Source organism: Rhyacophila brunnea, unplaced genomic scaffold (assembly GCF_057557595.1).
Source record: "Rhyacophila brunnea isolate RB1 unplaced genomic scaffold, BYU_Rbru_1.0 scaffold_17, whole genome shotgun sequence".
Classification (NCBI taxonomy): domain Eukaryota; kingdom Metazoa; phylum Arthropoda; class Insecta; order Trichoptera; family Rhyacophilidae; genus Rhyacophila; species Rhyacophila brunnea.
The window spans coordinates 21,275,530-21,347,618 of NW_028232827.1; the positions used below are offsets into that span (position 1 = coordinate 21,275,530).

General features: G+C 33.0%; 1 protein-coding gene across 1 annotated transcript; it reads left to right on the plus strand.

Moving 5' to 3' along the window:
* Positions 1–3,086: 3,086 nt before the first annotated feature.
* On the plus strand, positions 3,087–45,976 carry LOC147073825 (uncharacterized). The gene is made up of 10 exons (XM_085944449.1): positions 3,087–3,387; positions 22,677–22,780; positions 29,530–29,721; positions 30,284–30,398; positions 31,569–31,641; positions 31,937–32,084; positions 36,904–37,039; positions 39,287–39,436; positions 41,091–41,251; positions 41,554–45,976. Exons 1-10 carry the CDS (start codon positions 3,295–3,297, stop codon positions 41,738–41,740), a joined length of 1,359 nt encoding a protein of 452 aa, XP_085800575.1. The 5' UTR covers positions 3,087–3,294; the 3' UTR covers positions 41,741–45,976.
* The last annotated feature ends 26,113 nt before the right edge of the window (positions 45,977–72,089 follow it).

Sequence of the window (72,089 nt, forward strand, 5' to 3'; positions counted from 1 at the left end):
ATATTATTTTGTGGTCATGTTTATTATTATGATTTAGTTTTCTGAAATGCCTTGAAATTATTTTTATTTACATAAAAATCTAGTTTCAATATTGTAACTATACTTACAGAAATTCTGGTAGGCGGAGGAGTATTCACCTTAATGTGTATTATATTAATTTTATAAAACTTTTGCCTGAAATGAGAAGGTTACGAAATGAAAATAAATTAATAAAGAAGCCGAAACTTTGACATAACAGAACATTGACATTTTTAGAATTTTCAGTTTCATTGTTAATGTTAATAGAATTGATTAGGTTGACCTAAAAATAATATGTCATGATACATTAGTATGGTCCCAATGGAGCAACATAATCGAAAGCGATACTAATTAGATATATATTCGATTATACCTGCATTGAAAGTTAACTATAGAAATAGCAATATTATATTGAACTACTATAATTGAGAAAGAAATACGAACTTATGTATAGTTTCCAGAACATTTTTAAAATGGTTGTATTGGTGAAATCATAGAACAGATAATAAATAGAATACCGATAGGCTATAATTGAGATATGTAATTAATAAACGATTCAATATTTTCGGGAAACAACGTTTTTATGTTTCAAGCTTCAATTATTTGTTTTAACGTGAGATTATTTTTTCCGCTGTATTCTATGTTGAAATTAGAACCAAATGGCAATTTGTTTCAGCCGATAAACTCTTAAATGTAATAAATATAGGCAAAATAAAATTGGACGTAGCGCTATTTGTAGCTCACTTTATAATTTAACACGGACTTGGCGCTTCTTGTAATAAATCGAGAGTTAAAATATTTTTTTTTCGTAGGGTTATGTCGCGTTCTGTAATTTATAGATCAATACATATTGTGTAAAATTATACAAAGAATACGTGCGTATTTTTTTCTCGATTTTGACCAAATGTGGACTTGTCGCTTTTTGGAATTAGACGCCTCAATTATTCAATACGCCGAATCTTGATGCAGGGTTTTGAATGATGTGCGTGTCCTACGAAAATGAAGCACGCATCATGCACGTGCAATAGTGTGTGTAATACACAAACATTAAATGAGCGTAAATGCATAAACCGAGAGCAGTTTTCAGTATTCGACGTAAAACGTATTCTTGACACGTGTGTAAGTTTAACCCGGATTCTTCCATACTCGAGTCGGTTAAATGCTATCGCCTTACCCGTTTTGTATTTCAGTTCCCATTATTTCTGAGTTCCCTGGGTGAAATGCATTGTTCGTAAATAAACAATATGATAGCGGCATCCTTTTTACGTCATGCTTTGGTTACTTCCAGCGGCGATTTCCTTTGACGTATATAACGCACATAAAATCGTCAGATGATTTTAAAGGGGCCTCGAAACAGTTAAAACCAGTCATTCAATTATTAAATTATATCAAAATTTAAAAAAGACGCGTATTTCTCATAATTAGGGTACCTACATATAAAATATTACCCCAAGCGTAACAAAATCCCTGCAATTGGCATCAGAACTGATACGTAGACTAGTACTGCACTTGTAGATATAAAATAAACCACTAATGTGATTATGTGTCATCAATGTCATCTTCAATAATAATTATTTTGTATTACAAGATGTGAAACTCTAGATCTTCTCTAACTCTAGGAAAAAGATGCTTTTATATTTATACTGGGTATGCACGTTGGTAGTCATGGTTTATATTTTATTTTTTATCGTGTTGGCCTCAAAATAGTTTCAGAAAGTTAGTTTAGCATATTGAAAAATTTTATATCTCTCCATTTTGAGTCACTATTAAATTAAAATATGCACAGATGCGACTAAAAATATAAACGCAATCCCAATTCGGAAAGTAGCTACCTTGTTTAGTGTATTCTGTCGATAAGGTCACGTATAAGTGTATGTATCTCGAACCACATCCGGTTGTTTGTCAGCCCGCCCTATTTTTAAACATCACTTCCGCTAGAATTTATGAACAGCCGGAAAAAGTGTTTTTCAATTATGCTCAGAGTTGCGCTACCAAGAACAACAGTGATGTCGTAAGCTTATTAAATTTACCGAAGACATTACTAAAATAATCTCACCGCATAATAATATAAGTGCTCTTTTGAAAATATAAAAGAGAACCTTTTCAATGGTTGTTTTTTTGTGTAAGTAGGTGTTTCGGTGCCTACATTGATATATACCTACATAATGTTTTAGAAATAATTTCATCATACTAAGCGTTCGATATTATGCGAGTTTAAAAAAAATGTAGGTAGGTAGATACTAATAAAAATAATGTTATATATCATACTACGTAGGTACAATGTTATAATTATTAATTATTATTATGGGTAGGTACTTATGTGTATGTTGATAATCAAAACTAGCGCTGCAAACTCACAATATTTATTATTGCTCACAATACACCAGCGCTACAGCGGCAAAGAATAGAAACACGAGCTGTCAAAAAAACGTCTCAAGATAACGTATTTTTCTACGATGTTGCCAATAAAACCCCTACAATGTCAACTTTATAAAAAATAGTGATTAAATGTAAATTAGTAAATAAGATAAAATAGCGCTAAATACACAAATACTCTTATGAATATTAAAATAGCACAAAATACTCATATTAATTATTTTAACAACATTAACAAAACGTAACTCAACAATATGATGTTCATAATGAATTTTACACATAACTTCACTGATACTAGTAAACTAAATAAATATCATTTTTTTTAATAATTAAAATCACTGATTTGAGAAGTATGTTTATATTGAACTATGTATATAATATATATATAGGCAGGTACCGTTTATAAGAAACTATTTTAACAATATCATGTGTTATAAACAAATCAGTTAAAAACTTAGGTTATTTGAAACTGAAATGACTATGTGAAAGTTTGAGATACAAATATAATAAATATTTTAGTTCACATGTCAATATAAGAAAGGATATTTTCAATAACAGAATATAGGTACACACATAATATTTATTTCGGCTTTCTAGAAAACATATTAATTAAAGGCGTTTCTATCGTTGGATTTTATACTCTTTACCATGCGGAGTTTCACTCTATTAGGAATATTAATTTGTAAGCAGGCAACACAGTTCTCACTAATCGTATGAGTTGTCAACTTTCTGTTTATCGCATATAACCTCAATCCAAAACATACTTTTGTTTTATAAACTTTATAATGTTATCGTAACAGGTGTTAAGTGTAGTTTATTTTCAGAGTAGTGATAAAGACAATCCTTGAATACTGCATGCAGTGCAATTTGTGAAATTATACCGCCAATCGGTTGTAAAATATGGCCGAAGTCGCTGAGCCATTGGACGTTGAAAAAGAGCTCGAGGAAGTGATTCGAAATGCTGAACCGGATCTGAAAGATGCAGTTAAGAGGGTATATAATATTATTTTAATATTGTTGATTTGTTTTTATATTGTTTTCGTTAATCAATATAATAAATAATATATAGGAAAAGTTTGACGTTTCATACAATACACCTGTTGACTTCGCAAATGTCAAATGAGGTATTTTTGTATACCTACTATACAAATAACTACATTATTATTCAACTGGTCTAATATTTGGTAAATAACTTGTTTTTTATAAAAAAATAGTTTCATTTCAATTGATTGTCAAACATAATGTGTTGCAAATATGATACGTTTACCTGTGTAGGTATATTTTTAATCACAGCTTTATTTATGGTACCTAATTACCTACCTAATCTTTAAAGAATATCGGATGGCTACAATTGTTTTTTTTATGATCTAATTCAATTTTATGGATATTTGGAATTGGTACATATTACCTACATCGATAAATTTATACTTAACATAATACAGGTGTAAATATTTACTAACTATTTACCTATGTACGCACCTTTACTGATTAAAATATAAACTAATGACTATATTATACAATCATTAGTCACGTAGGCATTTTCATAAAATGATAACAATTAATTTGCTTCTAAACATTATTTAATTTAAGTATTACCTACTGTTTCACAATATTGCCATCGTCAAGTTTTCATCATATTTTAGCCATCACTTTTATTAGGCAGGGTCGATCTATTATTACCATATGAACGCCTTCCCATAGCTCCTTTCAGTTTTTTCGGTTCCTAGGTCGACGTACTACCGTCGAACTTGGCGATTTTGTCAATTCTGCGGATTTATTGCGGCCCTGTGATCGTTTAGTATCCCCAGTAGGGATTGCAATACCGAATGAAAATACTAATACCGGTATTATTACCGTTATTCGTGAAATATAAAGGGAAAAAAACAGAAGGATCTAGCAATACTTGCACCTAATGTTTTTATTAGTTTATTGCACTTTTACATTTGGAAATTTCTTTACTTTTCACTTACTATTTGCTCACCCTTTTGTTCAACAAAATTATATTTCTCCATTATATTTTATGAGCTACTTTATATATAAACATATAAAAAATTAGTTATTATACCTATAAGTATTATTATATTATTATCATGAAATATTCGCCACTAGGACGGAGGTCCCAAGATTATGATTATACAAACGAACCGTAGGTAGTTAACCGCGATTTCAGTTACATCTAAAAATACGCCTGACAACTCATAAGACCCCCCCGACTCCCAAGCGACTGGTGAAAACATTAAATTTGGATAAATTAAAAATTAGGTAAGTACATAGGTACCTACCTATATAATGCAAGTGTATTTCTCTAAAATCGGCACGTGTCATTGCAGGGCACCAAGGACAACGGAAGTAGACCCGACAAAAATACAGTTTTGTTAAACCTTTTAAGTTTGTCATACATTTTGTTTCCGCTTAATGCCGAGTATACAGGTATTTTGTTATTTTAAAAACAGGTATTTCGGTTCAAAAACTATTTTGATACCGATTTTTAAATACCGGTATTGCAATCCCTAGTCCCCAGGTCAGTGCCGGGATTGCGTGAGAATTCGTTAAATCTTATGAAAAAGGTACAACTTAAAACCTTTTTGGTAAGTAATAGGTTAATCACAAAGTTTATCGTAGCATATTCAAAAACACTAGTATTTAGAAAATTTAGATTAGGTATTGCGCCATATTATTATTTAAGGAATTCGAGTTTTACGTGGGAGGGACATTTTTGTAGTAACAGGGAATGTGGGAATAAAAACGAGATATCCGTGTGTTGTTATTATCTGTCAAAGCTTTTAAAATGTCCACGCACAACAAAGTATTTATGTGCGTATTGCTTTTTTGATAATCCCATTAGTTTTGGACAATGTGGAAGCAGTGGCGAAGGGTTGTTAAGATTCGACATAATTAGTGCACACTAAACTTTGTCATTCATACTTCTTTATTTTCATTTAACTAAGAATACATATTGCAGATGATGCTGGTTACTTTAAAAATTCAATTAACAATTAATAACAATATCATATTAATTATTATTTGTGTATATTGATAGATTACGAAGTTGATAAAACACCTCACTCTTATCTATACATTTTCTTTTCTTTTCCGACCATGTCCGATCCTAATAGGATCATATGGGCCTCCACAGAGTAGAGGTTTGTATTAACAGGTTTTGTTTTTACGAGAAATGGATGTCAGCCACTTGCTCAACCTATTAGGTCCATACCCTGACTCACACACAAATTGAAAAAACAATATGTGTATTTGCCAGACCCAGGATTCGAACCTGGGGCCTACGGCTTGATAGTCCAACGCGTAAAGTAGACCAGTACATTAATTGGATCAGTTCATCTAAATACCTACTTGCATTTGTATAGTATCGAATTATCTATTAAATAATATTAAAACTCACGTTGGTTAATTAGGTATAAGATTTTTGTATGGCAGATTCAGCTCTTGGACAAAACGTCCGCCTCCAAATCTGTGGCACCCGGTTCGAATTCCGCGGTTTTCTCAAATTGATTGGATTCAGAAAACATTGCATATTATGCATTGTTCAACAATTAATGGTCGAAACAAGTTTGGAGGGGTGATAGAATCTACATTTTTGGATTTGTATGCCAATACCTACTCTCTCTCTGATACTCATAATAGTATACTAATAATCGGCAGTATAGCTGGGTGAATGTCTCCCCATGCTCATTTTACTTCCATCGTTTTTCAGTGACATATTGTATTTATGATGAATCTAATTAATTCGTTGATCCAGCGATCTGGCCTGGCTTTATGTTTGTGTAATGTATCTTGGGTACCAATGAATAAAATATTTATTTAAGTCCAACGATCGTCCTCTTGCTAAGTGACGGCGAGCCCATGATTATGTTTGCTGTCACCGGCCTTTACTCAAAAGTACTGCACATAATATAACGTACTTGTGTCACTTGAGGTAGTATAATAGTATAGGTATGCGAATTCCACTGGAAATCAATCATAAACAACGCCACGTCGTACCATATCAACATCCGTTAAAGCGGTCCCGGTCAACATTACTTGTGATTGTCTGTCACCGTTTCACAAACTTAATGCCAGCGCTCCATTGGCGAGCCAAAAGTCCGAGGACAATAAATCGTCCGATTTGTCTATGCTCTACTGATCTACTGATCAACGAACGAATAAAAAAGTCGAGCTGTCAAAAGTGAAAAGTTGCGATTCTCATAATGTCTTCCGATAATCCTATAATTTTGTGTTATTTATATTTAGACTTGCATAAAATAATATAGCAGTGAAAACAACACAAGTTTTACGTTTTCTTTTATGAATTTCATAAATACAATTAAAAAAATAATTGTTAAATCTCTCATTTTCTAATGTGTAAATTAACAAATTAATCAATGAAAATGTTTAAAACAATTACAGATTTTTTTCGGTCCGAATGATTGCGTATTAATGTCAAATCGAATTTGCATAGTGATCGACGGGAGTAGTCTGGCAACTCGGAGAGTAAAATATCAAACATGTTTGAAATCCAACGAGCCTGGTCTGCGGATTAAAAAGTCCTCAGATCTGGGGTGCTCCACGCGAAAAAAAAGTCCGAAGACTGTAAATCGTCTGACTTGCATACCAATGGAAAGCCAGCATAACATAGCCGCGACTAGGGTCGTCAATCGTCATATCGAAAGGAAGTATTGATTCCAAAGTATCGAAATATTGGTAAAAAATATAGATACTCATTTGATGGCCCTAGCCGCGACCCAGTATGCTTACTATATTAAAAATCCTTTATAATTCCTTAGTTAAAAGCCGGGTTGATAGTGGGTTGATTGTTTGGGCACCGAATTAGTTGAAATACGACCTTATGGTGGAGCAAATTAAAAAGAATTTTTTGAGACTCTTTTATTTGAAGCTTTATGGATACTATCCGTGGGTTTATTCAACTGACTTTCTCTTACACAATGTAGTTTAAACGCTAGAAGATATTTGGTCACGTATTTTTTCGACTCATAGGTACGTGGTGTAAATGAGAACTATGCCATTATTGGTAGTATTGGTGTGTATCCCTGATAACTATCTCAAAAATCGGGAGCATCGGTTGTTTGTTCTCCTAAGGTGCAGAACTATCCTGCCATTGGTAATGCCAATTGGGAGGGCAATAACTTGGTTCAAGCATATCGCTCCGGCTGTTGATATATTCCACCTACGTGAGGATGAGTATACGGCCGTCTCTTTCCGGTAAGACAACTCACGGTAAACTGTGCCACCGTGAAATGTAATACGTACAAATACGTACATTGTATTTAGTATTTACTTAACTTACTAACATATTATTCTTATTTCGTGTTATTATTCTGTGGTAAAATCATGAATAAAGTCAGGCGACTATCTTTAAGCAAACGTCAACCTGTGGGTAGGTATATTCTATTCACAAGGCGGCTATCGACGGTAGTTTATCATATTTATGTATTGAGGTGGTTAATTATTATAACTGTCAAAAAGTGCTATGTTTTAACAGACCCTCTCTTGGCTGTGTTAACTTTTAGAGCGAGATAGACAGTTTTGACAATTTATACGGCTAACTTTTGTAACAATTATAATACATAAATATGATATACTACCGATAGCCGCCTTGTGTATAGAACAAAATAGACCCACCGAGCGCTGTTGGAAATATAAATTGTAATGTTTCCATATTACTCACAACTACAGATTTGAAAAGATTCAGAATGTCGTTGTTAGTAGGTGAGACTGCTCGTGTGATTTGGTTATAAGAAATGGCTATATATTATTATAATCATCTCATCACTTTATTGGCAGTCGGCCATGTTGTTTTATTTTTACAATGAAAATTGCCGTAGGTATGATAATTTTTTCTCGTCCATTCCATTGTGGCTATTATTATACTATTAACGTGCTGCCACTCATGCGAGTTAATTTGACCCAGTAAAATAATAAAATACTTATCGTACGACATAAATGTAAAGAAAGTTATTCTAGGTTTAACTGCCTGCGTTTACACCTTTAACACGGAGATAACATTGACTGGATATGCACAACTAAACCGAATATTTATACAGGTGACTGGACAATTGGATGTAAAAAAAATTACATTAAATAACAGTAAAAAAAATGTGAATTACCATATTCGATCTTAAGCGGAGTGCTCCCACAGTGTGGGATTGTATTAACAGTATTTTGTATTTTGACGAGAAATTGATGTTAGCCACTTGTTCAACCACCAAGCATAGACCTACCTTGCTCTGAGTCCAAACATATGAATTTGCCAAACCGGTGATTCGAACCCGAGACCCAACGGTTACATGTAAATTGTACGTAAAACATTTCACAGTGGTACGGTTCGCCATGACCGTATACTATATACTATGGGCGCATTAGATGATTAAAAGTGGTGCATTGCATCTTTGCGCCTACTTCTTCCTCAGTTTAAGTAATACAATCTTCTTACTCATTAGTTCGTCCCATTTTTTGACAGTTTACAATAGTAGGATGTGAACAGTATGTGTGTATGAGAGAGAAACAAGGTCGCGAATAACTGATTCAAGTTTGAAGAATTCTCTGCTGCTATTAGTAACAAATTTAACACCAAACATTGAAAGACTAGCGAAATCCAAACGCTCAAAAGCTCTCAGTGCCCCATCCCGCTCAGAGCTCTCTCTCATCACATCCAACAACTGTAGTCCAGAGTTATCTTCACCAAATGAGACTCTCCGGCAGCTGTGGTACTATCAGCGGGATCCATGGCCCTCTCGCCAAGAGATTATTTCTGACTATTGTAGATTGGTGCTCCAATAAACGTGTGTTTTTTAAACTGGCATAAATTAATTAATTTAATTGCGTGATTGACTTATTCCTTTTCCTCCCCTAAGCAAAGCAGATCCTATCGCCTATCCCTATTTTCCAACCCAACCAACCGTGAATGTAAAAAGGTAGAAAAGGTGCTTGAGTTGTATGGCGCAGCTGTACTCGTCTGTTAAAAAATTGGCGGATGTCATGCAAAAGGTTGGCTACCCCTGAAAGTGACTCGTTTCCCATAGTTAGTGTTAATGAAATTTTCAATATTTGGGCATAAGTAGTACTATGCTTGGTAGGTACTACACCGTCACAACGTACTTTTTTCAAATAACTTCGACACATTCGATATGTATTTATAATTGCCAATACCTACCTATTGTTTTCTCGTAAATAATAATATTCTTAAGGGGGAATTCCCTTTGTTCTTCAAATTCAAATAATACAATTTCCCTCGCTTTCGGGGTGTTAATATAAACCCAGCGTTTTGTAAATAGTCTTGAAATTCAATACAGAATCAATCGGCTTTCCTTTTAAATGCTAATAAAACGTAACGTGGCGTACTCACGTCTGACTTGTACCTTCGCATCAAAGTATAGAATTCATTCTTTGGCGGGATATAACTGACATTACTGTTTATATACTTACTTACCTGGTGAAAATGCGATATCCAGTAGTATGTAGGTAATGAATAAAACAACGAACTGTACCATAGAATGTTTCTCAAACTATATAAACCAGCAGGTCTAAGTATTTCAATAAAACACTTAACTCAAAATGTATGTATTTTTTTCTTATGAAAATACTCTTCGGGAGAAACCACAGAACAGATCCTTCCTTACCCGTTAGGTATTTCAGTTCCCATTATTTCTACGTTCCCTCGGAGAAACACTTGTGAACTCAATTATTCGCCTTTTAGATAACCGCAAATAACCGTTTAGTACTCTGTTGAATATTGGGATAATCTCGGAATTCATAAATTTAACAAAATAGTGTTATTGACGTTATAGGTGTTACAGAGTTACGTTGTTGAAATAGACAGGTAATACGGGGACTTTCGTATGTGCATTCTATGATATAGATAGGTAGGTACATACACAGCTTTAAGCTTCTAATCTGAACACAGAAATATATGATCCGGGTTCGACTTTCGGCACTTCAGGCATCTTCATCCACCTATGGTAAAGATACAATTGACACATTATTATAGCTGTTTTGTTAGTTTGTATATTAAATGAAATAATACAAAACATGTAATTATCAATTATATTTTTATTTTTTTGACGATGTTCGATCCTAAGCGGTTTGTATCAACAGATTTTTGTTTTTACGGAAAATGGATGTTAGCCACTTTACATATCAACATAATAGGTCCATACTCTGACCCAAACACAATATATTGAAAAACAATATGTATATTTGCCAGACCCAGGATTCTATCCTGGCACATACGACATTATAAGCTGACCCGTTAGCCGCTTGGTCATCGTGGGGCCGTCCAACCACCAAAGAACTTCAATCGATAGTGTTAATAAATGATGATACTGACAGCTTCGTTTATATAAAACAGTTTAACGCCATCTTTTGTTGCTGTTTTGCAATTAGTATTTACTTTGTAAGTTCTCCCTAAGTTACTAATTAACACAATTAAGGTGTGCCAGTAGCCAAAGTTACCCGTTTGAGAGTTCCCGGTAAAACTATATCGGGGTAGTAAGGAGTTTCATTTTTACGAGGCTTTCAAAATAATGTAGTCAATCAATCACTCGGAATAATTCAATGTCCCTTTTTACCCCCATCCTTTTCCGTTTCGCTGTCCATAAAACCGATTCGTCATCATTTGGAATCTTTCGCGTCCATTTTTTTCTATTAATACTAATAGATACCTACTTAATAATAACGTTTGTTTGAGTGCTGTGATTTTATATCTAAAAACATACAGAAAAGTGGCACGGGGGGGTCCATTTCGAAAAAATATCTTTATAATACTACCAGCGCCACAGATTCCGCTCTTACCCATACTACTAACAGCTTTTTGTTGTTTCAACTGCGGATCCTCCCATTTACAGCGTACATTCTTCATACCCAGACACTCCGCACTTTGAGTCTGGCGATAAACATATGGCCCGCAGATATAAAACTACGGATGTTCTCATACGCCTGCTTTAACGGTCCTAACTATTAGATGGGATTTTACCCTGTTTATTTTTCACCGGCAGATGTATGTCGGTATGTACTAAATTAAATTTAGTATCAGGAGTTGTTTGGCGCCACTGCATGACGGCATCTGTCCAGTGTTTATCCACACCGAGTGACATAAAAGACCAATTGCCACTTCTTCAGTTTGGCGGTATTCACTTATCATGTCTACTTACGTATCCACCTTCCTTATGGTGTCCTTCCACAGTATACGTACCCATTCTACGTACCTTTGCATCCCGCGTTTCGCTACTGTTGCAGCTACAAATTTACTAAACTTTAATCAATGCAATGATATAAAATAAACGTTTTTCTTTCATTGTTTTTATTGCAAGTTAAATTAAACATTTTTTATCGTTCATTGTTTATGTTTTTTTTATTGTGGTAGGTATTGTTATAAACGATTGTTTGATTTATAACTAAAATAACTTTGCATTTACCACATATTATAAAATTTTATAAAACGCGTGTTATCTTTGTGTTGAGTTTACGTTGTAAAACATTATAAAATATGACTACCCGCCAAACTTATATTATGTATATTGATATATGCATATGTTACGCCGAATGTGCGAAATTGACTATTACATGAAATGGGCAAAATTTTGGCTAATTCATGTTATAGTCAAGCCCGTTGCCTTATTCATGAATTAGGTAAATTATCAGCCGAGTGCGTGAATTCGCCAGGGTATGGAATTCTTAAACTGTCAACATGACAGTAGAAAAAGTAAATTTAATACGGATAGTTTTATTAGTTATAATTGGACATAATATATTATTATTATTATTAGGTTAGGTTAGGTTTTGTAATTCTGAATTCAACAGAATGTCCATTTTGAGGTTAGCTAATAACTGTCAACAAGCTATCAAATCATACTATACAAACAAACAGTCGACCATTGCACGATTGATACCCAAGCACGAATCAAATCGCGAAAATACCTTTTAATAAAATTCTTCCGTTATCATATTATAGTTCTAGATTTTTTTGGGCATAGTAAATGGATATGAACGTCATTGTAGTTATTGATTGGTATATTTTTATATAATCAATGACATTTGACACATTTGGTTAGTTTGATTAGTTGCAAAAAACACCGCCGGAGCGCGACCATCTATTTTGACCAATGCATGAGCATTTTGACACATTTGGTCTAGTTGCAAAAAACACCACCGTAGCGCTACTATCTAATTTACCCAATGCATGAACTAGGCAGAAATATTACTGCTGAATGTGAATTAGGCACTTGGCACATATTTTGCCTAATTCATGAATAAGGCAACGGGCTTGCATTTTTCATCAGTTCATGTAATATTTTCATGTAATAGTTAATTTCGCACATTCGGCGTAACATATAGATAAAAGAGCGACGCTTTGCAAAATGAAAACCATGTAAACTAAACTTATTCTTTTGATGCCGTCTTCTATCGAAGGTTGGTGACCAATTTGCAGTGCATCTCTGTAGCCAGGCATCAGATCACCAACGTCTTGCTCAATCGTTCCTTGCATTATAAGGTCGAGTAAATCATCATTTTCATTGCGGAAAATATGGCAGCCTTTCTGCAATTGATAGTTACTATAACTTGATTGTTGAATCATTCATTGTGAGAAGAAGAAAAGGTAACATAAGGATTTCTTGTTTGAATAATTTACATCAGACATCTATCAACGAATAGCTAATCACTTTTCAGAGCTACATTGATTATGAGGTAGATAGCCAACCGTCGTTTAGAACAGGTATATCCATCACGTCGATGAATTTTGATCGATCCCAGATGAATTGAGCCACGAAAGTAGTGTATATTCAGTTGTATTATAATTTCATTGAGGTTTTGAAGAGGAAGCATTAACCATTCTTTGAACAGATTATTTAAAAGTCGTTTTCAAATTACCGCATAACCTCATCGTACCACTTGATTTGTATTGCATCACTCATGACATGCTGCAGGACTGAGAAGAAGAGAAGATGTAAATCCTCGCATTTTAAATTAAGGCGTAATTTCTGATTACCATCGCGCAGTAGGCTCTTTTTACTGTAGGACAATAGTTTTACGATGAGTGTAATAAATGCCTAAAAGATACCAAAACTCATAATTTTAAGAAAGAAATTTAAAGAAATCGAGTATGTCTTGTAATGATGAAAGACAATTGTTAGTGTTATTGTTTAATTTGTAATTTCTCTGTGTCCTCAGCCAAATAAATAATACGTTTGTTCAAATTGAAGAATGACATTGAGAAAGTGTGATAGATCGCTGCCAGTTTTCCAGTGGATAGTAGATTACAATCTACTTGGAGTTTAGTAGAACAGCATTTATAAATAAGAAGATTATTTAACATGTAAACAACTACTAGTTTTACGTAGTTGACAAAGCAACAAGTTGTTCTATTAAAAGCTCCCTCGCGCCCCTAACAATAAACTATGTTGTATGGTTAATTGAAATATCGCGTGACTTACCACAACACAATATAAAGCTATAACAACTACTTAACCACCCGGTACTAAAAGATTTTACCGGAAGAAGCAATTGGGCACATTATTATCCACGTGTCTGGAAAATGGCGTCGCAGCCTCGTGGCGAAACACCAAATGGACATGCAAAGTTACCCGGTGGATTCAAAACCTTTTCTCAAAAGTTTACCCATAACAAAATTATTATTACTCCACCATATTCATGAAATATATTGATTAAATTACGTAACCAATAAATACATCATCATGATATAATATGAAGGAAAGTTGCATACTTCGGAAGCATTTTCCGAAATGGTGGCTATGATGTATGGTAACGTATTATACTAAAAACCCGCTATGGCCGAGCAGTATTATGTAAGCTTATAAAATCATAGATCTCGCGTTCGAATCCCGGGTCTGACAAAATTACATGTTGTTTTTATCAATGTGTATTTAAATTCTAAGCATGGACCCAAAATCTCTTACGAAACCTCTTTGTGAGGCGACTAATATCTGCATCGGATTGTAGAGCCAATTTAAAAGAATGTTTGCAAGACAATATTGAGAGTTACGGCCAACAGAGGTATATGAAAATGACATTCGGGATCCTAGAGAGTTAAAGATAGCGTCGGACATGAAGACGTACTCTAATCCGGTAATCAAGAAGAATATAAGGCCTACCGTATTTACTTGTGACTGCGACTGGTGATAACCACACTCTGCCACATATCCTGCATACACGACTAATGCCCAGACATTCCTCGTGGTGTTGCTAGCGTTAAACACATCAGCTGCAATCATTCGTTGGTATGCTCACCGATCAGTGGCTACGCATGTGCCGCTAGATACTTTATCAACATTTATCAGATATGTTGACATTGTCTCTCTCGTAAACAAAGTAGTTTTCATAATATTATTGTTCTCAGTAAGTAGATAATAATGTTTTTTCACACATTTATGTTTGTTTCTCTTTTTGCTGTGTTTGCTTTCATGTCAAATGTCAGATATTCGCAATAATTCCCACGTTGTTGTCATACAATATGATGGCAACAAAATGTTTGTTTTTTTTACCTAGTCTTATTGTTCACTGTGTATTAAATATACGTAGTGAAAGGAAAGTAGAAATAATTGTTTCGCAATTAGTTTCGATTTTTCTTCGGATATAGAAAGTTAGTTGACAGTGCCGCCGCACACGACTGTGCATTACCACAGAAGACGCAGGCAGCCGCAAACCAGGGGCGGTTTGGAGATGGGGATTTCATGATTTTACGGGGGTGACACAATTGTCGTCTGAAAGACCTTGGGAATACAAAAGTTCTGAGTGAGGCTGTAACAAGGTGTACATCTCTAATGTAGAGAAACATGAGAATGATATCTTTAATAATACGCATTTAAGTTTGTCACTTAAATGAAACACGCGTTCAATATTACTTATAGTATTTGAGGACTATCATTGTGATTCTTGCGTAGTATGATCTAGCCCTCCGAAAGTAATAAACCAAATCCGGCTTGAAGATCTTGCTCCATGGCGACTTGCTCTCACATTTCTATAGTATTAAGGGCTGAAACACGCGGCTTTGCAGATTACCGTATTTAGATCGGTTTGGTTGTGCCAAATATACATCGCATTGTATATGCACATCTAGCAAAACCAAACCGACCTAATAACCGTGTCAACGCGGCATCTTGCAGCGCCGTGTATCTTAGCCCTTAATATCTTTAATATTACATAACGGTGCGTTATCACTGGACTAGCAAAACGAATGATTCCTGAAAATGAAAAAACTGAATCAAAGTAAAACGTAGGTCAGTTCGCATGCACCGCCTAGAACTCAGCCGAACATTCGTAGCGAAACTTGCCCGGTGTGGTGAAAGTGCACGTGTACCTACTGAATTTTATTTTCATTGAATTTTCTGGGTTCGCTCGTACGTTTCACTAGCAAATGAAATCGCACCGTTATATTATATTATTATGATACTAATAATATGTTTAAAGTACGTAATCATGTCAAAATAACAATATTAAGTGATGATTTTAATATTTGAAAGTCAGGTTTTAGGACTGTAGGTAAGGCAGTCAAAAAACTATTGATTCTTTGTTACCGATTCATAGTATCAATACTTTTCTTTCCATATGACAGTCATTACTGTAGGTATAATCAAATTAGATTAGTATAAACTTCAAGTACCTACTTAATGCAAGTAATCAAAAAAAATCTAGCAATTTTAAATTTAGATAACTCCTGACGAGCTATAAAGCATAATAAAAGAATTGTCCTTATTTAGATACATTACACAGTTGGCAGCCTTTTCTTAGCGGAATTTGACGCAACTCAGCTGATAATGTTGTCATTAGTAATAATTCTCATGAATCTTACACGTATCCAAAGCTTAATTGATAAGAGTACAGAGTGGCGGTTTTATGTACGTACGCGACAGTCTTTCGAAAATGTAGCAACATGTATGTTCCCAGATTTTTTTACACTTACTCGTAAGTAATTGATATTTTTTTTTCATATGTCATTTTTTAGCTTTTTATTTTATAACAGCATTTATAAATAAGAAGATTATTTAACATGTAAACAACTACTAGTTTTACGTAGTTGACAAAGCAACAAGTTGTTCTATTAAAAGCTCCCTCGCGCCCCTAACAATAAACTATGTTGTATGGTTAATTGAAATATCGCGTGACTTACCACAACACAATATAAAGCTATAACAACTACTTAACCACCCGGTACTAAAAGATTTTACCGGAAGAAGCAATTGGGCACATTATTATCCACGTGTCTGGAAAATGGCGTCGCAGCCTCGTGGCGAAACACCAAATGGACATGCAAAGTTACCCGGTGGATTCAAAACCTTTTCTCAAAAGTTTACCCATAACAAAATTATTATTACTCCACCATATTCATGAAATATATTGATTAAATTACGTAACCAATAAATACATCATCATGATATAATATGAAGGAAAGTTGCATACTTCGGAAGCATTTTCCGAAATGGTGGCTATGATGTATGGTAACGTATTATACTAAAAACCCGCTATGGCCGAGCAGTATTATGTAAGCTTATAAAATCATAGATCTCGCGTTCGAATCCCGGGTCTGACAAAATTACATGTTGTTTTTATCAATGTGTATTTAAATTCTAAGCATGGACCCAAAATCTCTTACGAAACCTCTTTGTGAGGCGACTAATATCTGCATCGGATTGTAGAGCCAATTTAAAAGAATGTTTGCAAGACAATATTGAGAGTTACGGCCAACAGAGGTATATGAAAATGACATTCGGGATCCTAGAGAGTTAAAGATAGCGTCGGACATGAAGACGTACTCTAATCCGGTAATCAAGAAGAATATAAGGCCTACCGTATTTACTTGTGACTGCGACTGGTGATAACCACACTCTGCCACATATCCTGCATACACGACTAATGCCCAGACATTCCTCGTGGTGTTGCTAGCGTTAAACACATCAGCTGCAATCATTCGTTGGTATGCTCACCGATCAGTGGCTACGCATGTGCCGCTAGATACTTTATCAACATTTATCAGATATGTTGACATTGTCTCTCTCGTAAACAAAGTAGTTTTCATAATATTATTGTTCTCAGTAAGTAGATAATAATGTTTTTTCACACATTTATGTTTGTTTCTCTTTTTGCTGTGTTTGCTTTCATGTCAAATGTCAGATATTCGCAATAATTCCCACGTTGTTGTCATACAATATGATGGCAACAAAATGTTTGTTTTTTTTACCTAGTCTTATTGTTCACTGTGTATTAAATATACGTAGTGAAAGGAAAGTAGAAATAATTGTTTCGCAATTAGTTTCGATTTTTCTTCGGATATAGAAAGTTAGTTGACAGTGCCGCCGCACACGACTGTGCATTACCACAGAAGACGCAGGCAGCCGCAAACCAGGGGCGGTTTGGAGATGGGGATTTCATGATTTTACGGGGGTGACACAATTGTCGTCTGAAAGACCTTGGGAATACAAAAGTTCTGAGTGAGGCTGTAACAAGGTGTACATCTCTAATGTAGAGAAACATGAGAATGATATCTTTAATAATACGCATTTAAGTTTGTCACTTAAATGAAACACGCGTTCAATATTACTTATAGTATTTGAGGACTATCATTGTGATTCTTGCGTAGTATGATCTAGCCCTCCGAAAGTAATAAACCAAATCCGGCTTGAAGATCTTGCTCCATGGCGACTTGCTCTCACATTTCTATAGTATTAAGGGCTGAAACACGCGGCTTTGCAGATTACCGTATTTAGATCGGTTTGGTTGTGCCAAATATACATCGCATTGTATATGCACATCTAGCAAAACCAAACCGACCTAATAACCGTGTCAACGCGGCATCTTGCAGCGCCGTGTATCTTAGCCCTTAATATCTTTAATATTACATAACGGTGCGTTATCACTGGACTAGCAAAACGAATGATTCCTGAAAATGAAAAAACTGAATCAAAGTAAAACGTAGGTCAGTTCGCATGCACCGCCTAGAACTCAGCCGAACATTCGTAGCGAAACTTGCCCGGTGTGGTGAAAGTGCACGTGTACCTACTGAATTTTATTTTCATTGAATTTTCTGGGTTCGCTCGTACGTTTCACTAGCAAATGAAATCGCACCGTTATATTATATTATTATGATACTAATAATATGTTTAAAGTACGTAATCATGTCAAAATAACAATATTAAGTGATGATTTTAATATTTGAAAGTCAGGTTTTAGGACTGTAGGTAAGGCAGTCAAAAAACTATTGATTCTTTGTTACCGATTCATAGTATCAATACTTTTCTTTCCATATGACAGTCATTACTGTAGGTATAATCAAATTAGATTAGTATAAACTTCAAGTACCTACTTAATGCAAGTAATCAAAAAAAATCTAGCAATTTTAAATTTAGATAACTCCTGACGAGCTATAAAGCATAATAAAAGAATTGTCCTTATTTAGATACATTACACAGTTGGCAGCCTTTTCTTAGCGGAATTTGACGCAACTCAGCTGATAATGTTGTCATTAGTAATAATTCTCATGAATCTTACACGTATCCAAAGCTTAATTGATAAGAGTACAGAGTGGCGGTTTTATGTACGTACGCGACAGTCTTTCGAAAATGTAGCAACATGTATGTTCCCAGATTTTTTTACACTTACTCGTAAGTAATTGATATTTTTTTTTCATATGTCATTTTTTCTGATGAATCAACCGCCTCATTTGCTTCATGGAAAACACCCACTGAGAATCCCACTCAATACAATTTTTCTTTAGGATAGATTTATAATAAAAAAACTATGTATGTTTCTGTTGTGTTTCGACATTATGTATTTTCTGTTATTCTTTGTTGGTATATGTTATTACAATCGGTCGATTTGTGTACAAAAAGTATCGCTTAAAATATTAGTCGCAAGCACCTAATCATTCGGATCAAAGAATTCACATCTCCAATGTTGGCAGACATGAAAATATTAAATGTATTTGCGCGGTGGTATGAATGTTTCAGATTATTTTGGTATTTTTTTTCTTTCTTCTTTCCCTGTAGCAGATTGAAAACATTGGACTAACGCCAAACATGTTTTTTTTTCAATTCACTTCGTGGGCATTAGATTCTGTAAGGCGATCACTCCCGCTTAATTAACACTCTGTTAATAATTTATTTCCAGTTTGTATTAATTTGTCTGTTATAAAAGTACTTAGTGTAAAATGGAGCAGACAATATGGCGACTTGAGTATTAAATTCTTCCTTTTCTTCTTCAAATAAGGGTACATCCCGGGTACATCGAGCATTTTCTCAGTTAGAAATCCTCCCTCATTCTTCCAGGTCTCCATCAATCTCCATCAAATCCTGTACGCCAGACAGTTCCGATCCTGATCCCTTTCGGTCCATCGATCCAGCGGGAGCCTTGATCTTTTCACCTTTTATTTGTCAGACGCAAAATTAGCATGTTTTTATTCAACCATAGACATTCATAAGAAAATTACTAATATCTTTTAATTAGAGTACACTATTGCGTAATTATGTTTTGATTATATTTTAACCTAACTAAATTGAAAACCGTAATTGATTCCACGTTAAGTAATAGTGATCATTGTACTTCTCAGAGATTTCCTATATATTGTTATGATTATATTATTATTCAATAACGTTTGTTTGGCATTAGGATTATCCGGCCATGCTGTAATATACTTAAATCAATAAATATAAAAAATAATTAGTATGTAAGATCGATTTAAACATCTTATATATATATACAGACTCGCACGAAGTTGGGTGAACGCTCGACTAGTTTGTATATGGTAATAAACGATTATGGCGTAAGGTAGCACGGTAATGAACGGCATTCGACAGCCTATTTCCATGGATAGGGTATAACTATGTCGAAAATAGATGTCGAAGATACCCAAAATTCTATTATGACAACAAATAACCGTGAACGACTAATACATTATATAACATGAGAACATTCTTTTAATTAAATGATCGCTATGTATTTTAATTAAATGAAATTATTAATAACCATGTCCTTGCTTTTCCGTACAAGGTGGTTTTGTTAGTAATTTTGGACAATCACAAACACCCAGACTTTGAGAAAAACACATAAATATTGTGTCCTCACCGGGAATCGAACCCAGAACGCTCGGGCGGAAGGCCAGTGCCTTCCCCACTGCACCACGGGCGGAATAATTATTAGTCATAATTATTAAATTATTAGGTATATATTAATTTTAAGTACTAAGGCAACTAATTCAGCTAGCAATGTATATTTGTAATTAGCATACAATAATTTATTAGAGATTTGTAGAACAACGTGGTGACAGTTTGAGGACTGGTGATATGTACGTAATATGCACCTGCCACGAAATATTATTAATCATCAATAACATATTTATATTTAAAACTTTATATTTGACTGAATGTGCAAAATGTAGTTTTGACTAATGCTGTAAATAAAATACTGCTTTTTAATGATTTTTTAGTATAATACTTTTCAGGCATGGCAACCCAATTACATAGTACATAGCCAGTAAAATAATATGGCAAATTTTTGGTTAATCGATTAATATATTTTACAACGTTTTTCTTAGCTCATATTCTTATTTGTCCGGTAGTTCTTTGTCCGGTACAAATCTTGCAATCGATTTTTAACTAACTTTCCGACTAGCTAGACATTTGAAACTTTTAGAATATACCTATCAGAACACGATGCCAATGCATTTTTTAATACTTTTAGCCTAGGGGCGGCAGGTTATATGAAAGTATGGTGAAGCAGGCTGGTATGGTGAAAAAGTATGGTGAGGCGGGCTGGTAATCAAGTTGCGGCAGAATTTCCACGTTAATATTATATTATATGGGTACGTTATAACGACCAAAGTAAATCCTCCGTGATGCCCTGATTTTTTTTTATCGCGTCGCTATTTCTCGTAAGTTGTCGGCTATTGTTGGCCTGCCTTCAGTTGTATGAGAAAGCCGATTCCTTACCCCTCTTTTTATTTAATACCTCTATACTTTTGGCCATCTTTAAGTAGAATTGAATTCATTTTCAGTCAATTCTGTTTTGTATGAAAAGTTATTTCGACCCCATTATTGGTTGCTATGGGTCTGGGGTCCTAGCAACTAAATTATTAATATATACGTACGTTACTATGGAAATCAATATGACATGTCAATATGACATTTCAGTAGTATTTCTATCAAGTACAAATTTTTTTGATCGTTTAAGCTAGTCAAGTCAAGTTTATATGATTCAGCAGAAAATTTAAAAACGTTGGATATAAAAAGTTCTTTTTATCTTGTAAATATTTAGTTTTTATTTTAACTTTTTAATAAAAATCATTAAAGACGGATTAAAATTAAATCCATCGCTAAACAATTAAAGATTGTATTAAGTTGACTAATAATGTCTAATAGAATAATTAAAATATATTTAGGTATGTATATCTTAGATATGCATACATATCCACATAATATTTACTTGAATATAAAAATCATTCAATTTTTGAAATTTCTGTAGCTACGGAAAATATATTGTTCGATGTTAACAAAACAATTGAAGTGGTTAGGTATGTAGGTACATTATTGCGTTGAAATAAATGTAATGGAAGAAGGAATTCATAATACTTTTTTGTTATTTTTTGGTACTGTTTCGCGCATTATCGAACGTGGTAAATGACAAGCGGGGCATTGTAAATGGGCGCAGCCGAATAAATTGACATCTAGTGCCAAAAAATTGTCGGAGGAAAATGCCTATGTGTCTACAAAGACAGCTTTCATTATCGAAACTATGAGCCCAGATACCGCGTTGAGAATTACTCATTATGTGTACGATTACTAAAAAGGTACCCCTGGTTTAAATTTAAATTAGGTATTTGTTAATTGGTAACATATTATATGCATATTTCGACTAAAAAATGCTCATGGGTAATACTATTTTTAATTAAACTTTTGTAAGTAAATATGTATATTACGTTACATGTACAACTCAGAAAAAAATTAGTGCGATCCTTGTGCTTGATGTGAGCAGCAAAGAGGTTTTACGTGAGGTACCTACTAATTTGGTCAATTTTAATCTTAAATCTCCACAGTTTGTGATATCAAAACGATTTCTTTTTTTTCAGTAACAAATCATTTACAGTGCTAATTTTCTCGGAAAGTCATGGTTGCAATATCAAAAAAATATTTTCGAAAATGTGGGTTTTAACAAAAAAAATATACCTAATAGTAATGATTTGCCCTACGTTGGGAAACACTGAACTAATTGCAATGCTTTTGGTTATATTTTCTGGTTATTTGTTAATAATTTTTATCCGTTTTTAGGGCTTCACAAATGTGGCCGTCCAGAAATCCTCACAGAACTCCGATGATGAGGCCCCTATTTCTCTAAGCGACGTATTTTACGTAGACAATGATGGAAATCAAATGTGAGTATTTATTAACACCTTTCATTTTAATGATTGAAACATTGTCATCGAGTTCAAAGCTAAGTCAACAATATATTCCTACTGATAAACATAATATCTTACAGTTTTACATAAGTAATAACTTAACTAAAATTGACATTTCAAGCTTCTAAGCATAATTTATAAAACAATTTCTCTAAAAATTTGAATTATTTTTATTTAATATGGCAGTGGTATTCAAATTGTGTGTCGCAGCTGACCCAGCGATGCTGTTGGACAAGAATCCACACAATATTAATTCAATGCGTTGATGCACGATCACAATGATACGTCGTATATTTCGTTGACTGTTTTCTTTATGCGATTGACACTATTTAACTTCTCTTCCCTGATCGTATAAACTTCCAATTACCAATAGACATCTTTTAGAAAGTTGTTGAATCCTATTCTAAATGGTAATTATTAAAAAAATTGCATAAAAAAAAGAAAACAAAAAGCTGCAATTTTAAGGCATTTAAAAAAAATTCAAGTCACGAGATAAAAAAGGACTCGCCGTTAGAGAAAAAATCTCAATAATCTCGCATATAACGCTTATTATGTTTTGCGGAAATATTATTCAGGCCACCATGAAAAAATCTTTGTACATGAAGGGCACCGTGAATCGAAAAAGTTAAAAAAAAACACTGTCATATTATTTTGTTTGTTAAACGTACACCTTGCATGAATACTATTTGGCTTAAAAATATCTGTAAGCATGTTGTACCATTTAAACAGTGTGAATGTTTATTCTTTTCAACGAGAAATTGTTTTGGGAATTGCTGAAAAACAGCGAAAATTTTCCGTACTTATATTAATTTTGTTCGTAATTTAAAAAAATGTTTGACATATAGAAACAGACCCTTAATACGTTATGAAAGTAAAGCTTAAAAACGTTACTAAATCAAATAGTTTAATTAACTGCAAGTCCTTTGGAATCGTAGGTTCATTTGAAGCCAGTTGATATTCTTCTCCGATTAATTTTCCTGTAGGTTAAGTGTAAGTTTTTAAAACCAATTTTTATGTTCATTATCCAAGAAGTTTAGATGAATAATCGCAACCAACAACTACGTTATCCAACAGTAGGTACAACAAAATATAAAAACACACACAATATTATTGTCTAGATGCCGACGCATAAAATATTACGTTTTTCTATGTTCTAATTCTAATTTAACCACACTACCTACTTAGAAATTTTCTATCATTTACATCAAGTGGTGTCATACAAAATGTTAATAATATGAATTCCTATAGGTATATTTCGTACTACATATTTGGTGTTATAACTAACTTAAGGGCCCACATACCCAACGTAGGTCAAAATGGAGATTTTATGGTATTTTCAGAGCATAATCCTGGACATTCCTTAAACGTTGTAGATAATCTATTTATATAAGTTTGATGTCTTATTATTTGGTTAGGTTTTTGATTTGGTTAGGTTAGGTTAGGTTTGATTTGGTTCTTCTGAAAATTAATAAATCTAAAAAATCTTAACACCACTTGTACATGGATGTACTGAAATATGACTATATTCTAAAACATTAGATCGAGAGGTTTAAAAGAATACTATTTTATGTAATAAAAATACGTTATGCAGTTATCAAATGTTTAAAATAAATATAAAGGATAATAAGGCTTCAAAATTATATAAATAGATTATCTACAACGTTTAAGGTATGTCCAGGATCATGCTTTGAAAATAGAAAAAAGCTCCACTTTGACCCACGCTGAGCACGTCCGCCCTTAAGGGTTGTTTTAATAAATGTGTATTAAAAGTCCTAAGTATATACCTTTTTAGGTGGGTACATTAGTACCTTCCTATCTCATATAATATTGAACTATTTCGTTTCTATGAAAGTAATGTTAAAATATATAGGTATATAAAAAGCGTGTAACAGTATTGATGTAATACCTACACGAAATGCCGTGCAATATTTGGCAGCATTTCGACTATCGTGCCCCGCTAAGTCTTAAGGCAGGCATAGGAAACCTTTTTTGCGTCCGCGGGCCAGAATTATTACCGCAACACTGACACGGGCCACAAAAATGAAGCGAGGCGTGATCAGAATAACAACAATATAAATTTGAAAGTAAAACTGACATAGTTCAATTATTTAATACAATTTATTTAGAACAAAGAATCGTCATAATGATTGGGTTTAACTGTTTAGTTCACGTGCCTCTTATAAAATAACTTACTTCGAAGCTACACCATGTATACTATTAACTGGAGTATTAAGGCGCTGAGTACACAACACATATGATTCAAAAATAAGTTAGGGACAGTTGATCCAGTTGAGGCAGTTGAGAGGGACCATTGATCTATTTATACGTGAAACCGGATTCAAACTTGTCACTGATTTGAATGAAGATAGATATATATGTATAAGTATTTTATTCACAATATTGGAGTATATTCTACGGCTCTACAATCCGACGCTTGGATCTTAGCCGCTTCACGAAAAAGTTTCTTAACATATTCTTGTTTAACTAGAAAATGGATGTTAGCCTCTTGCTCAATCTAGTAAACCTATGCTCTGTATCCAAACACACATTGAAAAAAAAAAAACAACATGTGACTATTTGCCATATCCGGAATTCGAACACGGGGCCATGACTTTATAAGCCGACACGTTACCGCTCATCCATCGTGGTCGTTTTATTTATTTTATTACTTTCATAAAAACCATACATAATTCGAATGTTTTTGCCTGATTTGTCATCATTTAAAAAAATAATAATTAATATCAATATTGTTTATAGAATAGTAACAAAGATCATTATTTAAAAACAGGGAAACATATAGAATTTACAAATTTTATAATTCGTCTACCTGAGACAATATTATACACAAAATCTCATGATGCCTGTCCCGAAAATGGTGGTAGTCGTGGCTCACACTTCTCACCTCCGTAACTATTAATACGATGAATATTATTAATATAAATAACGTATATATTTTATTTTTGTTTAAGTAACAATGCTTTCTGTGTCTGCCTGTTATCGAGACAATCACTTATCGATATACTATTTATCTGTATCTTATATTCATCAACATTGCATAATTGTGTGAATGTTTCTTGTTTCTTGATGGTTGGTTTTAATAAAAAAAAATATTACAGACATTACAGATATTAAATCACAATATGAAGCCGGGCCGCGGGTTGCCAATGACTAAGTTAAGTGGCCTTTTAGGGCGCAATGGTATACTTATCCATCCATTTTAAAGAAGAGATTTGAATTTAATATTTACGTTTGGTACATATTTTAACTTATAGGTATTTTGAAAACACAATTTGCGATTTAACACTACAAAATATTTATCTTTGTTTACGGTTCTTATACAGTCTCAAATTCAATAATCTCCATTGTATTTATTTACCGTCGCGAAAATCAAACTCCGAAAGGCTTTGTATTTATTTATTTACAAATTGGCGCGCCAATTTTGAAAACATAAGTACCTTCACATTACCTTCTGCGTACTTGCTGATATACCCATTGTTGTGTCTATCTGATTTGCGCTTTAAGCTTGCAAATCGTATTTCTACTTTTCTTGGAGCCTTCTTGTTTAAGCTTATTTACTTTTAGACTGTAGAGTGCTTAATGTTTCGCTTCTTTATGAAGGGGGGGTGTCGTCCAATATTTACTACTCAGGGGAGATAAAACAATTGATGGAAATCCAATCGATTTTAATCGTTCTATTACTCTAATATATTTTGAAGAACGCAAGCAATTTGCGTACAGAAACCACCTCTGTTTTAAACATTCAATTATCCGGAGGAGCTTTTTCTTAATTTATATAAATTTACATATTTAAAGATATCACTTTTTCTGAACTTAACTTTATATCGTTCTTTCAAAAAATCATGTCAAAGTCGCTCAGCATATTGTTTCAATACTTTGTATTTTCACAATTTTATTTGCAAAAATAAAATTCCAGCCATCATGTAAACATTAATAAGTATCTAAAAGTAATGTGGCATTTACCTAATTAATGCAGATATTTATTAATAATAGTCAGAATTGTAGCAATATTGCTAATAAATAATTATGTTAGTAGGTAATGTAACTGTCATCTGCTAATCCTACTTGAAATTGATTAATATTCTTACACTCCTCCTCGGAGGTCGGCAAGTTTGAGGTTACCTTCCTAAAACCTACTATTTTGTTATATTGTATATTTTCTGTTAACTTAGGTACATGGGTACCCATATTGTTGTATTACATTGTGGTAGGCACCTAATATGTGACGGATTGTCTAAAACCTAAATATGGGTTTTGAAAAAAATAACATACACTGGGTACCTCTTTAATTATATTAGTTTAATATATATATTTTATTAATTCTTTCCCTATTGTTCACAATTCGAATATCGGTTTAGTGTTATTTTCTTTCGACTGTCCCTGCTCACCCGGTAAACAGTAGTATGGCACAGACGATATAATCGGACAAATCAGTCTCTAATGATTATAGTACAATAATCTCTTGTGGATGCGACGGATTTCAGTGAGTCGTGGGTAAACATCCTACCAATAATTCTAGGTGCAGGCTAGGATAGAAATTCAATAATACCATTACGGATATTTTTTTTTAATTACTCTCCCCTTCACCTACAAATTTTCTGTGTGCGTGCCTACTTTCCACCAAAAAATAATAATAAAAATAATTGTAATGTATGAAAAATCAAGACGTAATAAAATATAATTTACCCTTTCTTCATACACCACTGGTAGTTTTCTTCTTGTGACATGACATCGCGCATGTTCTTAAGCCTCCACTTTGGGAGCTTTTAGAGTTAGGGAGTGCTTATGTTGTCACCTTAAAGCCTTTCAATTTTATACATGCCAACACATAAAAAACAACGCTACTACCCCAGCAGGCATATAAAATACATTGACAGGGAATAAATCTTGATTCACTGTGAAACGTCTCACTGAACCGACGACTACACACGTAATACTAATATTAATAATAGTAACTTATTTTGATAATATGTAATTATGTTTATGTTTTCTATAACTCTAAATTATCATCATTGTTCATCGCATCCTGTTTTTTGTCAATATACCTTTCAGTGTCCTCTCTTTTCAGTCATTCATATTGACCGAATTTTGAAAATAAAAATCGAATGAAATCCACCTATCTAGCTGCTATATGTCCTTGTGAATATTTTATCATCTATAATCCAGAAAAATACACAAAATCCGTATTTCATAGATTAAATACTTCTATATTACTAAATCTCAGAGATTTTACGCCAATTCCAAGAATCGATAATGCTGAACCCATTGTAGTAACGAATAATTAGTATCTTTCTAAAGATACGATATTTCCTACAGCCGTTTCAATTTCATGCTAAAATTTACCATGTTTTCTAATTATTATTATCCTCTAGATTGCTGGAAATACACTGGAGAAAAGGGCCATCCGTACTACCTAAACCAATACTATAAACAGCCACACCAGATATAAATAATAATGATAAAAAAGCAAAATGTGAATTTAACCCAACCGACTGGTTTTTGAAAAAACATCTTATACCTATCTTTTAAAAAAAAATACGACACCCGACGGGACTTAAACCTGTAACCGCTGAATTTGCGCTAGTATGTTTTCCAATTAAACTACGGGCATCCTAATTAATTACGAAGATTTTAACTAGTAGTTCTTACATGAAATACTTGTCTATCTATATATAATGGCTATCGGTATTTGTATATTAAATTAAAATAGGTATCAATTAATTTCTTGATTACTGACCATAAGATGTTTTCAAATTATGTACGTTTAATAATATAGAATGTTACATTCTCAAATCTTGTGAAGTATTCGTTGAATAAAAAAAAAAGTGTATTATCTATCTTAATCGAAGTGATACATATTAGCTAATTTTGTAAGTTATAATTTCCTTGTAAATGGTACTTTCTTTTGCTATTTTTCTATTTAAAACTATACATATACAGAGGAAGGATAGATTCTTTCAGATCGTTGGAGCGAAGCTCGGAGCAGGAGCACGGAGCACTGGAGCAATGGGATTTTACCCGGAGCAGGAGCGGAGCCGGAGCACCAAAAATTTGTAGTGCTCCACTGCTCCCGATGTTTTTTTTATTATTAAATTTTCGTCCTAAAATCCAATGCAAATAGTATATTTTGACATTTTGCAGCACTGAAATTATTTGAAATATGGCAACACTGCCGAGTGATAAATAACCTCACTTTTTTGACAGAAGAGGCAAATAATGAGAGACGATTAACTGTCGGGAATTTTGTTTACTAGAATTAATATGTAATGAAAATGACGATTATTTTTAAACTAGTTATTTTTTAACAGTCATATAAGTACCTACTTACTTACATATAATATTTATCAAAACTTTTTACCCGGAGCGGAGCCGGAGCAAGTATTAGTTCCCGGAGCGGAGCAACTAAAAAAAGGGTCTGCTCCAACGCTCGGGATTCTTTTGATATTGCAGCCACAATGAAATCACTTTACAACGGTGTTGATGTCATTTGAAAGTAACGTACCAACACCTAAATGAGTCGCCTAAAGTGCCAGAAAAATGTGACACCAATCTACAGGTATAAACATACGTCTGAAAATGTTTCCGACCACTGAGTTGAAATTTTACTATTTCAACTTTCTATTCGTCGTGTTATACTTACCCATCCGTACTACGAAAATCTTTGTGGTATCGATCATCATTAATTAATCAATGTCTTCTTTTATCAGATCGCTGTCAAACCTCGAAGTATTTGGATGCTCGGCGTTTCACCTGTCACGACTGGACCTCTCCTTGGGCGATATGAGACTGTCGGTCGCGGCGGGGGCAGGAAACGGCGCCCTGCTCGTGGAGGCCGCCTACAGGGCTGCTTGTCCGGCCTTGCAAGCCTTACTCCCAGCTACAGCTGATGGTCGCATTAGGTAGGATATTCAGACTCCAGAATTATGCATCATTACTAAAATATCTTCCTGTATATTATTACTAACTAAAATTATTAACTATGTACCCTTTTTAATTTATTTTTAGGCGAATCGCACACTGACAATCAATCTTTCAATGTATACATATCAGGCGCTTAGCCGTAATATTTCATAGTACGCTCTGTCAAGCTCTCAACTGTCAATTTTATTGTCGGAAACGACATTATATTAAGTACAATGTTGTCAGATGAAAAATTCAAAACTTGTGTTCTGTTAAATCTTTCTGTTATTTTAAGCTTACATCTTCAAACAATCAAACAATGGCTAGCTAGCAATGACACTAATTTTAACATGTGACACAAAGCAATTTCTTCCCATAAACAATGTTGTTGAATTGAAGTTGAACACAAGTCATCATTATTGTGTTTGATGAATGTCGATAAAATTGACGAGTTGTGGTTGCATCTAGTATATATATGTGTGAGATCGCTTAGGGTTTTAAATTCAATGTATTCTGTTTTTATTATTTGGCCATATAATTTTTAATGTTTTCTGTATTTAGGGTAATAATTTCCGGAGTTAAAGTCGAAGGCTCGGCTGGACTAGAAATCAAGGACGATTCCCTTTATATATTAAACACAGACCTGCATATAAATATAGATGAAGTTAGTCTTAATGTAAGTATCAATTAATAAATACCCTTATCATTCACATAGTTTTTAATATTACACATATTGCAACTTACGTTAGAAAATAATATTATTATGTAATACGACATATACTGAGTAGCGACTAATGCTGCTTATTGGAGGAAAGACGGCGTTTCCATACATTTTTAGAGAGATTAAAAGTTCAAATACATTATGATCACGTTATGTGCTGTCACGTGCTGTTACAGTAAGCTGCCGCTACGTGAAAAAAGTGTGTAACGTCGTTTTTCTTTGTATTTTAAATTTTATCCGACTGATGCTCCCATCCGGTAGCACATTTTGAATCTTTAAACTTAAACGAACATTGTCAGTTCAAAAATCTGCCGAAATCACCAGAACAACAATGAGGTCACCTCACGCGTACCGCGCTTCATCGATACCCGCATGACTCAATGGACGTTTTTTATTATTTTCTACATGCCTATACATTTTCGACTCATGTCGAAATTGCGTGTTTTTTGTTTTTAGTGGTTTTCTCTATGGATTTTCCATTAAATTATTATATTTTATGTATTGTCTGCAGGTTTGATTCTGTTAAAAATATTATCTATGGATGCAATATCGCTAGTATTTCTAACGTACGCACACGTGGAAACTGTCAAAAGTAATTGAAATTACCATGAATAATGAATAATAATTAGAGTTGGCACTCTCCATCATTGAATTTATAGAGATAGTGATCATTCAAAATATTCTGCGGAATGACGAAATCATAGACCAAATTTGTCACCGTACCGGCATGTGATCATAATTTAATGCAGCTTTATTGTCAAATAATCTCATACGAAAGACTCATTAGCATTGCAATAATGTAGGCGTCGCTACCAGTATCGTACTTGGAGTACGGACGAATAAGTTATCAATCTATATATATGTAAAATGATAAACGTTAGATATTCATCTAGTATATTGTTTATTGTTCGCGTACCTACCATCAGTTGGTATGCGGTACAATCGTTTTTCCGTAAAAATATTTATTTCACAATAATCCCTAATTAGGTTTTTTTAAAGCGAGGTATGCCGGAAAAAACTGTTCTTAAATGAGTAAGCGAAAGTGTAGGAAACACAGGAAAATATTATTATATAGGTAGTAGTTATTATATTAATTTCGTTTAAATGTGTCTCTTTTTGATTCAGGTATTCCACTATGTTCCTAAATCCAATGGAGGTGATGAAATGGTTACAAGCCAGTTATCCAAAAATTCTATAGGTGTGTACAAACGTCTTACTTTTAGTACAGTACATACTTAATTACCTAACAGTAAACATGTTGTTTCACCTATCTTACCATTCTATATTTAACAATATACCTATATTTTTATATCCAACTCCTCGATTTATATAATATTACTTTGTCTTACGCCACACAATATAGAGAGATGAGAAGGTAAATTAATTATTATATACCTTCCATTTATTTATTGAATATCCATTTAATACGGACGGACTTAATATCATTTATTAATCATGTAATTAATATTATGTTATTATTATTATATTGACAGATAAATTACCATTAGTACAAACATTTTCATCTGAACTATTTTATAAACTTCAAAGAGAATTTATCGCACAATTGAACGAAGTCCTACAGCGAACGACATCTGTTAGCGAGATACTTGGTGGAAATCATCAGCTGATTGAAGCGTTTAGGTAAGATTTAAAAAAATATATTATTCTAGTCTACTACAAATGGATGAAAAGGCATACTTTTACAACTATATTTTGTCTAGTTTTTACACCCACGAAAACAGGTTTTAAATAATATGCGTACATATCGGTGGCAAATTTTATTAATAAACACAGAACTGTTTTATGGTTGTCTATTGTTTCATGTTTATGTTAATATTACATAATTGTATGGCTTAATTATTTTGATAATTTTATATCTATTGCAGACAAACACAGTATGCGAGAAATAATTATTCAATTGAGAGATTATCTGTGAACTGCTTGATTGAAAGATTTGATGTCGACTAAGATCTCTATTTCTATTTTATGTCGATAGATGTTACTATAGAATATAGATCCATAGATGCTGTAGAATATACAGTGTAGATGCTTCGCATCCCTTGAAATAATCGTTACACTACATACTTAGTAATAGTATTATGTATTTATTTATTGTACAATGATAAGGTAAATTTTACTTAACTTTACTTATAAAAATGCTATATATTATTAATGTTAAATAGTTATTTTAAAAACACCGGCCAATATTGAATTAGTTACAAAACCCTGAGTAAGTTGTAAATTGTAGCAAATACTCGGTAAATATATGTATATGTATTTTAACAGCACCCTCGTAAACAAAAATCACTGCATTTTACAAGCATACTATATATATATACGATAATATGGTGATTTAAGTCTCAGACGGCTTCTTTTATGCGAGATTCAGATTCAATGTATGTCCTTGAATACTGTTGAATACTAATGATACATGTTATTAAAACGATTGCGTGATTCATTATTATCTAAGATGTATTCTAATATAAAATTGGAAATATGTACAGTCGACTCCCTATTTACCGGATTAGATGCGAAAATTTAGTTTACGAATTTCCTGGTTAAACAAAAGCACAAATTAAAATATTAAAAACTACTGCGCAATTGTCATAATTCCGATCGTCATCCGATTTCATTTCACGTGTTGAAAGTTTACATGTTATTATCGCCGTGACTGGAAAACAGTAACCTGTAAAAATATATTAATAATGTGGATCACTTTGCACTTATCTGTAGAGCTACGATCAGACTAGCATTTGATACGCCAAAACCATGATTTACTGTTATTATGACCCTAGTGAAAACGAGAGTCAAAATATATATCATAATCTCATAATGGAATCGTTGGAAATCACGTGACCTTGTGCTTGCCCAATAGGCGGCCATAGACGGACAGTTTTCGTAGCAGTTTGAACATGGCACAGACAATAACTGTTCAATAACTGTACGTTAGTGGACACACCACAGATCAGTTTAACTACCCCATTTAAATCTGTCGAACTGTCAACAGACGTGCCCATATACGTACAGTTATTGTCTGTGGCAGATCAAGTGTCAAAAACTGTGGAGGTTATGTTCACGGAGATCATACACAGGGGTACCTACCTAGTGTTAAATTAGTTTTAAGTAGGGTATATTGAACGATATTAATTTTGTTAGATTTATTATGATTACAATTTATTGTTTGTGTAAATATATGTCCAGATTCTTTTATTTTGAATAAATTAGTCATAGTATACTAATTGTTGTTTTAATAAATTGTAATTAAGATAAAATACATACGTATTGTTTTATTCAAATCAGGGTTATATACATTAAATTTATGTAATATGTTTTATTCAATCACCAAAACAATTTACTTATTGGTTTTGAATAATATATATTAATTTGGTACAGACATATTAACAACACACAATAAATATTGTTTGCGGTACCTAGTTGACACTTCACAATATTCGTAATTATATAATATGAGTAGCAAAAGAATACGCAACAAAAATAATATACTTCTTATCGAACGAACTTAGAAGATTATGACAGAACTGTCAAAATTTGCCGCCAAATCGCGCCAGTTACTCCTACTTTACGACACAGCTAGCTAACGTCACCCGAAAACTTTCGGTGAGTTGAAATTCCAACATTTTTATAAAAACACGGGAGTGGGAGGTCGCTGGCAGTTTGAACATGGCACACATCTGAAAGGTCGAAAAGTGTCCGTCTATGGGCGCAGCAGATTATCTACCAAAGATAACTGTATGGTTATTAACTGGCATGTTCAACCTGTTACGAGAACAGTCCGTCTGTCGCCGGCAAATGCTCCATAAAAAAGGATAAAGTTTACTATATAGATAATTTTTATGAAGAATATCAAAACGGATCAATTATATATATCTATACTTCTATTTTTATTACAACGTTTTTCTTAGCTCGTATTTTCATTTGTCCGGTGGTTCTTTGTCCGGTACAAATCTTGCTATCGATTTTTAACTAAATACTTTAAAAAAAACCGACTAGCTAGACGTTTGAAACTTTTAGAATATATCAGAACACGATGCCAATGCATTTTTTAATGCTTTTAGCCATCTTTAAGTAGAATTGAATTCATTTTCAGTTAATTCTGTTTTGTATGAAAAGTTATTTCGACACCATTATTGGTAGCTAGGGGTCTGGGGTCCTAGCAACTAAATTGTTAATATATACGTGCGTTACTATGGACATCAATATGACATGTCTAGTACATTTTTTTTGATCGTTTAAGCTAGTCAAGTCAAGTTTATATGGTTCAACAGAATTTAAAAACGTTGTAGGTATATAAAAAGTTCTTTTATCTTGTAATTATTTATTTTCAATATGCTTGATTAATAATAAAATGATCAAAACCGTATTTGTTAAATTAATGTCTACCATTGTATCGAGGCCGTCTATAATCTGGTCTGGGCATTTAATGGCGTGTTTCGATGGTAGTGTTACTTATTGTGTAAACTTCGATTGCAATGAAGATATAATATTTGGTTTATATTAATTACTAACTTATCTACATATTACTACCATTTTTTCAATATGAAACAAACATCATTTTCTGAAAACAGATTATCATATTGCAATCGACGTATGTAATCGTGTCCGGAACTTGTACGTATGCAGTTCGGCAGTATCACACTTTACCGTGAAATGTTGTGTCGGAAATATATGGCCGTGTATTCAAAACCGTCCAGCCTCTTTGGGTCGTATAGTACTGACATAAAATTCACGTCCAAATAAAACACGGTTCTCGTCAGTTTACAGGAAGCCAGCAGCAAACAAATTTTGAAAATAGCCTATAATTACTGGATTATTCGTTAGGTTAGGTTACATTATATTCGGTTAGGTTAGGTTAGGTTTTCATTCTTGAATTCATGAATTTTGCCAAAATCAGCTATGAAAATTGAATTAATGTTCATGGTGAATCTAATAAAATTGGTCATCATCTCTTTCCGATAAGAAAGCTCACGGCGAACTGTGCTACGGTGAGATGTTTCACGTACAATTTAGATTTAACCATAAATAATAATTAGCACATCCATAGAAATTCACATTTTTGTGTCACTGCATGAACATAGAGTGCCACTTACCATTGTACGTATAGAAATGTAAAATAAAATAATATTTTTTTCGTTGAATTTTTACTAGATCAACATATTAATCCTCCATTACCAACTTAAAGAAGAAAAACAAACTCGCACAACCTTTTTTTTAAACACATGTCCCGTGACTATTTTTAGCTTTATTGGGACCACTTACGAATAAACCAGTAGGTACCCAAGACTTTTTTTATATTGGGTAAAGTATTTTCCCTACTCACCTGCGCTCCCGACCTGTAAAATTTTTATTAAATTGCCCCACCTGGCTCTCGACGAATCCCGCCTTTTTTAACGTTATTGTGTTGTATTTTTTCGCCTTGTTTTCAAATTTCATTTCTCTCTGAAATGGCTGTCATTGTTTTAATAATAAACTCATTTAATTCGCTGAGGGCGCTACCTACCTAATTATGTTTCGAATCAACTGGCTCCATGGGAATATATTATATAACTTTCTACTGGAGACGAGAACTTCCGTACTAAATACTTGCATTGTACGCGTAAGATTAATATTGCGCTGTGTTTCTCAAACTTTTTGTACTGCACCCCATCTGACTAACACAACAGTAGATACTAGCCGATCGTGTACGCACAGGTTCTCAAACTTATTTCGGCCACCGTCCACTTTGAGATTTTAAAAACATCTAGTGCCTCCCATATTTTTTAACCTTTTTACATTACCATCTGTTGCGTATCTTAAAAACAGTTATTGTAATAATAATTTTTATACATGCATTATTATATGGATAGGATAGATAGGGTGTGACCCATAACCTATTTCTGAGATCAAAGAATGTTTCAATGAAATGAAATAAAACTCATACTTGATCATATTTAAAAGTATTTTTATTAACATTAAAAAAAACTTTGAATTTAAAACTTATGTAATGTGAAGGGTCTCCAAGCATTCAAGCCTAAAATCGCATGTCAACAATTTAGGATAGGGATGGGATCGCCGCAATCGACCGAAAATATGTGTATGAAAAGAAATATCGGAAATCACAGACAATTTTATTTAGTTAACTTAACCATGGACTACGTACCTACATGAAATGTAAAGCTGCCTCCACATCATTACATGTATAAGCTACTCTAATTTAACCGTATTTACGAGACTCCAAGCATTCGAGTAGTACCTAAATCGCATCTCAAGTGGTGTGTTTGTCTGCCGTCATCCCTCTAGATTTCCTTAACGGCCCCTAATTTTCTTTGAGCCTTCTACTGTCTCCCTGAAAGCCTCCAGCGCCCACAAGGGGGCATTATCGCTCACTTTGAGAAAGACTGGTGTACTGTATAGTGGTAACATGATTATAAATTTTATGACCGAATAAGTATTTACATTTTAGCACGCGTGTAGCACTCGCTTCATCCAGTGGGAATGCTGTTATGGACGTCATACTAATGGAAGTAAGAAAAAACTTTCTTCAGAAACGATGCGAAGTTGTCAGATTACCAAATATGCAAGCTAACTTCAGTAAAAAGGTGAGTCTTTCAATACTTTTAATATTATTGCTATGTGACATAAGTACCGATGTTATAATTAGCGGCGTGTTTAGGGACTTGGTGGCTTGAGGCACTGACTGACGAAAAATAAAATAAAAACTATAAATTAAAACTAGCAACGTAAGTACGCTCGTATTTCTTTTCTAGAATCACACCTGTACACAATATAATACTATTAATAGTTAATTTTAATTATATACAAGTACGAATTTGTTTGAATGGTCATGTTGTAAGTCCCATAATATTAGTTACAGGGGTTTTGTTATGCTGTGGATAATATTTCATACTTAATTATATATACTGCATTTTTTTAATTAAGTTTGTATAATTAAGTAATTGAACCGTTTCGAGGCCCTCTTTTAAATCTTTTGACGAATCGATTGCGTCACCTGCGTCAAAGAAAATCGCCGCTGGTTATAATACTATATTAATTGGTTCTTGTCTATTTAGTGGGTGGAAGCCAACGGCAAATAAATTTTGAAAATAGCCGATATACTAGATTTTTTTTTGTTAGGTTATCATTCTTGAATTCATGAATTTTACCGAAATTGACAATGAAAATCGCCGCTGTTCCCGCGTGGCTTCCAGTAAACAGACATGTACCCATCTTGTACCATATATCTCTGTAAATGTGTATTGTAATGAATTTAATTGGTTCCTTATAATATATTGTATTCTTCTTTCTCTGCAACCATACAAACGAGTGAAAGTTCACAAAATGATTTTAGTAAGTACAAAATGTGTTGATTTAATAAAAAATCGGTACGGTTCGGTTATGAGGAATACAGCGGAAAACATATTTTGAAAATACCCGATATACTGGATTATTTGATTTGTGACTATTTGTATTGTACCAAACCTAACCTAACCTAACCCAAACAAATAAATAATCCAGTATATCGGGTATTTTCAAAATGTGTTTTCCACTGTATTCCTCATAACCGAACTGTACCAAAAAATCTTCAAAATTATTCTAGTGTCAGTGTCTTATAAACATTAGAATTCTTATTTTTTTTCTCATTTGTATCATATACGTATTGGTCCGGCGGGACACCGGCAGAAATCCCGGTAGGCCGATGATCCCCAAACGCGTTTTTTCCAAAGATTTTGATTTTACTCGTATTATAGTTGGTAGCTACTTATACAGATTTCAAATAATATATAATAACACTTCATATTAAACTGTTGGACGATATGCAGTAAGTTAATGTTACCATAATATTTATATAACACTGTATGCACGTATCTTTGACATATTGTCGTGTTGTGTTCAGTAAAATTTTATGGACAACATGATTCAGTTTCATATCAACACGTTTTGAAAAAAATGTTTTTCACAATTAAATTTTGAGCCAACGATTACAAAATTTCTTGGACAGGTCTTAAAGCTATCAATCCTCCTTGTAATATAATATTAAACCCGTAGATTTTGAAAGGCGAACTCTATATTATCATATCATTAAAAATTATATACCTATATGGAAATAACTATAATCACAGGTGTAGCAATCAATACCGCTAAGCCATTACATGGGTGACACACTTTAATATGAATGTTTTGTTGTCAAAACAAAACATAACTAGATCAGTAGGATCTGTTATGATTTGTTAATTGCGACAATATCTCTTGTTATATATGGACTGTATTTGTATAAATAAGAAGGACATTTCATAAATCCTCACTCACTCATCGAGTCCGTCACGCGACGCACTACTATCGTCACGAGTCCTTCACTCGACATAGTGAACCGTCATCCACTCGAGTCCAGTCTCTCAGTTCATTATTTTAATCAATCTTTCGATCACATCGATCTCACCAGTACATGCATACCCGCGATTATAACATCACGCTGCCATCATTTATTATTGTATTTATTTATTCTTGTAACGACCCAATAAACTCTCCTCTAAACAATTAAGCAACCACGACTTATCTCCTCCAGCTTCATCATTGCCAAACAGGATTCAAGATTCTGAGATTGCAAATCTTGATTAATATCCTTTTACTCGATTAGATAATTGAATAGCTATAAAATTGAAGCTTGTGATATATTATAATTTAAGTTTAACATAATATAATCATATGTTATATAAGGTTTTGTGTTTACGATGTGCAGGACATGGCGTACGAGACAGATTCATTCGCTTTATGAGCGGTTTTATGGCTTCATTATGCACCGGCTAGAATTCGTTATTGCAGCACTAAACATCGCTTTATCTCCTCAGATTGGACTTATCACTTGGCAGGGAGAATTCGAAACGATAGACGGATGGCTTCTGGATCTTTCCACGATAGACCGAACGAATGACGTCACTTTGACGCAGGGCGTCAGCAAATCTTCCATGGTGGTGTCAATGGGATTGTCAAAAATGAGAGTAAGTTATTAAACATACATTCAAGCCCGCCCCCAACGCGTAAAATGTGCGTTTCAATAACAAAAAAATATGTTCGCTTCCCTTCGTTATTATGGATTATTTGAGGCAGGGCTTAATTGAATTTTAAAAACTAACCAACACCATCTGAAATTTGTATTCTTAGTTCAATGAAAACAATTAATAAATATGACTGACAAAGTTTAGTTTGCAATATTTATGTCGGATCTCCACAGCCTACCTTCATCTTTCGCCACAGCAATATAATACCCACCCTCGCGTTCACTCAAGATTAATACTTAATTTTAACAAAGATTGTCTTCAAATAATCGCAATGATTTAGAGTGAGTCATATGTCATATATGAACTTTTTTTGTATCTATGACATTCATTTTTATCTCAGTGTAGATCATGGGTGGCCAACCTTTTCAGCAGCCGGGCCAGATTCTAAAAATGAGATTTCCTTCCGGGCCGCACAACCGATTTTTTTTATTATACAAAACAAAAAAGAAATATATATTAATAAAATAAAACATAAATGAGAATCAAACATATTTATTAGATTAGACTTTTTTTAAATAATAAAAAATAAACAAAATAATATAAAAATAATAAATTTTAGTGCGAAGTTTAATTTTGTGTGGAAGGATAAGTGCATCAATATCGATATCGAATGACGTTGTTCCTACATGCAAACAATTTTCCAAATGCACATCAGCGATTCGTGTTCTCACTCTGGATTTGATATGCTTCATCCGACTAAAAAGCTGTTCACACGTGTAAGTGTTTTCAAATAGCGAAGTCATCATTAGAGCATTTTTGTAAACTGCAGGATATTTCTCCTTGTCCAAATATGTTTTGTAAAACTCTTCCAAACCAACCTGATGGAATTTCTCCTTTAACTGTTCATCCCAACATATTTCACAATGTTCCATTTGTAAATTTCCCGGTAATAAATTCACGTCTATGGAGAATGGCGTTGCAAATGCAGCAAAAAGCACACGGTGCTTTTAAAATCTTGAGCTAATATTTAATCATAATTTGCGAAATTAGCACATCTAGCGGTAGCATTTGATTTATTATTATTTTTATTTTCTCACTGCTTCACGGGCCATAAGTTGACACCCAGTGGGCCGCATGCGGCCCGCGGGCCCCGGGTTGGCCACCCATGGTGTAGATATAGCAATTAAATAAATTAATCTTTTGAGTTGTGATTTTACATATTGTTAATGTCAATAATGATACAATAATAGAGAATTTATCTACAATACCGACATATCAAAACATTGTGTTGTAAAATGTTTAAATGCTCGCAGTTTTTGATAGATGGAAACTGTCTCACAAAGAATATGCGATGCGAAATGACATGCAGCTAATTTAATCTTCATTCTTATTAATCTTTTTACATTTTCACGTTGATATTTAAACTCGGTCTATATAGATAACTTCCTCTAGAGTCTAGGTATAGAGTAGATGACGAAAGAAAAGAACTCTGTTTATAAAAAGAAGTTTTTCTTTCGGTCTTTTAAGTCTTTAGCTCATCTTACCCCCGAATTATGTATCACACTGAATGGTGAAACTGAAATAAAAATATTCTGAAATATCTTTCATATTATTGTAATATATGTGCTAAAATGGTCTTTGTTACGCGTTTTAGGTCGGTTTTGACGAATACAGGCTGAAATTTATGAAAATCGGACCAACCGGAAGAATTGAGGCGATTATAGGTGAAAATTCTATTCACATGAAAATATCTGCCGGAGTCAACAAATGGCGCAACTTCGCGACAATAGACGAATTAAAAATTGAATACTTCGGGTATGTGATTTTTTAAATTTCATTTCAATAAAAAATTAATCCCTAACACAATTTTCCAGTCAAATGCTTTGATATAAACAACTGTTTAAAATAGGCTTTTAACAATATTAAACCGTGTATCAGTAACTTTATATTGTGACGACTCCTATTTGACCCAATTTAAAATCGCCTCAATTAAATTGACACGCCTTTTTGCTAAAAATAAAAATAGCCCTGATAAAACAGCCCCGCACAATTTTTGTAATGTTGATTGGTTTACGTTGTCACATTGTTATGATAATAAAGTTGTATTTTTTTATCAGTGATGTAGATATTCACATAACTGGGCTGGGACCTCTCAATTGGCTGGTGTCGACAATTTCAACATGGGTGTCGGGCCATATAAAAAACATCGCAATTCCAATGATGGAGAATCAAATAAAGGCTGAAATTCAAAAAGCGATAGATGGAATCAACGTCTGGGAGCTTGTCAATAAATCGAAACAGTAATATTATCGAAATAGTTATTAAACAAATTTATACATATATATCGGTAAATAATATACTTTTTTTATAACAAATTTACGAGTTATATGTTATTAAAAATATATTTTTCTTGCCTCAGACATGAATATAAATTGTTAAGTAAATTTTATATCCCACTAAGTGTGCATTCATAGATTACGAGTTCTTTCACCATTTATCGACAACCAGCGAGACAATATTTATCATGTACACTATTCGTGGGACTCTACCTTGATGAAATAAACTATATACGACAAGGTCCTTAAAGCAGTGATGCACAACCATTTTATCAGCACAACCAATTTATACATACTTAATAATATTTCTAATAGCTGCCGCAACCACATATAATATAACAAACGAATATCTAGATATATCTCATACTCTCATGCAGAATCATATTACGTGCATATAAAATGGATATTAGTGCCATCACCACAAAGTAGATCGCTGACAATGTGGTATCAAGCGTCTTGAGATTGGGTTCAATGTGCAAATTGAAATTGTTAAGTCTGAAAAAGGTCTAAATTGTGTAGGAAAGATTTAAATGTCATTATGACGCTCGGTCTTTTATCATCTTCGGAATCAACATTTAATGATCGAGAATTATTGTAAAATTAATAAAATTAGCCTTATTTTGGTACATGAGATCTCCGTGGTTATAGCACTTTTTCAAAGTAATCTTTCGTCATTACGTGGATTATAAAGTTTATTTAAGTGTTATATAATAAATATAAATCTGCCATAATACACTATGAAAACATAATATTACGATTTGTCACTGAAAACCTAGTCTAAAGACGTCGGTGGGCCGCGGGTTGTGCACCACTGCTCTAAAATTTAAGATGACGAAACTGGTCATGGTCGTTATTGAATTATTTTGATGAAGTTCTTCATATTTATATAATATTAATAAAACAATATAAATATGTACTTTATTTTGTAGGATAAAATATTTAGAACCATCCATATTTTATTTATTTTCCAAAGCATCATATTATTTTCATTATTATATGTTTAATTGATATTTTTGTATATATGTATATAAGTATATATATATATTATATTAATTTCAAATTCAACAAATAACTTAAATCGGCCATTATAATCTGTACTCTAGATATAATAAATTGTCTTGTTTTATTTCGATTGAAATATATCTTTTATATGCCAATGGTTGGAAACCACTTGTATTACGTGCGTATTTTTTTTGATACAGTAAAGAATGACTGAGCACAATATGTATATTGTATTATAATATAGTGAATCCAGAATGGCACCTATTTTATACATAACTTATAAATAAATAAAAATTAATAAAACTGTACCACCTTATTACCTAATCATTTATTTAATTGTTATTATAATAATTATACATCATAATATATTAGAACTGCTTTTATATTATGTAAATTGTTTAATATTAACGTTGATACTTTTATTTATAAAAAAAGGATATTAACATTTTCCGTCTTCCAAATAAGCAATACTTTTATAATGTTAAATTTAATATGTGTGACACTGTTGGATGCGCTAATAAAATATTTATTATCAATGAAAATAATTTAATTAAACTAGCAATGAAAAAAAACTGTTATTTCGGAGGTTGTGAAACAACGTACCAGGTAATTTGTACGAAACCACTTGTACGAAATTGGCATAAAACCGAATCACAAAAGGCAGAAAAGCATTCAAACCCACTGAATGTATTAAAAACAAGTGAGAGTTTCAATTGAAATACGACGTCTATTCGGAGACATTGTCGCTCCGTGTAGGTTTTATTTTTATTTTTATTTTATTTATTAAGAAACAAACAGTTACATATTGATTACAAAAATATAATAATGAAAAGCAACCAGCAAAGTTTCCAGTAGAAAAGTAGACAATCTGACATTATTTGGCATAATGATATACATAATATTCGATAATAATAAATTATGGTAGGTATTTCTACTTATCTTTTAGTTATTATGAATTTTTTCCATATTTACACTTTAATACTTTTTTTTAAATATTGGTCTTAAGTGTTTTAACCGTATAAAGCCGTATTTAATAATTGTAACGAAGATTACAATATTATATTTTTGCATATATTATGGCGTATAATACGCCCAGTGATTTTTATATAAGTATTCATTATAATTACAATCTAATATAGTTTAAGTAGGTTTGTATTTTTGTGTCTAGCGACTCTAGCTGATGGTTTTGCGTAATTTTTCTTCGTACAAGTGTATTCGTACAAACTACATGTTAATGTTGTAACAAAGAAAAAAAACGTTGTTTTTTATAGTTTTCTCATTAACTTAAAATTGAGGTTGGTAAATCAGTGGTCCTCAAAAGTGCAGACATCGTTTGTTTTATTTTAAATGATGAAACTAAGACGTAGGTATAGTTCGATTGAGAATCACTTTTTTACTAGACATTCCTATAGTGCATGATATATAATATGTGTTTTTAATTGTGTTTAATAAATTAAACCGTTTTATTGTTGTGAATATATATAATAATATTGCTATTCGTTTACTAATAAAATTCATGTTTCACGAGAATACACTGTGAAGTTAGGTAATTGTTATAAATTATTTTGTAATTTAAGTGCGAAAACAATGACTATAATTTAAAAAAAAAAAAAAAAAAACCTCCGATTTCATACATCGCTGTTAGTAGCAGTCAACGATATTATGTATTTTTCAATTTGTTCTGTATAGCGTTTTGAAAGTGTGAATTCCATTATTGTTTCATAATATTATTATTGCAGATACATGCTTGTGAAATAAAGCCTTCGTAGTATAATCTGGTTGGGAATGGGGAAGGGGTGGTAATTTACATATACATTTTTATTGGTAAACGAATCGCAATCAATCCTAAAATTATTTGATATACCTAATATTTAAAATAATCTAATACTGTTATTTATTATTTCGAAGAATATGATTTGAAACCACTTGCATATATTGTGTTATATATCATAAAAATGATAGTAGTTTACTTTTTGTACCCAAAAATAATATGTAGGCACGAACGCGATCATAAACAGGTAAAGCCTTATTTTGCTATATGGGCCAAATTTTCGTTAGCACCACGATGTTTCTTGCGTGCATTTATCATGTATATTTGATTGATAGCAATAAATGGTTTCGTCATTTTTTGTTGTACCTACGTATATTCTGAAAGATGTTGAAAAAAACCTTATTTTTCGTGATAGAGCCTCCAATGGTTTTCCTATCAAAATTGCTGAAGCCATGATTTAGTTTGACGTAATTGTCATTTGTTATGCAGCATAAACCACAAACCCAAACCCAATATTGATGGTTTGTATACAATTATAAGTCGTGAGGTACTTACTATACGTAAATTATCAATGATCAGTACCGGTTTCATTCGATCCAATGCTACAGTTAACACTGATTACCTATATATGTTTTGTATTTTAAATAATAAAATGACACCTTTAAAGTGGTCACTTCCATAATGTGTAGGCTTTTTCTTTTAAGAAGTAGGTTTTCTTCAATATTAGACATTCCAAATGAGTCTGCGTTAACAAATCAAGCAATATTTCCTGTAGTTTTAAAATGATTTGGAATTTTCTAAATAAATATGTAATCTCGATCGACCTTAGTTTTTTTTTTATACGGAAACAAATGAAAAAAATATGTTGTAAGTGAATTATGCCATTCAATGTACACAGATATTTTCAGTTAAATAAGTCTGTAATTTGTCATAAAATCGAATATTCCTTTCTAGGATTATTAATCATTAAACCAATTATATACAGGAATTTCTGAATTGCTAAAATTTAATTAAACTGTAAAATTTCGCCGAAACGTCATTATCTTAGATCAAGATATTTTTACTTGTTTCCGTATTGAACTACGGTATCGAATTAACAGGATTCACATTTTAATTGGTCCTATTTAAGTTAAAGGCAGTTGATATTCATGATTTCACGGTCTAATTAAGCATGTAATCATTATATTTACAATGTCGTATTCACATAAAATTAAAGACTGTTATAGAGCGTATATACCGTGCCTTTGACATAATAAAAATCAACTCCGTCTTATATAAGCAATATCTATTACATATTGTCCTGTTTATTAAGATATTAAAAAGAACGCTGATCTCCTGTTATACAACTTAGGTTATATAATAAAATATTAACAATATTTTGTTTTTTTTGTGCTATACTTATTGAAACCATGAGCAATAAAATATGTTTATGTTATAAAAATTGGTTTTATTTTATTTCTGACTTATTCATTTAATTCAATTCCATTTTAAACAAATTATTAATATTACAAATTTATTATTCCATAATGAAGATAAACAATTTATAAAAGTTTATAAGAGAATCATGATATAAAATTCAGTGAGCAATAAGAATATAGTGAACAACTGATGCACAATTAATTCATTAGAATATCTAAGCAGTTTGTTCAGACCCAATCGGTATCACAATGGTAGGTTGGTGTTACACCTTGGGAGAATAAACTACTGATGCTCCCTCTACGGTGAACACCACAACAATATCTGACTTTTCATTTACTCTACGCAGAAATTTTACAAAATCAAATGAAGATTTCAGACGCGCATACAAGAAAATGATGGGAGGGGGACGCCGTTTCGAAAAAAAATGTATTATTATTTTTCTATGGAGGAAAGTGGGTGCGGGTTTGAAAGATCTTTTTAAACTTTTCATATATATTATATAATCACGCCCACTATCTAGTAATTATGTAATTATCTTTTTATGAGATTGTTAAAAGTTGTCTAATACAGTGCTGGATGACGGCATGTGCACACGCATAGTGCCCACTACGAAGGGTCACCTGAAATATAAATGGTAATTATATTACTGGGCCTATTTGCTACACACTGTTATATTAAAGGGCGTTTACGATTTTATTTTACTAATCTGACATTTATTTTACTTTACTGCGAAATACATAGATATTTTTCACCTACTACTGATTATTATTCTCAAGAGGCTGGTAAAACGGGTCAGTTAGTCTGAACGTACATCGCTAACTCCAACATAAATATAAGTCATTGACATTCAGAATAATATGATCGCCTGAATCGCAAAACGGGACTGATTTTTTATATCGAAACTGCAACTTTACAGGAGAGAATTTTGAAATAAGGATTTCATTGATTTCATCATCATTGACTAACTTTTGCTGGTGTACTTCCGAAATAAATAGATAATTTTCGGCAAAATATTATTTGTTATATTTCTTGTATACGCAAATTATCTTAATTATTATTTTACCCAAAAACAAATTAAGGGCCTCATAAATAAAACATTGAATGAGGCACTTGAAGACCTAGTTACGGCACTTGCTGCAGTAAGTATACTGAAATGAGTGGTATGTACATATACACCGGATAATAACTCTGCGCATAAGACGTCATTAATTTTTAGTTTCTAAAGTTTTATCCAGGTTTTAGTTGCCAATTATTTTTCAGTTAATCTTATGTCGTTGCAAATTTATCCAGCAGTAATTCATTCGTGTTAAAATCTACGTAAGTTAATTATGAAGAAACTTCAATGATTAAATTGCACAACTTACATTTTTTCTCGAAAACTGTCAATCCTCTTATCGCATTCATTTGTGAAGTATCTGCAAATTAAGACAAATATAAGATTATTTATATATTCAATTTATGATCATGTATATGTCTAGTTAGGCAGGTACTAGTCATAATTACTGGATGACGTGTCGAGATTTCTCATCTCGAGAATTTAAAAAAAAGAATTCTCGCTTCTCGAGATTTTTTTTCATAAATTTCGACAATCCCATTTCTCGAGAAATAACGAATGAGAATATTTCGAAAAATCTGTAGTAAGATGGCAAAACATGATATGTCCGGTTTTTTTGTCAAATTGAGTTATACCTTCAGACTCGTCTCAGTGATATCTGCAAGATATTAAAATATGGTATGTCTATATCTTATATGTTGGGAGAAATAAGCTGTGTCAATATGTGATTTGTCCATTGTTTGAATATTATTCGAAATTCAAATTTGCACTCATGAACACTTTAGAAAAACGGACATATCATGTTTTGCCGTCTTACTAGAGATTTAATTTTCTTAAGATTCGGAATTTTATATTGAATTTGATTGAAAATATTTTGAAAGATGACAGTTTTAACATGATGAACTAAAAAAAGGTTTCATGTTAGATTCTCGATGAAATTTTTCAAGTTCGAGTGAAAATTTGGAAGAAGAGTTTTAAAACAGTTCTCATCTCTCGAAATTGAATTCTCTTGCAAAATTCTTCGTATAAAAATAACACAAAGGCTCAGTATTGCTTGTATAAGTAGCGATTTGTTAATTACGTCATGACAGCAACATCATTAGTTACTATGCGTCCGAAAAGTTTCATATTAAAGTAGTAAGTATATAAAAATATCTAAGTTAATAAATTTAGTGGAACCAGAACCTAAGTTTTAATACTTCACGAGACAGGGTGATGACCTCTAGGATTTCACGTAGGTACCGGACGTAGGGACCGGACGCGATCCGGTATGCTCCGGTTCATTGCAAGCCCTCCGTTAGGTATAGGTAACTTACCCAAATAACGATTTTATTATTGACGTCACTGACAAAGAAAACCACGTGTTTGTACTAATCTAGGGATAAAAAGCAAACAAAACACGTTTAATTTTATTTTGTGAATATGATCAGATCCTTTGATAAAATGCTTTAAACTTTTCATAATGAAGCCGCTGTGTATTTACGTAATGTTTACATCCATAAATAATTAGAGAAAGTCCGTTATAACAGATTATATTCTGTTATTTTACGTGAAATATCCGGTTTCTTTCGCCTTGCAATTCCGTAAAGAGTAATTAGAGGCCTCGCGAACCTACTCAGTTGTTTGTCTAATCTCTCTCGAATTAATGGGTTAGCAATAGGAGAACCCCTGACACAGTCCGTATTAACATATCTCATTGGAAATTAAACTTTATCCCTACATATATCACGTTGTGTATGTTTGTTGAATTCCGGATTACAGACGTAGGTTATTCATAGGTTCAAATCCAAGCTTGTAATTAGCATATCGTTGTTGATTCTGCAAAACCTGCTATGTACATTTTGATAAGTTTCGAGTTATCTATGGATGTACATTGCAGAATTGAGATTAGAATCACCACACTATTCTAAAAAAATGAGTCCCATTACTAACCTACTCGGCTGATTGTGATATAATTATATTTGTAATGTTTTAATATAACATCATATTTAAAAAAATGTTATCAATAAATATATTAAACTTAATTCAAGAAAACGCTTCAGAAAGTATTGTAAAAACAGTAGTTAACTTCGTTGCAATTAGACAGGACATGTATAGCAGTGGTCAGTGCACGTGGTCACGAATCCCGGGGGACGCAAATTCGAATCCTGCTGGGTGTCGTATTTTTTTCGAAAAGTTTTTTTCTATTGGTTTCAATATATTCTCAAATTAAGTTTGTTAAATAATGAATCATTAATTTTCATAAAACTTGATATTGCAGCTCATAAACTTATCAAAGGCGTCACATACATATTATTATGTAGCGTCAAGGGACGAATTAAAAAGGCGTATTTAGGCAAGGTGTGGGCAAATTAGATACTGCATCCCTTGTGAAACCACTCAGGACGTTGGAGATGATCTAGGCCAGTACTTCTCAAACTGGGGGGTGCGGCCCCATAGAGGCTATAATATATGGCTGAATATTTCAGTACTTGAAAAAAAAAACATAAAAATGTGATCACCGGACGATAATATTTCCCACACTTAAATGTCTTTCCAAAGTACAATTAGATAAGAACACCATTTTGTAAATCCGTAAAATATGATTATATAATGTGGGTAGCTCAAGAATAATTGAATGATATTAGATCACATAATTCCTTTGAAGTCGAATTGAATGAAGGAAGAATTTTGGATAAGGCGAGAGCAAGAATATCGGTCAATCGCAAAAGCAGCATTGTTAATCATAATTTCTTTTGCGATAACATACCTATGCGTAATAGCATTTTTATCATTACCGGTAATAAAAAAATAAACATAGGTCGTGTTTTTCGACGGAGACTTTGGAGCAAACCTGCGAATTGGCATTTAAAACATTGTACCGGATATTGATGTATTATGTAAAAATATGCAATCACACCCCTTTCATTGAATTGTTTTTAATTTTTTAATAAAAATTTAGGTACCTATAATAATAATTGATGGTAAATAAAGTACTGTTGGTCACTAAAGACTACATTTTTGGGAATGGGAGCTTTTTTTATGACTTCGGGGGCCGTGATATAATAAAGTTTGGGAAGCACTAATCTACGCAATTTTTTACAAGTATGCCACTGCTCTCACCGTGGTTGTGGAGCTACAGTGTCTGAGCTTTTGGGCCGTAGCGTTATTTTACCAGAATACCGGAAGACTTCCCTTGTAATTATTAACATTACCATTCTCGACCTGATTACCAGATGGAGGCCATGGATAGGACCGCTTCCGCAGTCTTCACCGCATTAATCATTGTTTATTTATTCAGTAATATAGTTTCGAGTGACGAATTGGTCTAGCTATGACAACAGATATCAATATTGTGTCCCGCCATCGGTGCCATGCGTAGATGAGAACTTTATACTAAAAGTCTCTTAACTTCACATTAATATATTCTTTAATAACAAGTTTTATCTGTTATCAATAAAAAGTTTTACATGTTTTTGCTACTAATATGTCGTCGGTATACTGACGAAGACATATTGGATATGGAGCGATGGGATTACGCTATCAAGGACGCGATATTAGTTTGAGAAAAATTATAGTTAGTTTCTTATACTTGCTTACTTTTTTGCTAAAACTTGCTTAGTTTTTGTTCGAAGCGGGAAAACCCAGTCAACGACGGGAATGATAGTATTGCCATCATAAAAACTACATAAAATTAATATAAAAAAATAACATGAATAAATAGTCATAGATAAAATAATAATATATGTTTGGCAAAACATCACAACTGTTAATGTATGTATTTTTCACTCAAATGAAATAGTAGTTCATAGGTTAAAATTTATATAAATTGCGCCGCCACGACTGTGGCGCGCGGTCGAAGTACAGGTGACTCATTGAGGTGTCCACATTCACCCGCGGCGAGACACGCGCCATGTCGACAAGGCCTTACGTATTTATAGTCGACTAGCGAATTGTTTTTTGACGTTTTCTGACATAAGGATGATGAATACAGACACGTAATAATGGTTGCAAACGTATTCGTCCCTCTCTTATCATGCAGCGATATTTCTATGCGATCTAATTCTAAGTGTTGTAGGCTCGACATTTACTCCGGCTTAGTGACGGGACGATCCAGGTAAGTATTTTTGTTTGCGAATATGAACAGAGTGATTCAAGATGCAAGATCGTAGTGGTCGCGCGGAGGCGGCGCGGCGGCGTCTTGCGAAACTCAAACGTATAACCGTGTGTAAAATGTTCGTGAACAGTGTCTTTTTTGGGGCATAATACACACGGTTATACGTTTGAGTTTCGTAAGATGCCGCCACGCCGCGCCCGCCAAATCACTACGGCCGAGCACTTAGTGTTTACACCACCTTCGACAACTTTTCAAATCAGGACACTGAGATTTTGATCGAAATTTAAAATGCATCAATGATCCCACATTTCCGCTATTCCTACACACCCATCCATCATTGGTGATGGGTGGAGGTAGGCTGTTAAAATCCGTTATAAATAGTGCATACTAATCTTTGTCAGTTATATGTACCTACTTATTTTTACTGAACTATTTAATTTTTAAAGTCTGCGAAAACCAACCCATAATAGATAATAATCAAAAAATTGTCGTCTATCTATAAAATATCTATAATTATGACATTAAAATTTACATATATTTGGATATTTTATAGATAGAATAATATTTTTATGAATTATGGCTTGTTTTCAGCAGGGTTCATGGCATTCCCCAGTGGTTAAGCTACAACATACGGCCGTAGCCATAAATTGACAAACTATAATTGAAGTAGGGAGTAAAATGATGTTAACGTGCGTGTTTGAACATGTACCTAACCGAATCTTTTTTTTTTAAACGATACGTGTTCAAACACGCGCGTTAACATCACACTTGAATGGTCAAAGACATAGCTTATAATTAGTATCTTTAGAATTATCTTCAAATGTGTTAATCTTGCCTATTTTTTGAAAAATAAAATGCCTAATTCTTGTCAAATTTGAGATCACAGAGATTATCAATATAATTTTTTATCGTAAATATTTCACTATAATAATGTCGACATAAATTATACTGATGGTTTTATAAATGCGTTTAAAAATTAATAAATGTAAAAAATCTAAACACCACTGCACATTTATGTACTGAAATATGACTATAATCTAAAACATTAGAGCGAGAAGTTTAAAAGAATACTATTTTATGTAATAAAAATACTTTATGCAGTCATCAAATGTTTAAAATAAATATAAATGATAATAAGGCTTCAAAATTATATAAATAGATTATCTACAACATTTAAGGAATGTCCAGAATCATGCTTTGAAAATATAATAAAAGCTCCATTTTGACCTACGCTGAGCATGTCCCCCCTTAATTTTTAAATTAACCAACTCTGTCTGTAAATTGTAGTAGTATTGGTTCAATAAAAACAAATACGTACGACTGTCAAAGTTTAATATGCAGCCTAACTCCACCCTTCGCCACTGCCATCCATACAGTCCACTTAAATTAAAACAAATTATGTTGTTTATAGTAAACATTAATTATAATAAATGATTAGTACTTTAGATGTTATTATATGGGTGAGTATAAACTTTGCCTGCGTTATAAACAAAGTTGGCTGCAGCTTTTAGCCAGTTGTTACGAACCGTGGGCATGTTTGGCTATCATGTGACAGCAATTATTGCGGCTTTATCAAGTCAATGGCAGAAACTAAACAACACATACGCCACCGCACGCTGTCTAGCACCCGATAACAACAATAAACAAGTATTAGCAAAATTGAATGTCACACTCCACCATTTTGTGAAGCCATTTTAAATTGAATATTAATACTAGCATTTCCATTATATAAATATTTGAGGTAATTAATCTTTATAAAAGCATTGGGTTAATTTGAAAATCGCAATATATTATAATATTTAAGTATGTAATCAATTAATCAGTATTTATATTTTATATCAAGATAAAGACTCAATAAAACCACAAGCAACTAACACAAAAATAAGGGAATTGGCTTACTTTCTTGATAGAAGGTACAATTATTCTCGAGTGTGGATAATTATTGGATACACATACTTTAAATTAAGGTATTTTCAACAGTAACGTCTGTTTCATAATATCAATAATATGTCGCTACATTTTTTTTAAAGGGGTGTGTTGATTTTGTCAAAGGCCCACTTGCATATATATATAATCTTACAATAGAGACAGGTATCTTTCCGGAAATGTGGAAGATGTCGAAGGTTACTCCAATCCATAAGAGTGGTACAGAGTCATCAGTGGAGAATTATAGGCCGGTAGCTGTTCTCTCTGCACCAGCAAAAGTTCTTGAGATGATCATGCACAAAATGATTTCTCCAAAAATTGAGTCATTTATAATAAATGAACAGCATGGATTTAGAGCAGGCCGATCAACGGAAACTAACCTGATGGTATTTACCAATTATGTGTCATCGGCACTGGATAGAGGCCACCAGGTTGACTGTTCTTACAATGACTTCTCGAAAGCATTTGACAAAGTCGATCATGATGTCCTGATGGAAAAACTCCAACTAATTGGATTGTCTGATTGATTTTTGAAGCTATTCGGGAGTTATTTTAGGAACCGTCAACAATACGTATCGTACGGCCTTTATCAGTCACAGACCTTTTACACATTTTCTGGTGTCAGGGCTCAAACTTAGGGCCGTTGCTGTTCACGATTTTTATAAATGACATAGCATTGGTAATAAAAAATGCTATGTTTTTGTTGTTCACTGATGACTTGAAACTCTTTTTGGAAGTTGTCACCTTGGACGATTGTCGTCAACTCCAACTTGATATAGATAATATATTAGATTGGGGGAGGCGTAACAAACTAGAATTCAATATTGATAAATGCAATCTTTTGTCGTTTACCAGAGCCTCAAAAGTGTTGTTTTTCCAATACTCGATGCGTGGCAGAGTTCTGTCTCGAATATCATCTGTAAGGGATCTTGGCATTACGTTTGAGAGTAAACTGACATTTATTAGCCATATAGTTACCATTTGTAACAAAGCGCTTAAAATGTTGGGCTTCGTCATGCGTACTTCCCGGGTCTTTTCGGATGTTACGGTATTAAAACTTTTATTTAATTCTTTAGTTCGAAGCAGACTTGAGAGTGGGTCGTTTGGGCACCGCATCAGTTGAAGTATAGCCTTATGGTGGAGAGGGTTCAGAAGAAATTCTTGAGACTCCTTTATTTGAGGTTGTACGGATACTGTCCGTGGCTTTATCCGACTGACTTTCTCTTAGGCATGCTTACATACTGCAGTTTGCAATTTAGAAGAAATCTTTATTTGGCTACGTATTTTTTTCGACTTATACGAGGTATAAATGAGAACTCTGCCATTCTGGCCAGTGTTGAACTGTGTGTCCCTGATAACTATCTTAGAAATAGAGAACATCGGTTGCTTATTCTCCCAAGGTGCAGAACCAACCTGCCACTGGTAATGCCAATTGGGAGGGCGATAACTATGTTCAACGAAATTGCTTCGGGTGTTGATATATTACACCTACGTGAGGATGAGTTTAGGTGGACGTTGTTTTATAAATTCTTAAAATAGGGTCTGCTTAACTCATCCGGTGTATTTCCTTGTACCTATCTAATTAATATTTTTGTATGTACATATTTCTACTGTTTAATAACATACTATGTATCTCTTTTTTTATGTAACACTTACTGTTTTAAGTATACTTCTTTGTTTCTATATGTCATGTTGTGAACGTCTTAAACTTATAATTTGTAATGTCCACAATATGTTAAAAAATAAATTGAAATTGAATGCATCGCATAAATAAAATATTACTGGTATTTAAGGACATTTAGTAGGTTTTGTGTTTCTTGAGTGCCCTGACTATCATTAAATCCCACTTTCACGATGGCGAGCGGCTTACGTGTCGGCTTATAATGTCGTGGGTCACAGAATCAAATCCTGGGTATGGCAAATACACATATTGTTTTTCAATTTGTGTTTAGACCCTCTATGGACCCAATAGGTTGGTGGCTAACATCCATTTCTCGTAAAAAAAAAACCCTCCAATATGTGGAGGCACGTAATATGATCTTATTAGAATCGGACATGGTCAAAAATAACCATTAGATGGCGACTGGATTCGTATTTCTATTAATTTGTTCTATGAGTAGGTACAACATAAAAAAATATTACCATTTTCTCACTAAGATGGACAATATTAGGTCCGTGATTCTTTTCCGGGGGACTAGAAAATTGATCTTTGGAAGATGATAGAGGGCGTAAGAACGCTCAAAGAAGGAAACGAATGCAAATCGATAATACCTTCATCTGTATGAATACTTTATACGTCCTAAATTTTGTCAATAGTCATAACTCCAAATTTGTTTATGAAATACATGAGGATAGCATTTAAATAGTTGTTTAATTATTTAAATACTCCAGAATATTCCATTGTTCCCATGTTTTGTTAAATGGTTTAACCTTCTGTTTCTATGAAATAAAATTTCATTCATTTCAGGCCTCGAAATGACCGGAGCGCACCTGAGCACAGTTTCAGTTCATGAAATCCCCGAAATTATCGCGTGGGAAAGTTCACTGTTTGAGCTAGGTAGACTATATAATAAAAAAAAATCTAACACACTTGTTTTTATAAAATATACATACAATTAGACAAAATATATGTTCATATTTCCGGAAAATTATCGAGTGTTTGTAAAAAAATTCATTTCAACCGCTGTCTCATTTAAGTGGTTATTATGTTTTCAGTACCTACTAATAATATTATTTATTACTATTTAGGCATATTATATTATACTTGCATTTTAAATATGTATTTTTTTATTCAAATTGAATGTTGGGATCATTCTGATTGATTTTATCGGGGGTGAGTGTAATAAAATATGTGCTGTAGTAGGCAGGGGGTGATAGTCAAAATAATTTGGAAAACTCTGATATAGACAATAATAATGTGGACGAATCTTCGCATGTAACAAAATAATATTATCTATAATATGAATTTATTGACTAAATTTTGATAGTGTTAATAAAATAAAATGAATGGCACAAGGCCTGAAATTTATCTATTACGTTCATAAATTATAGATTATAATAATTAGAATTAATTGTAAAATAAATCTACTCAAATAATAAGATATCATTTGTAAGTGTGATTGGACTACAATTATTCAGCCCCACGGTGTAGTAGTAGGTAGATGAACCGTTGCTGCATTTGTCATAAATAATCTGTTATTGTTTCTTTTATCTAGAGCAAGAACACAGTGGATTTAGCGACTGGCTATAATAACAAACATTAATCGGAAGAAAAACTCTGCCCATATAAGCTCTAGTATGTGTAGAATGTAGACCCATATCTTTGGCTTAAGAACGATATTTGTAATTTGCTAAATTGCTAAATTGCTAATAAAGTTATCATGGCATTGTATATTAGATAAGTATATCTAAAAATTGAATACGGTATGAACAAGTGCATATTGGGCATAGCGCGGAAGGGCCACAAAGAACCCAATAGATAAAAAGATAGACAAGAGCACCAGATGTGATAGATGTCGCCGAGATGATGAAATGGAAATGTACCGCACATGTATCATAATAATTATGTTGGTACCCAAGGCCATTAAACACCCAGAGGGCCTCTCAATGGATGTACGTGCATATGAAGTGTTAGTAACTGAGAAGAGTGGAATGAGCTATGGGGAGGTCTTCATCTAGCAGTGGATTGACACCATGGGTGATGATGACATTTTATATTATGTAGAATAAATTATTGTATACTTTTTACGAGGATTTGTCATTGACTAATTGCACAACCCATCATAGGCATATAATATGGCTCAATCTAAGTACAAAACATAAGTTGGAAAAGTAAAATTTTAAATTTGAAGAACCAACGGGATTTCCACTATTCATAAGTGCAGTGCTCTTACCTCTGCTCTACTATGGGAAGTTATATACTAGGTAATATATAAACTTTATCCAGTGTTTCATAACTTCATTGATACGGTCCCAAATTGAATTACCTTGACCTAACTTATACGGCGGGTTAGTTATTATCATATTCACAGGACCTCGGAACCACAAATGTTAGTTTAGAGTAAGCGACCCCCCAGGGAAGGAAACCGGCTACAGTCTTGTCAAACAATCACACCCTTCCCCGAGACATAATATGCACGCCACTGACCTTAGTTTTAGCAACGAGAATCTACGGTTAAAATTAATCCCTCCGGAAGTCTGGAGGGCGTTAACCCTTATGGAAAATATTATAGTATAGGTATACACTATATCAGGTCATGTAGATTTTATAAAAAGTATATTATTTTCTTACTACGTAATATATGAGTGTTTCACAAGCATAGTGAACCAAGTCCATTCCAGTTATTTTTGAGTAAGCTAAGTTCAAACATTATATTTTAGTATTTATTATTGTGTAAGGGTATAATTTCCCTTACATAATAACTTAAATGTACTTAAAATAACATTTCAGAATTGCAATCATTCCCTTTGAGAATTATAAATACTCAAATATTATGTTTTAACCTAGCTTACTCAAAAATAACCGGAATGGACTTGGTTCACTATGCTTGTGAACCACTCATATGATTGAAGTATACAGCCTTTCTCAGTTTGATTATAGTTATTATAACAAGCCTAAAGGCCCAATGACAGTGTTGTAATTTAACAGTAGTGTATTTAGTAATAGAAGTGATACAATCACATACACCCAGGCTATGAGAAAATCACATAAATATATTGAGTCCTCTCCGGGATCGAATCAGGAGCTTCCGGATGAAAAGCCAGCTCCATACACATACTGCATTGAGAGTCGCTAAGTTCTTTTACATTATTTGTTCATGTTAAAATCCCCTAATTGGTAATGTGATCAATTCAGTAAATCTTCATCGTATATCGATATATACACATCTTCAGATATACTTTGGCAGAAGAAGAATTTCTTGACTACGAAACCTACGGATGTGGCTCAATATTATGTAAGTCGTTGGTGATCTAATAAGAATAATCCGAGATAGGAAGATGCACCGTAATTTGGTCACCAACTTTCTATAGAAGATGGCATCAAGAAACGAAAAATGTTCATTTTATTATTTGTAGGTACCTATGTCACGTTTTTATTTGACACTCGCTAGAGATAACATACGTATTTTTAATTAACACTATTCCTGTCCCCCCTTAACTTTCCTATAGGAAGCGTATAGCTAACAACTACAGTCGAACTTGGTTATTACGATCACGGAAATAGCGAGATCTCGGATGTAATGAGGAAACATTTTTTTTTTTTTTTTTTATTAAGCTCTGAAGTCTCAATTGAGTCTTATTTAGCTTTACTTTTTAACATACACTATATATACACATTATTACAATAATTTCTCATACAGTTATTACAATACAAATTTACGGTAGAGGAAGAAGAAAAAAAAATGACATTTTAGTTTATGATTTTCTCCATACATTCATTCACTTTTACAACGAGCTACTTATCGGGTATACCGAGCAAAACTGTTCTTGTGTCGATTGTTTAAAAACAATATCTTCGACCCTAAGAAATAAAATCCGACCTGGCAGTTAACTAGACCGATGCCGCCGGGATCGGATTACGTTTATGACACTAGTTAAGTGTCAATGTATCTAATTGGTGTTTTCAACGAAAACATTGAAAAAGTATCCACGCATATGGTTGAAATTGCATGTAAAAAATCCAAGGTTTGTGAAGTCAGTAGGTACCTACCAGCGCCGGCGGCTCAGCACGTCATTACAATAAACAACTTGTAGTTTATTAATGCCATGCTTGTTTCGGGGATTTGTACGGTGGTTTTCACATTTTTTATGTTCTATGCTTAAATAGAACGTGGCGCGAAAAATTTTATATAACGATATAACCAGTTATGCTTATAACGAGCAAATTCAGTCGGTCCCATTTTCATCGTAATAACCAAGTTCGACTGTATTATTCACATAGATATTCCTATGAAGAACATAATATGTAAGTAATATTTTATTTTTTATTTTTCGAATAAGTAAAATTTCCAGATAGTAGCGTTGAATTAGTGAGGTGAGGTGTAGTTAGAGTAGCGTGCATCTACATCCAACTGTTGTCTATCTCATGCATTTAAAAAACAAATCGAATCATTTTTTTTCTTCTTTCTGTATATCTGTTTATCAGTGGCGAATACCATATAAGGCGATTATTTAAAGCCTACTTAAGAAAAGTAAATTTAAATAACATTAAGACATGTTATGGGGGAAAAATGGCTTGCAAATGCAAACAAAGGCTTGGTAAAGTAAAGTATTTTTGCATGAACTTTTACCGTGTTGGTCCGTTAGACCTGACTTCCTCCACTTGGTCATAATATTATGAAACTATGGTTAATGCTTTTACGATAAAGCCTATCTAGTTTTTCTCACGTGTGTTATTTTACACACAGCAAGCGGACTTCGTCTGGCCTCCAGCACGAGAAGTCCAACTAACGAAGTCGTTAATTTAAATAGTTTACCGACAACAAAAAACGCTAGATAATAATTATATAACCAAAGATGTCGAAGAAAACCTTCTCCTAAGAGATTGAGGATAAACATATTATGAAAGTGAAACAAAAAAGGAATGCTAGATTATCTTTAGTGATTTTGATTGTGACACCGTACTATATAAGTATATAGCACAATGGTTTCAGAAATATTAAATTTTAAGAAATAACATCTGTTTTATTTTCTCCTTTTTGCATGTCCAGTTTTCGCTGAAGCCTGTACGTATATCCAAGTTCAGAAATAAGTTTTTTAAGTGAAATATTTCCATTTTAAACGAAAAAGAATGAATTTCAATGGACAAAAATGTAAAGTAAAGTTGTACTATGAAAATAATATGATAATATGAAAAGTACGTACCCATCGATTCATCTCTGTCTACTTATCAAACATAAAATAAAGTATAATTTCTTTATTATAAGGAAGTCACTTCCTTTTCCTTTGGCCTACAAAATAGCGCAGACTTATTTCATACTTATCTGAGAGCTCGTAACGAATTTATGTATGCAAATCCAAGGGAGCAGAGATGTATGCACTCAACTGAAAGATTGTAGCTACGATTTTATTTTGTATTTCATTATTGTATCACACGAATAAAAGTGTATTGCAGTATACCAAAATAATTATATTAATTTTGTTATTAATTTAATATTGAATAGAGCTTGTGATTTAGAGAATTCTCGAAATTTGAAAATTCTATAAATCAATAAACAAGAAATCAGCATTATTAGAAAATGACCACTTGCGAATTTTAGATATTCTATTAATATATTCATTTTACAAATTAATTTCCTCCGGGCTAAAATTGTTTACTGACAAATTTACGAAATTTCGTTCTGAATAATGAAAGTCGAGACTTTTTTTCACTCTTCCGGTAATTTTTGTTAAACCGGGATATTTAAGATATTCGATTTTGAATTAAAGTCGAGAGATTTCAACCATTTGTTTTAATACTTCGGTCGGCAACACAGCCTTGTGACAAATTCGAGATTTTTCGAGAATCTCATTGATAGTTTCTCGATATATACGTGATCACTGCAAAGCCGACTAGGTACCTATATTCAGGCCGCGGTACTTTGTGTATTACAATGGTCCCACTAAAAGATTATCTTCAAATGCAATGCAGTAACCTTTTTCCAATAATTGAAAAATTTTGGTTGCATATTATGTTAAAATTATTATCTACCAATTTTATTTCAATATGTAACAATCATATTTTCTTAAGTATGAGAAATGACTAGTACTATCATCAAAAGTTTATAACTGCGTGTCATGTCCTGTCTATAGTGGTCTTGGATCACTGGTAGCACACATTTGTTGAATGCTTTTTTGTCCTTAAGGCTCATTGGGAGGTCACTTTTGAAGATAGTATTCAGGTGCCCAAATGCACTACATGACATGGTTGTTTAGTGTCTTTTGGGTACCACTGTATAACGACATTTAGCCAGAGGTTGTCCACTCGCCGAGCAACATTACTAGTATAATCAAAGAGTATCGCTGTAATCTAAAATGGTCAAATAAATGCTAATTTCCATAAACAACTTTGTTTTAATTTCTATATTAATTTTATGTATGTATTATGGTATTTCGCTTAGCCGGAGTGAACTTGGGAATTTCTCGTTTAATACGACCATTAATAAAAAGCTTCTCTGAAATTGCGCGACACTGAGTTCGTGTCTCTTCATACTCGTCAATTTATTAACCCGCTCCATTACTGATTCGCAAACTGAAAATAATCGCTTAAACTTTATTTAAATTGCGACGTGGTGGAAAATTTGTGGTTTTACTCAAACTGAATTCTTTTGGAATATATCTAGTTGATTTGAAACGAATTTATTTAAATCTAACAGTAAAAATGATCCGAACAAAATATAGCACACAGGGTAAGCCTAACTATTTTATTGTTATACAAAATGTGTACAATAATATAATTTTAAGTGAAAATAATTTGTTGTTAGTAATTATTTGAACAATCATAAACATCCAGGCTTTCAGAAAATCACATAAATATATTGTGACGCCGGGATCGAATTCGGAGCTCCCGGATGAAAGGCCAGCACTTTACGCACTGCACAACGCGACCCGCTATTTAGCGAATGTTGTAAGATTCAAAGGTTTAGGTATTTATAATCCAGACAACGAAGCACATCGTGGTGTCATACAACGTGTATTTCTTCTCCAAAGGAGTTTCAATCTTACACAAGTCCGACTATTTTACAGGCCGTGTCACTGAATTGCGAATTACGATGGTAGTGGTGGTTATTGATTATCTTCGATTGCATATTTCGTATGTAACAATTTCAACGTATGAGCAATAAATAGCACTACTATCGAAGTTTAGAGTTTCGTATCGGCCTGACTATAATAGTGAGCCTTAAGTCATCATGCCGACCCGAGGGGTGTTGCGTGGATTGATGCATTACCGATTCCACACTGACTTGTTATGTGACAGGTTTTGTGATTTTATTTTTAATGTCTTTTTTCTTTTACTTTTTAACCCAAATATTTTATTTATCTACTATCACCAATATGATCATATAAAGTGAAAATAATTTTATAAAGCAAATTGATACATAAACTCGGCGCTTTGCGCCTAGCGGTGGGCTTCGCCCTCCTGGGTCCCTCGGATGATGGTTACTTAAACCCTGACGGCTAAAATTATTAAACATGGAACATGCTTTGCCTACTGATTCTCTGAATGCTGGTTGTCCTAATTCGAAAGAAAATTTGTGAAAATTACCGAATCCAAAAGATTTAAACAGTTTTACTTTTCTGAAAATTATGTAACTACAATAATAAAACTAAAGAAGTAAGAATAACAGACGAACTATTGTAGACACAAAATGTAGGCTACTGAACGAATGAAAATAATCGGCGCGCGTAAGTAATCGGGGCGTGGCGCGGGCTGCGCGTCTATAGTTATTCTACGTCTATTATTCTACGCTTTCGAGTCGGAGATTATGAGTAAAACATGATCCATGTTAAAATCTACCATATTGCATTTCACAGGTTGTACTGTATTGACAGTCATTCGGTTCATGTCATGACGTCGAGTAATATTTTTTTCATTGCCATTAAATATATTGAGTTATAACTTCATTACACATAATCAATTTGTCTAAAAGATAATTCATATTAAGTGTCACTTGAAGTTATTAGTCCTCGTATTTTTTTTCAATGTATGTATTGGACCCAAACTCCAGAGCATAATAATATTATGTACCATACTCATTATTTTCTGTGAAAACACGGGTGGATGAGGCTTGCAGCCAGTCGAGGACGTTCACGATGATGTCTTATGCGGCGATTATGTGATGAAATTTGATCGAGTCCTGCTCGATCCTACTAGTCGCGAATTGGGCTTCCACTTGAATAAACCACGCGGAAGTGCAAGCTGGCCAAAAGGAGGGTAGCTTGACGGATGTGGCTGCAATCTCTGCTTCTGGTAGATGTCCTTCCATTTTGGGCGACATGTTGATATTGGGTGTTCACGTGTGGTTATTAAAAATGTTCGTTTATTCTGAAGAAACGTTTTAGCTGTAAATTAATTTTGCGTAACAGAAGCGATGATGACTGATGATGGGCTCGATGATGTCGGATGAAGCGGGTTGTTTTTTGTCCCGATTAACGCAATGCTGTGCCGTGTTGTCGATTTTTTCAAATAGTATTAATATCACATTGTTTACAATTTATGGTTCGTTTAGAAGGGGTCACCATTTATCGGGGTGATATTTTTAACTTGGCGAGTTAGGAACGGACGCGTGTCTCGTAATGTCTAAATATTATTAAAGCTCTCTTGACAATTGATCATAGATGTATTAAATAAAAAGAGGGGCAAGTAATCGGCTTTCTCATACAACTGAATGAAGCAGGCCAACAATAGCCGACAACTTACAAGGAATAGCGACGCGATAAAAAAAATGCAGGGCATCACGAAGGATTTACTTTTGGTCATTATAACGTACCCATATAATATAATGTTAACGTGGAAATTTTGCCACAAATTGATTACCAGCCTGCCTCACCATACTTGACTGCTTCACCATACTTTCATATAACCTGCCGCCCCTAGCAATTGACGTTTTTCACGTTTCCGTCTGCTTTTTTGTATATGCTCATTTTTAGAGACATGCCAATTGTATAGTTGGGTAAAACTTCTACAATAGGTTGAGCAAATGGCTGAAAGCCATTTCTCGTAAACTAAAAACCACCAAATTTGGAGCTATTAATAACTATTACCTACATAAATGTAAAGTTAATTTTTCATGAACGTTCTTAATACAAAATTCATATTGTGTTAAATTATCAATGCGTATGGTTTCAAGCCAAGTTGTGTATGAGCAAAATAGCACACTTTTATAGCCTCATGTGCTTGTACTAAGTAATAAGAACACGCGTACAGCGCCACGAAAAAAAAACATCGTAAAACTACTATACATTTTGTGTTACTTTTTAACCCTAACCAATATAATGTAGAGTAATTTACGTCACTTAAAAATAAATTATCTCTCAGTATATTGGCACTTAGGTCTCGTTAAAAATTCGCTTAATTTGCAACGAATACAAATTGCACCCTGCATAGGTAAAATTAATTAACTCTTTGTAAACAAAGCAATTTTACATGCAATTTGTTCTTTACACTGTGTTAGTTGGAATAAAAAGTACATGCCGTAGCTTTATCAAACTAATTAATGCATGGAGTATTATGGTAGTATAGTATAATCCTTCTTAGTAGGTATTTGGATTACTTTGAATAATTTTCGAATAAGGTTTAACTATTTTCTCCTAATCTTATACCTAATATTGGTTGCGAACGGTTCTGAATAAATCATAATAATTGAAGGTAATAGAAAGCGCCCGCGATTTACGAGTGGCAGAGGAAATTGATCGCTGCGAACAATTGACCGCGGACAAGAAACAATATTATTACAACGTTTTTCTTAGCTCGTATTCTTATTTGTCCGGTACAAACAACTTCCCGACTAGCTAGACATTTGAAACACGATGCCAATGGTTTTTGTAAATACTTTTAGCCATCTTTAAGTAGAATTGAATTAATTTTCAGTTAATTCTGTTTTGTATGAAAAGTTATTTCGACATCATTTTTGGTTGCTAGGGATCTGGGGTCCTAGCAACTAAATTATTCATATTACGAGTAATATATACGTGCGTTACTATGGAAATCGATATGACATTTCAGTATTATTTCTATCAAGTACAATTTTTTTAGATCGTTTAGCTAGCCAAGTCAAGTATGTATGATTCAACAGAAAATTTAAAAACGTTGTTTATAAAAAGTTCTTTTTATCTTGTAATTTATTTTATTATCATTTCGTAATCATGAATTAATCAAAATTTTAAAGCCTCGAAAACTACAATCCGTATTACAATATATCGTCTCTTTTCTGGAGAATACTAGTTTTGAGTAATTTAACTTTGAAGTTGTTAAAATGTTTGAAATGGTCTATCATGTGAGTTTATTAAGTAATCGTAAAAAGGATGACTTTAAAATAAAGACTGTTTATTTATTAAGAAGGTTTCCAGACGGTAAAGTTTGAAATAAGGAACTAATGCTCATTCGTGATGAAACCAATTCATCAATGATGCACAATTATTATTGTTGTTTAGATTATTAATTAACTTCATTATTTTACTCGATATTGTATATTAGTAACATATACTAAATTGTTGTACTTCTATCATCTTATAATGTGACCAAAGTAGGTACTGCATTACGAGGTAATCGTTTAGGCGGATATTAACGTATTATTGATTTAATTTAATAAAACAAAAAAAAAATATTGCTTACTCCACTTTTAATAAATAAATCTGGACCGGTTTCGACCGCCTCAGAGGGACATTTTCAACTTTTGGTTAATAAGTACTAAAAAATGTGCTTTATTAAATTAAATCAATAATACAATGCATTTCCACCATGAATTGACAGTTAACTTAATAAAAGAAATTAAGGAGATTAAAGTTTTTAGCAAAACCTGCAATTGAATGCCTTCATTTAACTGAATAAACTTACAAATTATAAAAAAAAACCAAATATATAAAATGTCCTTTTTTTCGGAACACCGAATTTAAAATATTATATCGTATTTAATGAATATTATTAACGTTAAAATGTAGTTTAATAAGTTCTTTAAAAGGTGACAGAACCATTTTTGAAATTTTCTTTTTCACATATTTTATTTTTTAATTTAAAATAAAAACGAAATAAGGATAAGGATTTCAAATTACATTCATTCATAACTTTTAGCTAAATCGATATTTTTAAAATTAGAAACATGATAATTTTATTACCTTCTAAAGAAATATCAAACTACATTTTAATAATACAAATATTCCTAAAATATAACGTAGTAATAAAATTTCTGCTCTCAAAAATGCCCATTTTATTTAGTTTTTTTTTTATTTAAAAAAATAACCTTATAATGTTCATTGATCATTTAAAATGAAAATTATCAATAAAATATATTGAATAGAAGTTTTCAAATTCACTCGCAGAGACATAATGATCTCTCTTTAATAAACGAATAGTGAGTTAAAACAATAACGAAATCTTGTTCTTTCCTCGACTAATAAATTTATGTTTTTTGAATAGCCCAGTTTATCTCTCGGGTTCAGATATTACATGTTTATTTTTAATCAACATACGTATTCGTTCTCATAAAAAATGTGTAATTCATATGTGCCCCCCTATTCCACATTTCAACCTTACCAGCAGGCCGAAGTCAACATACCTATATTATATATATATATATATATATATATATATATATATATATATATTATGTATCCAGCACAAAGAAATTTATAATTTTCTACTTTTCCTTTCTCTAAATCAGAATTTATTACGAAGGTAACATTCACGTATTATAGAAAAACCCCGTTTAGACACGTTCCACATTCAAATAGTTCATAAGCTCTATCTGGAACTGAAATACTCATTCACACTTTTATTATAACATGAAATTTAAACGGACCATAATTTTATAATAACCATTATTAAATCAGGTATGTTCAACATGAGTATGGTAGATCACTGCCAGTTTTATTACTTGATAGTTAGATCACAGTCTATTTGAAGTTAGACATGCCGGATTTAAAGGATTCTCACATGCCGTATGAGCGTGTTGGTTGATATTGATAAATATATTATAGACACAATGTTCAATCCATATTCATCTCAGTCACAAACTCATAATCTCCACTCCACGTATAACAATAGTTGTATGTGTAAGCAACGTTTTTTTTAGAAGAACGCTGAACTTTTGAGGATAGGCAACACATTTGGTATATAATGTAGACGTTTAGGATCCATCTAAAATTAAAAAAATTAAAATGGGGGCAATGTTTTCCAAATAATTATCTCCATAAAATTGAAATAGTTGAATTTATAATGTGGTGAAATGTGCGCCTCTCTTCAAAAAGTGCAGTTATATTCCTTAATCTTAATCTCTTAATATAGGTTGTCAAAGCTACGACCCCAATAAGGTTGTCACGTTACAAAGAATTATAAAATTAAATTTATACGTATATTGTAACATATTATGAAGTCATAATCATCATCCTTTCTTTCGCATAGTGTTTTTTATGTAGATTACCAATTATTGCGTTATATTATTCATTGCACGTTTCTTAATTTTATACTGAAAATATTTATTCCGGCTTACAGCCGAATTCTCTGGTTTTTCGTCAAATTATGTCCGAATAAGGCTTATAATATAATATACTAAACTATCAATACATATGTGTTGCTACATTTCAAAATCAGCCAAATCCACCTTTAGGTATTTTTGACTTTTTTGTGAATTGCTGAAGAACTACTGCTATCTAACATTTTTACATTATCAAAATGTGGAATTTATTAATTTTAAATATTCTATACGCGAAATAATATAAACTTTCACCCTTGCGACAGTGTATTTGAGAAAACAAAAAGCTGTTTTTCTCCTATTCATCTATTATGGACTTGGCTGATTTTGAAATTTAGCGACACATATATTATTAATGAATTGAATTATTGTGTACCATAGTTAATATTCCATCAGTTTAGTTGGAGACCACCTAGAAACACCCATAACATGAATCCAAATACTCAAAAAATACTATGACTTCATATTTGAACCTGCTTCTTTGTTTTATCGTGCCATCCCCTATCGGATGTTATCCTCCATCAAGACGGTATTTGTTCACTTTCTGGTGCCTCCTAACAGTTTGATGGAGCTTAACTTGTACCATGCAAGTATGTTCTTAATCCACGGAATTTGGTGTCGTCCTCTGCTCTGTTAACAGTAGTTAATCTTTCTTTGGATCATGGACCTCACAGAGGGGGGCTGACAGGGCTCTAGCCTGGGGGCCCGGGTCAGGAAGGGCCCGGCGTGACGAGTTGACCAGATAAGTGAGATAAACACAGATCATAAATTTGCTCTAATAGTAAAAAAGTCGCCTGCGGGGCAATTTTGCTTCAATGATATTAATAATTAAAAAAAAAATGGTTTAACGATGAAATTTTTAACTCTGTGCCGATACTCGACAATTCCAAACATGACCGAGGCCAATTTTGCGGCCTTTACTAAATTCGCCAGAGCGTACGGGGGGCGGGACACTCTCGACTCCCCTTGCGACTCTTCAAATTAAAGTCACTCTGATAGTTGCCATATAAATTAACATCATGCATTCGCACTTCGGTGCAAGGTTGCATCACCAGTCCCGTGCGGCTCTGCTCGGGACAAAATGAGGGCTTAAATCCTTTGATCTGGCACACGTAAGGGTTATGTTAGCCGGCCGCGTATGACGTGGCTGCATATACATAACGGGAGCGGAGGTGGGAATTTTACACACCAATCCCAAACATGAACTTAATAAAATCAAGATATAGATCTCGACTCACCGATGAGCATCTTTATGATTGTTTGCTAACAGCATTATCGTCATACTCTCCTAATTATGAGGCACTGGCCAATGATATGCAATGCCAAAGATCACATTGACATATTGATATTCTATTTTTTTATAAAATGTTTTCTTTGTATTTGTGTTTTTTGTTTACTTTTTTTACGTTTTGTAAATACATTTCTCTGTGTGTATACAATTTGAATAATAGTTTTATTATTTTGAAACATTTTTGTTTATTATTTATTAATAAATTATGAATATAAGAAAATAAATTATGGGAAAATGAGAAGTTATGGAAGGAGTTCGTCGATTAAAAATAGGTGGTGCCCGCCACCCTACCGATATTTTAGAATGTGCTCTAGAGTACAAACAGGTTGGGAACCCCTGCCTTAGATAATGAGTTATGAGTAGGTACTGCTGTAGTTTTGTCCTCTCATAATGCGGCCAAAGTACTACAGTTTCCGGTTTTGATACTATAAAGAACTTCTCGATCCTTTCACATTAGTTTGAGGACGTCAACTTACTTATAATATATATCTAGAAAAAATATTATTTTCCAAGTGTGTACAGTAGCGTAGTATAATTTCAATTGTCATAACTCATTATCCTATGAGTATTTCAATACGACATAATTTTGCAAAATCATTGTATTATATTATTTTTAATAATGTCTACGAAGCATTGTAAATTATAATGAAACGAAAAATCTATTATATTATATTATTGGTTCAAAATTCGTTGTCTAAATAAAATTTAATTAATGGTTCAATTAAAACATCTGACATTTACCTATGCCGTTAATAAATTACAGACTACAGTTAGTAATTGTGATATAAATCCTTTGCACTGACAAAATATTATTTATACATGTGTAATATTTACAATAATTTTAATTGGGCATTAAATTGTCTTCTAAATAAATATTTCCATTGTACCTTTTGGAACGTCTATATTACAAATAACTTAATTAAGCATCCACAGTGGCGTTGTACGCAGTGCGCACGTTTTTAAAATCAAAAGCTACTGATTCCAATGTGTTTTATCTCGTACAAGGACCAATTATATTGGATGAATGACTAACAAGCATTGACTTAAAAATATGTATAATCTCCACTCTGTCGAACTCCATAATATGCTCTGTTTAAAAGCGAAAAGGGCAATTTACTCACCAGTTACCACCCCATAATATGATCTTTAATTATTTTGAAATCTAAAATTAAACTAGGAGTAGCTACACACGGCAAAATTGTGATGGATACATGCCGTAAATCACAGTCGGATTACGGTAAAATTTTAATTCCACACAATGCTCTTTGATCATAACCATGGCCCCCACAAAGGGGGAGCTGACAGGGCTCTAGCCTGGGGCCCGGGCTTAGAGGGGGCCCGGTGTTGCGGTTCGACCAGTTAAGTGAAAAAAACACATCACAATTTTTCTTTAATAGTAAAAAAGTCGCCTGCGGGGCTATTTTTATTAATGACATAATTAACATTTTAAAATATATGGCTGTGTGATACAATTTGACGTGATATGATGATTGATATAATTAATTTAAGTGTGATTACTTAATTTAAGTGTGTTTCCTGACTTACAAAATGGCTTTTTATCCAATATGGCAAAGGGTTGCATGTTATTTAGCTACCTACCACAAAAGGAGGTCGCGACCAGTGCTTCATAGTATTATGTTGAGTTCTCACAACTCAATAAAGCAACTGGGTTTATATTAGAATCGCTAAAAATACACGAAATACCACTTGGGGAATGCTACTGTAGAAAATCATACTTCCTTTAACCTTAGCGATAGGTAGGGGGCCCGCCATAGATTCTGGCCTAGGGGCCCGCTTCAGGATGTGGAGGCCATGATCATAACCACACAACCTTAACAGCCTAGCATAGTGTGGTCGTTGTAACCGCAAATTGCTGTCCATTTGTATTATATATTTTCGATCACTGCTACAATGATATCATAAAATTATGATTTCATTCAGACTAAGAAAATAAATAAAACTGAAAATACTACACCTGTTACAAAGGCGTTACAAAGATAATAAAAAAAAATATTGAATGATGACGATATGGCAACTTTCCAAAATATAAAATGTCATATTATTATAAAATGAGAGCAAATGTCTTCCATCTGTTATATTATGTTACCATTAGACTGTTGAATGAAGGTGTGTATATTTTTAATTAGACCGGTCTCATTAAAAAAAATATTTAGTCCACATCTTGCCATTACCTACTGTCACTCCGAAGGAGAAAGAGGCAGATTTAGGCACTTTCTCTCGATTAAGAGTTCATGTTGATATTGTCTTGCTGGGTTCTCCTTCGGTGACATATGGAAAACAACGGATGTTTGCAGAGAGAAGTGGTGTAATTTATTTTTCATAATACTTAGGTTATACAATTAATAATAAATACTTATAATATTATGTTTTCACTTTAACAAACTTAGGCAACACTGTCGGTATGTTAGAAGGGTGGACACTCAGTTTGTTACGGGTCTCGATAGAAAAATTTGCGAACGAAAATATAAAATATTGAATGCGGTTTTTGCCGTGGAATGCGGAGAGTGACTTGGTTTCTCTCTCCATGCTGTCTAGAGTATCTAGAGTACCTCATCCCCTTTTACTCTGACGGGTGGTATTTTACCTGCATGCCAGTTTTATGACATTTTTCAGAATTCTATTTAACTCAGACAAATTATTTGCCAGACAATATAATTATCATAAAATCTACAACTAAACGAATCACTTTATTGTATATGTTTGCATCGTAGTTAACCCTGTTCATATCTCTATGAGTTAGCTTGATAACGATTCCGACCGCTTAAGGATTCTAGAGTAGATTTCCCGTAGAGATGACAATCGTGTTGGTGTCACTACGTCCTACACTAAGTAAATACAAAACTATATGAGAAGATAATATTATATCGTGTAATTTTTACCATTTAACTAATCCGCACAAAACACTCGCTTGACTTATATAAAATAAACTGACAAGCTTTGACACTTTTTTGAAGCTTCTTGGAACCAGAAAGAATACTTTATACAAATATTGATTGAGCTTAAATATATTATAAAATTGAAGATAACATATTTTTTCACCATAAGAAGATTATATGAGGCTCCACATTTAATATTTTTTTGAAAATATATTACTAAGATTAATAACTAAATTAGCTACAAATCGTGTAACGTTGAAGTTTTTATTGTTGGTTAGATAGAAAAACACGTTACCTTAATTAGTTTTACAACCATAATTATTTCTATAAACAATCACATTAGTACTTATATCATAACACAACCTCTAAATAACCGACATCCTGTGTATGCCGCAATGTTTCAATTTTACCTAGGCATAAAATATGCTTTTTTCTATGTTATTCAACTTATTTAAAAACTTTCTGTAATCACCATCAAGTTATCTTGTTATGCAAAGTTCTCTTCTCTCTATCTAGGTATAATCATAACTATTTGCTTATGAAATCTGAAGTAATAAATGTAAGTCTTTTCGTATTTCAGGTTCATGTGTAACAAAAATAATGTTGTACCTTATATCTATTTTCAGGACTGCACTGCGTGTCATGTGCTTAAAAATATGTTGTACAATAATTTTCTTTGGTATAATATAGCAA

Coding starts and splice junctions, on each gene's coding strand:
- LOC147073825 (XM_085944449.1), top strand. CDS start 3,295: ATGGCCGAAGTCGCTGAGCCATTGGACGTTGAAAAAGAGCTCGAGGAA. Junction 22,781..29,529: donor GACAATGATGGAAATCAAAT/GTGAGTATTTAT, acceptor TTCTTTTATCAG/ATCGCTGTCAAACCTCGAAG. Junction 30,399..31,568: donor TAGATGAAGTTAGTCTTAAT/GTAAGTATCAAT, acceptor TTTTTGATTCAG/GTATTCCACTATGTTCCTAA.